Source organism: Ixodes scapularis, unplaced genomic scaffold (assembly GCF_016920785.2).
Source record: "Ixodes scapularis isolate PalLabHiFi unplaced genomic scaffold, ASM1692078v2 ptg001639l_1__unscaffolded, whole genome shotgun sequence".
In the NCBI taxonomy this organism is placed as follows: Eukaryota; Metazoa; Arthropoda; class Arachnida; order Ixodida; family Ixodidae; genus Ixodes; species Ixodes scapularis.
This window is the reverse complement of record NW_024610181.1, coordinates 67,440-139,528: the sequence shown is the minus strand read 5'-3', so window position 1 is coordinate 139,528 and position 72,089 is coordinate 67,440. Positions and strand designations below refer to the sequence as shown.

At 46.3% G+C, this 72,089-nt stretch overlaps 1 protein-coding gene and 1 pseudogene across 1 annotated transcript in view; both read left to right on the top strand.

The window, feature by feature from the left end:
* Positions 1-26,666, top strand: part of LOC115311212 (lamin Dm0-like) — a 29,200-nt gene extending 2,534 nt beyond the window's left edge. Inside the window, exons 2-10 of the mRNA XM_040222918.1 lie at positions 673-784; positions 1,636-1,785; positions 4,555-4,851; positions 7,729-7,966; positions 9,182-9,375; positions 11,290-11,394; positions 20,524-20,643; positions 23,250-23,354; positions 25,231-26,666. Coding sequence (XP_040078852.1) covers positions 673-784; positions 1,636-1,785; positions 4,555-4,851; positions 7,729-7,966; positions 9,182-9,375; positions 11,290-11,394; positions 20,524-20,643; positions 23,250-23,354; positions 25,231-25,266 — 1,357 coding nt within the window. The 3' untranslated portion in view covers positions 25,267-26,666. The remainder of the gene's footprint in view (positions 1-672; positions 785-1,635; positions 1,786-4,554; positions 4,852-7,728; positions 7,967-9,181; positions 9,376-11,289; positions 11,395-20,523; positions 20,644-23,249; positions 23,355-25,230) is intronic.
* Positions 26,667-36,984: 10,318 nt separating this feature from the next.
* LOC115328455 lies at positions 36,985-61,432 on the top strand (annotated as a pseudogene).
* The last annotated feature ends 10,657 nt before the right edge of the window (positions 61,433-72,089 follow it).

The window sequence follows — 72,089 nt, the reverse complement described above, 5'->3', positions numbered from 1 at the left end:
GTTTCCGGAAGTGGCCCCTTCACTGACGATGTCGGCGGCAAGAAAGTGCTCGTTGCTATTGCATTTTATTGGGTATACATAATAAACTTTCAGTTGTTTTGGTATTTATTTTCTTTTTAAAATGAGCCCTATTGATCTGAAGCGAAACTGAGACAAACACGATTGAGTGCTCATTGGACTAGCTTTGAGTTGTGTACTGTGGTCACCTATCCATCGGTTTTTATCGCATAACATGACCGATTTCAGATTAATACTCTTTGGAAGTGATGCCCGCTATCCAGAGCCATCTTTAACCGTGTGTTTGAGGAAATGCCGACAATCCTGCAAGCAGCCACTTCTCGTAGTTGGAGTAGGTCTGGTCACGCAAACACTTTCAAGCCTTCAGTCTAGTTATACGCAGTTGTTTGGCACTCAAGGCCCGTTAACACACTTGCGCTTGACTTGGACCGACTGAGACAAGACCGGCTTTTAATTAAGCCTCTTGAAACGGCTTACGACCGGATGCGCAGCAATGCAGCCGATCGTGAGCCGTCGGAAAAGGCTTGAAAACCGGTCTTGTCGGACTCAAGCGCAAGTGTGTGAACGGGCCTTCACACATAAATGTGCAAAGCAGCCTTTTGCCTAACATCGTTCACTGACGTGCATTTGCTTGCAACTTTTTAACCCCGTCAGACTCGCCAAACGAAAACGCGAGTGGTCCGCAGCTGAGCAACAGGTCACATCGCTCGAATCTCAAAACGTTGACCTCCAGGGACGTCTGAATCAGGCCCTTGCACAACTCAAGGTAAGGAAAGCGGCCAAACGCTTGTTTTTACGTTAGCCGTCGTTTGTCTGCGTGGTCGGCTTGCTGAGTTTTCCGACGGCTTACTTTTCGTTGTGGTGGGAGGTAACTGGCGCTACGTCTACCAAACTTCTGGACTGGCCTTGGTTTGTGTTAACATTTTGGAGCGACAGCCTTGCGTGGAAACCTTGCACGGACCTTAGTCGCTCGTGTTGACATTGGTCACACGGTAGCATCGTTGTGGTAGAAAATGTCTGGGCAGAGTGCAGCTGTTGATTTGATGCAGTAGTGTGGAGTGGAGGAAGTAAATGATGTAACACCGTACCCCTCCTCACGGAGTGAAAGGAGTAATTACTCTGGTAACATCCCCCTCCCTCGACATGGAGTAGAGCAGTAAGTAGTGTAGTAACATCCCCACTTCACTATCACCTCTACTGTGTAAGAGTGGGGCCGCTCATTGAGGTAGGAACTGTGTATTAGTGCTATTGCACGCTCGTTGCCTTGAACAAAGTATCTAAACCAAGCTATCTTTTTTTATGGTCTTAGTTTTCTAGCGTAAGCTATGTGACAGTATGTGCATGGATGTATATATTCCTCTTTCTGAGATCTTCTTTGCAATTACAAAGCTACGTGTAGAAAAATTTTCAGTTTTCTGGACTCCTGGTTGTGCAGACATAGATATTGTACATTTCAAGAAAGGCGAAGTCTAACTGGAACTTTTAAATAAGAGTACAGTTGCTGACCAGGTGGAAACGGCAGCACTCGTCTTGGTTGGTGACCACAGTCTGTGCGATATCCACGGTCCAGAACGGATGCAAAGCCCTTTAATTTTGTTTTGTTGGTCCACTTTTTAGTATCCGGAGGCAGAGCGGGACGCGATGGCGAAGGAGCTTGAGAAGCTCCGCAAAAAGCTGGAGGCGGAGATTCTGCGGGACGTCGAACTGCGGAACAGGGCCAAGACCCTCTCCGAAGACCTCGATTTCCGGAAGTCCCTCTACGAGAAGGTGAGCATCAGAATGAAACGTCGCAGAGTAAGCGTGCTTCCCTAGGACCTTTCTAGAATTTCCGGACAATGGGGAGCATGTGAACCCGCAAAAGCTCTTAAAATTTCGTTGCATGTGAATTTAAAAAATTCAGTCTTATCGGCAACTGCGTAAATTTAGTAGGCAAATTATGCAAAAAACTGTATTTTCAAAAGCGTTCTGCTTTCTAATGTTAGTGATGTGATGCCATAAAATCCTGTGAAGATACCCTCCTTCCGACGGGTAGCCCATTCAATTTTTCTAGCTAAATATTAACAGTGGAAAAACTCCATCGACCGCACGCGGATCGCGCGGTCGATGCGATTTCCGTTGACAAGAATCTCATCAACTGCGCGATCCGTGGGATTGGTACGTGTTGCAAGCGCATTTGTAGTGAGTTTCTTCGTTTTTTGTCTGCAATATGCAGAGAAAAACACAAAAGACAAGTGTTCGTCACGACACCGGTTTCCGTGACGGGCAAGTTTGTATCAGACTACTGCATGGTCATTGCAATATGAAACTCAAATCCGCTGCATCCACAATCTACGGCAGTGGTTCTCAAATGGGGGTCCGCGGACCCTTTGGGGTCCGCGAAGTCATCCTAGTGGTCCGCGAAGCCCTGCCTCCTGGCGATAAAAGTTGTCTTTTTTCAGATTAAGAATAAACCTTCCATTTTTTGGGTACGTTTTCTCGTGTATACGTCAATAAGAGAAGTCCACTTCACACTAGCCCTTAGTTACATTCAATTATTATAGTTACATTCATTTATTAAATCACTATCATAATTAATCAATAACTTTTCCTTCCCCTCGCCGCGAATGGGGTCCTCTATCATATCCGCCGATCCACAAGGGGTCTGCGAAACATCAGTTGTTGAGAACCACTGATCTACGGTATCCTTTCCCGTGACAGAAAGTTTGTAGCGAATTCTCGCGTTTTTATTGCATCGTGAAAAGCAAACTTGCCACACCCGTGATTCGTGGTGACGCTTTCCGAGTAGCATGTTTTATAGTCCTGGTGTTCGTCGCTAACTTGATAAAATTGCTGTGGCATCCCCAAGATAGCCCACCCCATCTTTCCACAAGTTGTCTCTATTTTGGGTGAACGTTCACGAGGAATTTCTTGGTACTTGATGTATCGGCCAGAGTGGTTCAAAAATTAATCGAAGATGCCTTAATTAAACGGGCGAAAGAACAATGCGTTCCATCGGCCGTTCATTCGTACCCAGCTTGTATGCGCTCAGTTTGCGGGACCACTGAGCGCATACTAGTTCAGTGAAAACACTATCATCGTACCACGGTACAATTTCGGTTTTTCCCGTGAGTCAAGATTCGTATCTCAGCATAAATATTAACAATTTTTTTTTTTTTACAAAAGTTTTTGAGACATGTCTGTCCAAACCAGATAGAAAAGAAAACTGCCTAGGTTTAGTGTCCCTTCAAAGAAGTACTCTGGCAATTTTTTTTTTAGCTACCCTAAGTAACTATTTTTGCAATCGCTGGCCTCTACCCTTTCCGGCATGCTATTCAGTGTTGCGAAATTCAGAAAAATTGACTGCATCTCCACGTGATGAATGATATTGATTGGGGTGAAGCTCTGCTGGGTGCTGATGATATTGATTTTATTGTTCATAGGTAGTGCTGATGGTGCTGATATTTTTTTTTATTGCTCATAGTTAGTGCTGAGTTGCGGGTTGCGTTTCGACTTCATTGTTACTGCTTTATGGTCGGTGAAATGCGGAGCTAGTGGTTCTTCTAGCAGATCAGCTTGGATCCGCTAGAAGCCGTGGGAACGCATCTCCACCGCTTAGGTCAACGGTCCATGTCAGAAAGAGAATATATGGTATGGAACGTAGTTATATACACATTTGAGCATTTCACCGCAGCGCCCTCTCGTCTATAAACGTTGAGCCGATGCATGCAAAGTTTAACGCGATTATATACGCATCTGACCGCAGCGCCCTCCTGTATTGACGTTGAGCTGCTGCATGCAACGTTTCATCCATGACAAACCCCAGCTCTTGTGTTACTACCACATCTCAGAGCCCCCTACTCGTCCCGCAGTCATGGCCGAGTGGTTAAGGCGATGGGCTAGAAATCCATTGGGGTCTCCCCACACACACTCAAATCCTGTCGACTGCGCAAAGATTGTTTTCTTTTTAGGTGAGCACAGACGCCGGCCGGACGGACGGACGGAGAAGGCTAGACCCCAAGGAGCTTCGCCCCTAATAGCTATTGTGAAATCGGCAAATGAAAATGGCTCTAAAACCAAGATTCAAATATACCCTCGCTTTTCAATGCCGCGACATTAGGGGAAAAGCAGGCTTGCAGGTTGAGCGGGCAGTCTAGGAATTGACTGTGCCCAGCGTTTCTTTCTGTGCTGCTGGGCAAGGACTGGAGCCCACTTCTAAAGCATTCATTTGACACCATGAAACTAATCTGTTGGGAATAGTCTACAGCCCAAAGAGCAAACCCCTGCCTTCCCCTGAGGTCACCTCTTTATTGTGGCCAGTAGACTCGCTTTGAAAGACAAGGTGAGGATCACAATTGTAAGTTCAATAGCGGAATTTTGTTTTATTTTGGCACAATATTTGGGTTACTTTTTCAGCGATCTTTTTGGCGTGTTTAACGAATTTCCAGGCAAATCTGGCACTACGACGAAAATGCCAGAGGACATCAAGGGAACGACATCCATGCCCCCCCCCCCCTAAACCTTCCCTTCCCCTGGCGTGGGTGCCATTGCCCAATGCAGGAGCTCCAGGAGGTGCGCGTGGCCAAGCAGACGGAGATCACGGAGATCGACGGGTGGCTGAAGGAGGGCTACGAGCTGCGCCTGGCGGACACGCTGATGACGCTGCGAGAACAGTACGAGTCGCAGATGCAGCTGGACCGGCAGAAAACGCAGGACATCTACAAGAACAAGATGCGTGACCTTCAGAGACTTCTCGATCAGAGCTCCAGCGACAGCTCCAGCAAGATGGAGGAGATGCGGGCGTACATGTCGTGCCTCGAGGGACTCAACTCCAAGATCTCGGGGCTCGAGTGGCAGGTCAGGGACGTCTTCCTTTTTGTGCAGAATTCGTTGGGGTTAGGATGTTAAGAATAGATTTCGCAGGCTCTATTGTACAAACAGACCTGGGGTCACAGACTGCATCCAGCGCAAACTTCCAGCACAAAGAAATCGAAATCGATTTGCATTGAATTCTTCTTTAAATTGAGTTAGGTAATTGGCACGACACGGCATCACTTTCCACACTATGTTTGGCGGGAAGATGGACGTCGGGTCAAATCACGACAATCGTGCGACCTCAGTTTCTCTGCTGAATTTGGAGGAGAAATCTATGTTGCGTGTCGAAAATTTCTTCACATAAATTTACCGGGGAAATTTGCGTGCCACTCCTCCGCAACAGTTTCTCAAGAATTGATTTCGTCGAGTTTATTGAGCGCGCTACACCTGAGAGTTAGAGCCATGTAGAGTTTCTAACACAGAAACAAATTCTGTGTTAGAAACTCTGCATAGTTGTAGCTCTGAGGTGTACTGCACTCAACGATGTGGAGATGCGGAAAGCGTTATCAGCGGGTTAAGCAGATGAGCTGCACTCGTCCTGAACAGTTTGTGGACAACTCCGGGTTGACGGGTTAGGTTCCCTAGCCCGTCAATTGGGGGGGGTAGTTGGCTGAACATCTAGACTTTGAGTTAACAAGCGCAAATGACTAAGAGAAGGGGACAGGACAGAGTGGTCGCTTACAACTGTCGATATTATAGAGCGTGTTGAGAAAGACAAGGTGGAAGTGAAAAACAATAGAAAGTTCGAAATAAACTCTGAGCTGCTATTAAGACTAAGTATCTAGCTTTAAAAATCGAAATAAACATTTTTTTAAGAATATACTTTAAGAAAAAGTTGTAATGGCATGAATACTGAGAGTAACATATCCCATGTCGGCGCGCTACAGTCCATGCCAGGCGTAATGAGCAGTTGATTCACTGTTGCCTTCAAGATAGACTTTCTAGCCGCACAGTGAATAAACTGCTCATGACTCCTGGCATGGACTGTAGCGCGCATTTTCTTCTTCTCCTCTGGGTGCCGACATGGGATATGGTGCTCTCGGCATCCATGTCATTACAACTAAATATTTTCTCTTAGTGGCAGCTGAGTGTTTATTTCTATCTTTCTCTTCTCCTTTTTCACTTCCACCTTGTTTTACTCTACATGCTCTATTAAATTGACAGTGTCAGTAAGCCCACCGTCCTGTCCCTTTCTTCTCAGTCGTTTGCGCTTTTTACTAAGTCTAGAGTTGAACGATGCCCAACATTTTCGGTACTCAAAGATAGTTCAGGTGCGGTGCCTGGACCAAGTCTCCAACCGGTGTTTTTACAACGTCCTAACAAATGACCTCTATTTACACGCAATGACGTCGTAGAAGTGTAGCATCGTCGCCCTCCATGGTCGTGGCGGTGTCGCAGCAGTGGATGTGGCAGACTCCTGTTGTGCAGCAGGTCGCTTTCCAGTTTTTCAGTTCACGGAAGCTTGCCAGGGGCGGCACAGCCGCGCCATTTTTTCCTGCGCCTGGCGGTGCCAAAAGCCTGAAATCGGCAGTAATTGTGCCGCGCTGCTCCGAAGATTACGGCGACGCTACGTTTAGCGGATGGCGAAACCTTAGTCGACAACCTTGGCTATTTCGTTGCCAGGTGCTGCAAGCCGCCACCCGATTCCTTGGTTCAGCCATATCTGTCAATTCATCCGTCCGATGGATTCGATGTATCATACATCCTAGCCATCGTACTGCTGCGTCATACATTGTGCATGTACATTTATATTTTACGTATACAATGTAGCATCTAAAATTTGTTGCCGAGTCGTGCCCCTTCGGTTTTAATCAAAGAACAGAAAACACTCCTCCTTCCTTCGAAATGTTGCGATTCCGCCGCTTAATCGCGAGGTAAAAATTAAAATATCCCCCGACCTGCAGCCGCGAGCGGCGGCCATGAGAAACACGTGGCATGACGTCAATGGGGTGTCTTTTAGAAAGATGGCAAGTTGTGCGAATACCTGCTCGATAAAAAGTAACTTTTTTTTATAAATCTTGTTTCAACATCAATATAAATGTGTCAAAAACCTGGTATCATCGACAAATCTTTTATTATACGGAGTTTTAGTGGCGCCATCTATCCTAGGTCCACAAAACCGTCAGCTCCATCTGCTACCGCGAACAGCCGCCAGAAGCCGGAGGGGGACAGAACCGGACGGGGATGGCCGGACCCGGATGAAACATTCCTCCTTTCACCATATTGTTCGCGTTGCGCTGGCTGCGCCCGCCAGCACGTGGTCACGCGGTCGCGAGCGGATGAGTTATCGCTGTCCACTGATGGCTCTAAAGAGGAAGCTTAACCGGAACCCCGCGCAAACCCCATTGACGTCACAGCGCACGCGACTAGGAAGATGGTGAAGGAGTTGGGAGGTGCCGAAAACCTCCATCTTTGTCCATTTTTAAAATAAAAACTAGGACATGCAGGCAAAATCGGTTTTTCTTTACTTCAGACAGGTCGAGACATTAACTCCCAAATTATTTAAGCAAAGCACTGAAACTGTTGCAGAGCTCCTTTAAGTAAAATTATAACATGCCTGTGAAAAAAGTTTTTTGCGGAAATAATTTTTTTTAGTGCAACATTGACGGTGCGAGATGCGATTTAGTTGGTAGTCACCTTGTTTCCACTCGTTTGTTCTCGCCATTTCGAGCGTGTGGAGGAGAGGTGGATCAGCTTGACCATCACGTTAAGGTGGAGAGAGAGAATGACCATTTCATGATGTCGTGGACTTTGCACGCTGTTGTGACCGAGAAGCTCCCCAGGCCAGGGCGGGAATCGCAGGACGACTCCTGGTAGGAAGATTGGGAAGAGACCGTGACTTGAGTCTTCCCGCCGCAGAACCTGTCCCTGACGGCCCGTGTGCGAGACCTGGAGCGTCTGCTGGACCAGGAGCGGGAGTGGCACGGCCGGGCCCTGATGGCCAGGGAGGAAGAGATCTCCCGGTTGTGGGCGGAGATCGAGGACCAGCTGCGGAAGTACCAGGACCTGCTGGACATCAAGGCGGCTCTGGACCTCGAGATTGCCGCGTACCGCGAGCTCCTGGAGGGCGAAGAGTCCCGGCTGCACATTACGCCCAGTGAGTGCGTAGAGTTGATGTGAGGATCTCGGGGTGGGGGTTCGCGATGGGAGCAGAACGCGGCGAATTGCGTAAGGGCTGCAGTAAGTGATCCCGAATGAAATGAGAAAAAAAGCTACAGAAGGGGGAAAATGAGAGCAGACAATAGGTTGGCCGGGCTTTTGCTAGTACAATCGTTAGGGCGCTTGTAAACTTTTTGTTGTATACAATGTCATAGATCTGTGTTTTCCTTTGTGCAAGTACGAAACAAACCTGAAGTAGGTGCAGACCTTGCAACTGACGCTTTCTTGCTTCTTTGTCTGAAAGCGTTGCCAGTAATCTGGGCCCTTGGGGAACAGCCATTCCAAACCGGCCCAAATGCATGCGACGTTTCCCCGTGGAAAATTATATTAATTCTTAAAAATGATCTACTGGAAAGGGTTCCATGCATTTCGGCCACTTTGGAATGTGGTGGTCTCGATAAGGCCACGTTGCTGGTGACGCTTTGTTACACACAAAGAACTTCTTCAAAATCAGCAGGGAAACCTCGCCCGTCGTGGTTCTCTTTACGCAATGCGTAAAAATTATGTTGGCGAGCCTTTGGGAGCAACGCCGACTCGTCGCAGCGAAAGAATCTCGCCTAACCTATCGCCATATTTTTTTTCCCACTTTTGAACCGCCTTTGCGGAGACTCTTTCCAAGCACCGCACCACCACCACCCAGAAGACAAGGCTTGCACATTACGTTGTCTGCTCTTTTCACGGAGGATCCCGGCACGAGATTGTAGCCGCACACGTGCGATCGCCGGTTTTCCTTCTTTTTTTTTCTTAGAATCAAAAGTGCTGTCGTCAAAACTGTTAGTGTAGGAGGCACATATTTGGGAAAGCAACGTGAACTGTAAAACGCAAAGACCACTAGCGTCTGTAAAAAGTAAACTGCGAAAAAGCAGCATTGTCGTGGTCGTTCCGACGACATTGCTCAGCGCGCATGAGCGGCGCAAAACCAAACTCCATACAGAGGACGCTGCCTTTAATTTGTTTTGCGCCTCCTTTCTTGTGCGCAATGAGACTCCTCGCTTTTAAGCCCCTCCCCTTTCGTGCGAAGGGACGGATTTTGTCAGACTCTCTCGTCGTGTAGCGCAGTCAAGGGCGGGCAATGGAGGCGAGCGACGCGTTAACCGTGCCGCACACACGCGATACACCGTGCGAGATGCGAACGATATTTCGTCCCTCTCAGGCGCATCTACCAGCGGGTCTGAGATGTACACCAGTCCGCTGCTCCGAGGCGCCAAGCGCAAGCGGACCTTCTCCCACCGAGAGGACCAGTCAAACTTCGACGTCCAGGTCTCCGCATCCGCCAAGGGGGACCTGGAGATCACGGACCACTGCCCAGACGGAAAATACGTCATCATAAAGAACAAGGGCACGAAGGTTGGTAAACGTCGCCCTCTTTTGCCATCTAAAGCCCCCTAGATGTCTCATAAATAAGGCCGTGGTGCCGAATTTTCGACGTCTTCTGACGCGGCAAACGCGGGGGCATAGGGTGGACCCAAGTGCTGCGACGGCGTTTAGCCGACGCTCAAGTTCTCGTCGATTAAAGACAAGTCTTCGTCAGACGCTGATGTTGCACTTGATCAATCAATGCCCCGTGTTGCCTCTTTAGGCGGCGTTTAGAATTTATAACTGCAGCCTTGTTATCTAGGAGCAGTAAGGCCAATGCTTGGAAGCCTGTGACATGAAAGGGAAATCATGTTTGAATTGCACAAAGCCTAACATTGTATTGTTGAAAGTCGGAACACAACCAAAGGCTGAAACAAACTCAAGCGGATATACTCGGAAGTGTGAGGTCACAGCACATTTGATGCAATACTGCAACGGAATTCTAGCGCCAGTTTGATTGTCTAAACATCAACCACGTCTTGGTGACACCGCGGAGGCGCCAATTGTTTGCTCGAAAAGACGCCAAAACATAGGGCCAAAACGACGGGGCTCGCACCATGACGCGAGCCCTGTCAAACTGGACCGATCCGGGCTTCCTTGTTCTCCCGTGCCTATTCAACGCCTGTGGAGAGCGGGGCAACTGAAACTGTCAGGTTTTGATCCGTTGCCACCACAAGTGCCGAAACACGCCGTCAAGAAAAACGCGACATCACTAACGCAGAGAGGCTCGTTACAAACCTGATCCTTTTAGTTGCCCCCGCAGGAGTTGCATAGGTGCGAGAGTAAAGGAAAATCCGGTTCAGCAAAGTTTGACAGGATTTGTGCGCTTGTAGCTTGCCTCAGTACTTTCGCGGAGCGGCGCTGCTTTTAATTTCAAAGTGACGTGACGACATTCGGTTTAATTTTTCTTCAATAATATGTTTGTGCTTTAAGAGCAAAAAATTGGTGTCTCTGGTCTGGCACAAACGTGGTTGACATTTCGACAATAAAATAGGCGCTCGAATGTCGTCGCGCTATGTACCTGAAGCCGCTTGATTGACCCTATTGGCTCGTGGCATAGCTACATTAGGACTTCAGGTAAAACAAAGTTTAACACATAGTTGATTTCTTCTGCATTCTTTCCCAAGCTAAAGTAATTGTCGTGTTCGTATGTCTATACAGTGGGAAGTAGTCGGTCCGTAGACAGGAAATTTAGCCAGTGCAGTACGGCCACCAGCCTGGGTTTTTTTAACGTGCATCACGCAGTAGTGACACAAGGCTGCACGCCGGTATGATGCTCATTCACATTAGAACGGACAAGAGTGGATTGAGCACGTGATCCTTGAGCTCTGCGGCTCGAAGTTTCGCTGCACAAGCTGCAGTACTTTCATACTCTATGCTACTGTTTCCCTCCCCCTGTCCTAAGAAGCAGGGGCATTGTTATCTGTAGATTGTGTTGTCGCTTACTTTCAGTGTTTGAAATTGCATTTCTATTTTCGTTTGCGTTGCTCGCAGACGTCTGCAACGATTGAACACATTCGCAGTTAGCTTCACCAAGGCAAAGTTTTTTCTCGAATCTCGACAAATTGGAGCAGCCTGGTATGGGTGGTGGAAATAAAACAGACGCTTCACTCTCGGTTAACTTCGAAGACGGGGTACATTCCACAGCATTTTATCATCTCTAAGTGAAATAAAAACCTGTGCAAGTTTCCGGAGAACAATTTGGTGCTCGACTTTGCTTTTCGAATTGCGGTACAAGATTGCCAGCTCAGCTGGCCACTCGGTTTGCGAGACATATTTGGGATGCTCTCCTTTTCGGGCTCGAGACTCCAAGGAACAGGCTCCACTCCCCGTAAGCGACGGTCCAACCGCGCGTTAGCTGATCCTTGGAAGGGCGCCTTCGATATATATATAATTTTTTTTCAGGAGATTCCATTGGCTGGCTGGCGGATCGACCGCAGGTCCGGCAACGATGACTTCACCTTCCGGTTCCACCGGAACCACATCATCCAACCGGGAACCACCATCACGGTGCGTTGCAGTTCTTGAATTGTTTTTCTTCGTCGAAGGCACTGGTTCCATTTGTTTCATAAAAGTAGAACGAGGCTTTCGTCAGTTCAGACTTAGCCTTTCATACACACTGTTAGAAAATTCCATCAATCTACGTGGAAAAACCGAATAGAACATGTCCCGTTTTCTGGAAATGCATACAATGTGCTGTTTGCTTTCAAAAACGGGAACTGTACCCTATGCATTGAAATGTGCTATTTAGGCAATAAGTATGAGCTTATCCGTATAAATAAAAAAAGCCTTACAAGACTACAGTTTATAGTCGGTTCAACTGGTATAAGCGGATTGAACGCGCCCAAAAGTGCCGGATATCCAGCAATTTTTATGGAACTCTATCAGACCGCGGAAGTACAGAGCCCGTGAGCCGTGTTACGCCACGCGCAGGAAGACATCTCTCACCCGCGCATGCGCAAGCCGCTGCCGGCCGGTGTGGGCCCGCGAGCTGCGGAGTGCTGCTGCCCGTTCGGAAGGCGAGTTCGACGTTGTTATCGCGTCGAGGCGTTCAGCGGTGCGTAGACGGCTTTGTTTTCCAAGGTACGTATACGTTAAGTTGTTCCTAACGCAGTGTTATTTTACTATCTCTAAGGGTGTCGTGTATTCCAAGTTCGGGATGCCCAGCGTGTAGCGTCTCGTCTTCCCAGCTGCATAAAGCTAGGCCTTTTATAGTTCCTGATTCGGGGCGGCATACTGCCCGACCCTACTTAGTATTGATGGTATGCTGCGCTGCGTAGTTACGCGGAAGAAAACTGGAGAAATGAAGTTAATGCAGAAGGACAGACAAAAACATGCATGAATTGGCGCAGACTAACAACTGTTTAATTTCTTTCTCTTTTTTCTCCCCCGACCCGTATTTCCAAAATTGCGGCTAAGAAAACGAATGGTTGATGTCTTGAATTTGTTGGCTTCTGAACTTGATGGTGTTTGCTGTAACTGCCTCTTTGATATACGAATTGGATGGTGTGTTTTTTGTAGCGTTTACCTGGGGCCTGATGTTTGCTCCGACAAGTTTGGTATCTTATTGAGTAGATCTATTTCTTCTTGTCGCAAAGCTAGTGGTAGCTCACTGACGCACGCTCCGTGTCTACCCGAGGCCATGTGAAAAGCCTCGATTATTTCACGCTTTGTTCTGTCCTTTGATCTGGCCAAGATGGAAGTAGTGTCAAGGAGAGCTTTGCAGTTGCATTTTGAACAATGCGCTGCAAGGTTGCCAGGTGCTTGCAGTTGTCCGCATGCATGGTTGTGCTCCCTTAGTCTCTCGTTAAGGCATCTCCCAGTCTGCCCGACGTAGGATCTTCCACACGACAGTGGTATTTTGTATACCACACATTCGACACATTCAACAAATTTGCTCCTGTGTTTCACTTGACACAGTGCCTTGCTGTTAGTCTCGTCCACTTCATTGTTGACCCTCCTGCATAATCCTTTGAGCCTGAAAGGGGCAGATAGTGACACTCTGACTTCGTATCTTGCGGCGATGTTTTTTATCTTGTGTGAAAAATTGTGTATATATGGCAGTATTACCATTGGTCTTTTGTCCAAGATCTCCTTGGTTTTGCACTTTCCTGTGAGTGTGGAAATACATTTTTCTGCTACAGCTACCAGTATGGGTTCAGGATAATCGCTTGCGTGTAGTCTGCTTGTCTGCCTCTGTAAACTTTCTGAGACTTTGTGGTGACACGATTTTTGAAATGCTCGCCACATGCATCCTGAGGCAACACTCCTCTTTACTAACTTTGTGTGTCCAGAGTCATACGGCAGAATTCGTTTTTTTCTTCTAGTTTTGTACATCCAGCATGTGTGTCTGTAATCAAAAGTCATGTGGATGTCCAAGAACTGAAGGCTGCTTTTCTCAGGTAACTCAAAAGTAAAATCCAGTCCTCTGTGCGCTTCTCGAAACTTCTCCATGATCTTTGAACGTACCTTGTCTGTTAGTTTGTGAATTGGAAAACACACCAAAAAATCGTCTACATATCTAAAGCACTTGCTGACTCCATTTTTCTGGAAAAACCCCTGTAGTTCTCTATTTCCTTTTGCCATGTACAGGTGGTACTGCCATATATACACAATTTTTCACACAGAATAAAAAACATCGCCGCAAGGTACGAAGTCAGAGTGTCACTATCTGCCCCTTTCAGGCTCAAAGGATTATGCAGGAAGGTCAACAATGAAGTGGACGAGACTAACAGCAAGGCACTGTGTCAAGTGAAACACAGGAGCAAATTCGTTGAATGTGTCGAAGGTGTGGTATACAAAATACCACTGTCGTGTGGAAGATCCTACGTCGGGCAGACTGGGAGATGCCTTAACGAGAGACTAAGGGAGCACAACCATGCATGCGGACAACTGCAAGCACCTGGCAACCTTGCAGCGCATTGTTCAAAATGCAACTGCAAAGCTCTCCTTGACACTACTTCCATCTTGGCCAGATCAAAGGACAGAACAAAGCGTGAAATAATCGAGGCTTTTCACATGGCCTCGGGTAGACACGGAGCGTGCGTCAGTGAGCCATCACTAGCTTTGCGACAAGAAGAAATAGGTCTACTCAATAAGATACCAAACTTGTCGGAGCAAACATCAGGCCCCATGTAAACGCTACAAAAAACACACCATCCAGTTCGTATATCAAAGAGACAGCTACAGCAAACACCATCAAGTTCAGAAGCCAACAAATTCCAGACATCAACCATTCGTTTTCTTAGCCGCAATTTTGGAAATACGGGTCGGGGGAGAAAAAAGAGAAAGAAATTAAACAGTTGTTAGCCTGCGCCGATCCATGCATGTTTTTGTCTGTCCTTCCGCGTTAACTTCATTTCTCCAGTTTTTTTCCGCGTAACTACGCAGCGCAGCATACCATCAATGTCAAACCAACTAGCCCAACTCCAAGCATTCATTATTCCTACTTAGTAGTTGGGCACTAGGAGGGTACAGTTTTCGCAGTACTCCCGCATTATTATGCCAAGCCGCTGTCAACATGCGTGCTTCAGCGCGTCGAATTAAACTTGTTTCGCCGCCAAGTTCAACCTCACATGGTTCAAAGTTTAGCGCTTGATCGGGGAGGGGGATGGGGCAATTGGAGGATGAGGGAAGATTGGATTAGAAGGCGTGAACATTGGTCAGTTATGTTTTAAGGAACGAAGTATTTTCGTAAGGTCCAAAGCGTAATATATTCTCAATACAGCGTTTGAGAAACGGAGCTTGTTTTTAACTTTCTTTTTTTAAATGCGTCTGAAAGCATAATAAAGCACTGCGTTCCTCTGCTACTCGACCTTGTGAGCGATCTTGGCAGCTTGCTAAATATGCGGCGAAATAAGGGTGGCACCTGCTTGATGCAGAGAAATAGTGCAGGCTTTTGCATCTTAGGAATAGTAACGCATTATCGTGCGATATTTTGAGTCGCCCAGTAAACTTATCCGCGCTGAGCGAGTAATCAATCATCGTCGTGTTAATACTCGTGTGCGTGCTGCGGATGCTCCGGGCGTTTTGCGTACTAAATGCCATTTTTTCAGGACTGATATTTCCTAAATAACTTGAGCTTCTGATAAACGAATTTACTTCGAAATTACCCCGGTCGAGTTGAAACCTTTATTGTAATAGGTGGTATTCACTGGACGCCACATCGGAGCTCTCTGAACGCTGCGCATGCTCAGAGTGAACTCCCGCTTATGGCCTGAGGACACCCTTTTTATGTAGAGTAATGCTACATGCACGACGTCGTGCAGCTCAACCGGAAGTGGCTGTACGCACGACGCGCGTTGATGTTCTTTGATTGGACGACCCGAATCCTGGCCATAGTGGCAGAGCTTCGCTCTGCCTTTAAAAATTACTGTAGAGCCCCTCAAACAAATATTTTCGCCCCATCATGACCTAACCAACCTCGCAATTCACGAGCTTGCTCGTGAATTGCGAATAACCAGAATATTCTGCTTAAGCACTTCAGGCAAGTTTTTTTGTAATATTGCATTTACTGGTACTGTGAATTCCTTTTTTTAACCGAAGTATCGTTGGGTACAACTTTACTAGACAGGCGAGCTGGTTAATATGACATTCTACAAACCGAGATGGAGGCTTGGAAGACATACGTTTCAATTGAGACGGATGTGTTCGTCCTTCTTTGTAGCCTCCGTCTCGGGTTGTAGAATGTTTTAGCGTTGTGTGCTGACACAAGATCCGAAATGTGTCCAGTTATTACTGAGAACTGATGCCAGTAAGCTGAATCGTTTTTTTTTTTTTTTTTTTTGTGTACAATCACAATTCGTCTTGATGCAAGGATCAGACTTGGAGGCTCATGGTGTGTGCACGGACTGTCCAAATTAAGGGCGTGTCTCGGCTTGAAAGTATACTATAGACGAGGTTTAGAATTCGTCCAGATTGGATTACTAACCGATAGAGAAGTTAAAGAAGGAGCCAGGAACTCCTTAGCTTCTGTTATACATCCTCCTCTAAGAAATCCCACCCATTATTTATGTTATCTTTTCTTTCAGGCGACTTGTGGCAATGAATCCGCAGGAAGGGTCCCGGCAGTCGTCAAGAAAAGTTGCTCTGGTGCATCTGAAGGCGCAGGGAGCCCTCGAAGAGTTCTCGAAGTTCCAAAAGAAGTGGAAACAAACGTCGGTGCTTGTTTAGATTAATCTTTCTTTTCTATTGTTAATATTGCAATTTGTTGTATAGGCCAAGATGGTTCTTTTCGAGATGTAGCATGTCAGCATAATTTCTGGTCAGATTTTTTTAGGAAACTGCTCACTTTGATATTTTTTTTTTTATGGATGAGCTGCCCCCCAAAATATTTGCGGCATGAACTGTGTTTTTTTTTTATTGTGTATCTGCTCTAGTCATTTAAAAGAAAAATAAATGTAAATATTTTTGAAGCAGCAAACTGTTCAGTCTTCTTTGCAATGGGTCCGTTGCTATGGGTTGGAACCAAAAGGATCAAGCGTGAACTTAGTTTGATAACGATTTTTTACAAATGTTTATCTGCCTTTATCCCCGTCACTACATGTACAATGCTCTCTAAACTTGACGTAGCATGTGAACACTTTCTCATCGCATTCCTGGCTGTTCTATTGAGTATATATGTCGCAGATTCATTGTTCTGTTTTCAGGATAGTGCTCGCATTAGATACGACAGTTCAAATTTTTCATACATACAAGTTTGGGGAACATTTGCGCATTGCAGGTAATTTTATGTTGCAAAGGCGTGCATCAAGTTGCGCCTGCAAACTGCCAGGACATCCCTGTTTTGCATGTCACATATCAACTTTTTCAAGGAGGAGCTTGGCATGTGACATACAAAGCCTGGATGTACTCATGAATAGCGGCAGTAACATAAAATGGGGCGAGTACTATCACAAACAAGACTGAACTTTTTCCGTACGTACAAGAAATGTAACCTGTGTCGTTTTGGACGCATTGGAACATGTAATGTACTTCGTAAAAATGGTACATGTTCTGGCATGGCTTGCAACTGAACATGTGCTGCTGTGTGCCACGATGGTACATTTCCTGTAGCATACAGTACTTGTTCCGTGATGATGGTGTATGGAACTTGTTGTGGCTGCCCATACAGCAACAACATGTCCCGTACGAAAGAAGTATGGAACATGTTCTGTAGTCCGGTAATACAGTACATGTTGTGGCAACAAGGTTAGCATGTATGTGTCCCATATTTTGACAGGAGTTTTTCTAACAGTGCAGGGACTGGCGTAAATACCCCCTGGCTTGATTTTTTATGGGCGACATTTTTCGAAGATGTACTCCGTTTCTCTTTAAGTCCGACCACAGGCTGTGCTACCGTCCTACAGTGAGCGGTTGAGCAGCGCCCGAAGCGCGTCGTCCCTGCACTTGTTGCCTTTGCGCATCTGCCATCGTCGGCTACACGAATCGCGTGCAGTGGATGCGACGAGGTCCCACCTTTTTTTTTTATGTTTGCGATTGGTTAAGTTGGTGATGGCGTATCCACGAAGACGAGTGGTGTAACGGCGCGTTTTTGGCTCTTTTCGATTGTCTTCGTCGAATCGTCGCGTCGGCTGTGGTAGGACTCGCAGTGAAACGGTGCATACAGTGGTCTCGCGATAATTCAAGCTAGAAATTTTCGTACTCAATTTATTTCGGACACATTTAAATATTTTGCTTTTCCCGCCATGTTTTCGATGCATTTTTAAGCTGCTTAATTCAAGTGGAGTTTTCGCTTAATTCGTGCCATTCGTTCATCGGGAGTGGGCCTGGCCCCGTTGAGAGCACTCCTTGCCAAGCACCCGGGTGCTGCGGAAAAGCAGTACCCGCGAATCTCGCGGGCATTGGTTTTCCGCCGTACGCGGATGTTCGCTGGGAAGCGCAGGCATTAGTCCTGACAATTTGCTTTCAATAATCGTGTTTATTTATTTATTTATTTATTTTTTTTTTGTGGAAGATTGAGAATAAACGAAGAATATTTGTGTCCATCAAGCTGATTTATAAATTCGCTCGCTGAGGACTGCTGGGCGTCTCTTTGGGTTTAATTTTAATAACCTTCACGAGTTCAGCTGAATTTTCGTTTAAGCATGGTAAAACGGTAGTAAAAGGTAGTGATGGGCCAAACTTTTGAAGAATCGAAAGTTCGGTGCCGAACTTCCGATTCGATACATTGTTACTAGGCTTAGCGTTGATATTTAGTTTTTCTTGGCAAAAAAGTTTTCTTTCTTAGCTTAAAAACGACACCGATACAATTATCTTGTAGAATATCATCTTATTTAGTAATAACTGGGCTTATATGCATTATATGTTGTATTTGTGTGTTTACTGGATATTTTAGTGACTCATTGGAGGAGTGGCGTGACAGGGACGTTGGGTAGAAGCGAGCGTGGCGCAGTCACGAATCACGCTACGAGTTTCGGTTTTAAGGTATCATCAGCGCAAGCCGGCATGTGTGTGTACATTGCTAAAATGAAGGCAATAACGCTGAGTTCTTGCTTTCTCTGGGAGCCACCGTTTTGTGCGGGAAAACGAATGCAACGGTTGCTGAGTCACTTGAAGTCAGCTTTGCATGAAAGTGTGCGTCCCATATTCACAACGTCTCGTTTTTAACCTTTAAAATACGTGTTTCTGGTGTTTAGGAATACACGAACGTTTCGGAAGATAGGGAGAGTGAATGTCAGATGTGCAACATCGAGCACTATAGTTCTGTGTTTAGTTTTATGCGGATACCTGAAAATTGCAAAATAACACTAATTGAAGAAGCAATGTTTTGTTTTGCAACACACTAATCCTTAGCCGAAAAAAGAATTGTTATAATTGAGAGGAGTGTTTAAAGTAATTGACGGACAATGTCTATGTTTCAGAATGCATGGCATCATTCGTCACTTGCGCAGTGGACTGCGTAAATTACTGGTCGATCTTCTATTCTTGAGGCAGAAAATATTGAAGAGGACCACACTCGGTCACAAACGCACAGTTACCGTGTTGCCTACCCCACACCGCGGCGTAACCGCTGGTTGTACTACACTGCACGATGGTAACCGCACGACTGCACAGCGTCCATTTGCAATTCAAGGCTCCGTCGCGTTCTCGCGCGTGCGCAGACATTTTCCGAAGTTTTGCCGAATCTTTGCCGAACTTTGCCGAATCTGAAGTTGAGCAGATTCGGTCCATCACTAGTAAAAGGCTCGAAGAAACTATCCGATAATCGGTTAGAAATTATTCTGCCAAAACCGCTACTGGCTTTGAGCTTGACCAATTCTTTATGCGTGTGCCTGCTTTACATTGGCCTGGGTTGAGGAAAGTAAAATCTGTTTGGTACTTGTAGCTATTCCTATAGCAAATCGCTACTTTGCCTTATATCATAAGCCCATAGTGCTGGTAGTGGAAATTGAAGTCTCAATAGAAACCCTACCATAACATTTTATTTTCGTCCTCGTAAACAGACTAGGCAGACACCGTAAATCCGAGCGAGGGGAAGACTGGCCAAGGAAGACCGAACACCGGACGAAGGACAAACAAAAAAACTTGGGAGTTTAGTTTGTTCTTTGTCCGTCCTTTCCCTCGCACCAGGATTTATTATGCCCTTCTCAAAAAAGGTGAACCGCCTTAAAAAAAAAAAATGCTTGGAACGGTCTTCTACTATAGCTTTTTGTCCCATGAATTCAGTCATCGCGCTTTTGGACTGAAGTAAACGTAAACCCCATATATTTTGAGATGTGTGCGCAGCGATTGCCGTAGGGCATGCGGCGAGCCTTGCCGCCAGCTGTTATCCGTCGAAGACATTGCGACGTTATAGTCGTCCTCCTGCACAGTGCCGAGCAGAGTCATTTGACCGACGACGTCCCTTTGGTTAGTCTCGCAGCGATAACTGTTCTGGGCTCTTGCCACCACTTGACATAACGTCCGTTGTTGTTGGCAATGTAGGACGTCCGTCACCAGTGTTGCAAAATCTTTAAAAAGATTGCTCGCCGCCCACGGGCATCAAACCCGGGTTCGCTTCGTGCGGAGTTGTTGATGCCACAGCATCAACAACCCGCTCTATACCGGAGGCTTTTGTAGCACCACCGCACGCGCTCTCTGGAAAAGAAAATAAAATAGCCGATAACAGAAGGCGGTTGTAGCACTGTCAATGCCAAGAGCTCGTGCAGGGGAAAGCGCTTTTACGCTATCCGGAACAAAAATGATACGAGCGTTTTTCAAAACAAAATATTCGGATGCCTATTTCGTTTTGTTCGCTTTTGTTCACGCACCCCACGGTGTTTGAACGCGACGCCAGTGCCCGACAACTTCGCCATGTCGTGTCGTGGCTGTCGCTGCGACTCTACTGTGGATCAACGCGGGATTCCTGAATTTTTTTCTATCCGCCTTCACGCTCTCCTGCTCTCCGCATGCAACGACGGGCAGGGCTACGTCGAAATTTTAATTAGAGATTTTGACACTCCTAGTAATAAGATCGAAAGAAAACTTAGACATAATCTTTAAAATGCCTACATTAAAACATTCAGTTTTTTGCTTTTTTTTTCTCTTAAAGAACTGTTTTTAGCTTCTCTTTCAACCAGCTTGCCCACATTCTTGCTTTAGTATACCTCCTTTGCGGTGAGATGACCACGACTCATCCGAAGCTGGGATGCTGTGCAGGTATGGAGCTCCGACGCCGGTGCAGCACACAGCCCTCCGTCGGACCTGGTCATGCGCAACCAGCAGTGGCCCCACGTTGAACAGATGCGCACTGCCTTGCTCAGCGCTGATGGGGAGGAGGTGAGCGCCTTCGGTTTAGTGTTTTGCCATTGTAGCTGGGCTGCACTATAGGTGTAATTTACTTGTAAAGTTGCTCGTTCAGTTACCACCTTTAATAGGCCTCCTCCATCTGTTCGAAAAAGTGCCAGTAAAGTTAAAACTAAATCATCTAGAGCTTTCTTTAGAAGAGCCTATGTATTGCCCGCACGTTGATTTTGTGTGAAAACCTGTTAAGCAGCTTTTAGCCTTGTTATTCATATACTGTTAAACCATTAATGTTTGAGAGCCCCTAATTTTCGAAATACGCGAATTGTAAAATTGGTTTTAGTGGTTTTAGTTTAGTGGTTTCTATAGGTAAATTCCAGCATTAAGAAATCGCGAAATTTAATGGTCGCGAATATGACCCCGCAGTCCAATTGTCGAAAAATCGGGGCCGCGAAAATAAAGGGTTTCACGGTAGCAGAAGGGAAAATAGTTATTCATAAGACACTTGCATGTAAGATGTCATCGATGTGTGAATTTAGAGGGTACAAGCTTTGTTTTTCCCTTTGAATTGTGGTATTGTGTCCTTTTTGGTGAACACTGCTTGATTTATCTTTGATTCGACACCCAGGATAACCATTTGCACGTGTTCATGCTTGTCTTTCTTCAGTCGGCATGTAGTTCAGGAGTGGCTTTTACAATGAGCTCTTCCCGACATTTCTATTGCCGTGTCTGGTTGCTGTTCTGAGGGGCTGACATTTTACTGTGATTTTGTCTATCTCCATATAGTGCTTTAAAACTTTTCTTGTTGTCCCTGGGCTCTATTTGCAGGGGCGGGACAGCTGCACCAATTGTGCCATTTTGATACATTCAAATTTCCTGCGCCTAGCGGCACCAAAAGCGTGAAACTGACAAACTACGCTACGCTCTGCAAAAAATCACGGTGGCGCTAGATTTAGCAGAAAGTGAACTCTGTCGACAACCTTGGCTATTTTATATACCAGGTGGCGCAAGCTGCTGCCAGATTCTTTGGTTCAGACGTATCTGTCCATTCGTCCATCCGATGGATTCAATGTACACATTCATAAATCCTAACCATCGTGTCGTTGCATCATACATCATACATGCTATGATGTATGGTGCATGTAGCATTATTGAAGAGAGTCGTGCCACTTTAGTTTTAATAAAAATTTGTTCCCAAAATAAATAAAAAATCTCCCTGTACAATTTCAGGTACTGCACAGTAAAGTTCTATTCACACGTAGTCTAGCGACTGGGAAAATTGGGAATTGTCAGGGAAATTTTAATTACCAGGACAACTCGGGGAATTGTTAGGAATGCTGTAAAATATCGAGCCCAGTCAGGGAAAACGAGCCGCAAACGCCATTGAGTGCCCTGAGCAGACTTGAAGACTTGGGTGCAGAAAAATGGGCAATAAATTCTGCTTAGAGCGGAGCACGGTCACTGCTCACCCGATGTAGAGTGTGCTACCCGATGCAAAGGGAACAGCCGGCAAACCCAGTCGAAGCCTTGGATTGGGTTGGATTATATGGAGGGCACGACACTAGGCTAAATCTAGTTAGAGCTACTTGATTTAGTAACAAATGGGAAAGCCGCAGACCCCAATATAATACAAGCCGGAGGTATCCAAAAGTGTCCATTTGGCGGCCGTGCTGCCATTCTGTTAGTAACAAGGCGTGTGTGGTTGAGCGTCGTGTTTTCATCGTGTTTCTGGAAGTGGGCTCTTCACTGACTATGTCCGCAGCAAGAAAGGGCTCATTTATTCCAGACAGGACGAACCCAGATATTTTTTAAGATGAAGGTTGGATTAAGCCCATGCAAAATGATCTTCACACTGCTCAATGCTCAATACCTTGTGTTGTAATGGTCCTATATATTTAATCGCCTCTACAGTGGTCAGGGAATTTCACCTAAATTTGTCTGGGAAAACCTGAAAAAGTCAAGGGATTTCAAAATAATTTGCTAGACACCCTGTATTGAATACTTCCCAGCACTTGCAGTACAAACCTAGTTTATGTTCCACCAAAGTGAAATGCTGCAAATAAAACTGCTAAAGTAATAAAAAACCTCGATGTCGGCACCTGTGCACGCGATTCTGCATTTAGGGGATGAGCTTTCGTAGGTGTACTCACGGTCGTACACTTGCGGCGGTGACCTTGCGAAGCGGCTTCTTTGCTGCGGTAATCCTATGGAAATGACCCTCGAATTTCTTATGTTGTCATGTTGAAGCTCTCGGCCACATTGAAGCTCTCGGCCACATTGAAGCTCTCGGCCACATTGAAGCTCTCGGCCGCATTGAAGCTCTCGGCCGCATTTAAGCTCTCGGCCGCATTGAAGCTCTCGGCCGCAGTCCCGTTGCTCGCGCACGATACGAATGACACACTCCGCTGCACACATTTTGAAAATTACCTGCAGGCAGGCCTCGAGCACATTCGAAGCACCTTTAACACATATGCATGCTTCGAACGTGTCTGCAGACGATGTTTGTATGACCCACGTGACGAGGCAGTGCATTAATTGCAAAGTCTATTTTTTATCATGAATTAGCAGTGTAACCGGAACTCTAGCGCTTCTGCGGCATGTTACGGCTGACGAGTTAACGCTCACTTTCGTTGCGCCCCCAGGTGGCCTTTCGGGAAAACCGGCGGCGTCAGTTCACGCGCCTCTCGGAAAGGTCGTCCGGCGCGGGAGGATATTCGACGGGGCGTGAGCCCCTTTTCCACGAGCACGTGAGTACCTCTTCTTTCCTTCGGTTTCTTCAATGGGGCATGACTTCTTAATCTATGCAGGAAAGAAAAATTAATTAAAACAATTTGAAACTTTTTCTAAGAGCATATATATATTTAAACTGGGTTCCGGGGACCCAGGAGGGTTTGCCCAGAGTGCCCCAGCAAGTTTGAATTCCGGTCGGGGTGGTTCCATTTTGAAAGCTTCCCCCGGTGATCGAAATTAATCATCAATTATCCGCAGGGACGTGACAGATGCCCTTTGTTGGTACAGCACGTGAAAGCGCGCCTGGTAGTTGTTCTCCATTTTAAGACTTGTTTTGGCAGAACCAACCAACTAATTGACGCGTGACAATGAGGTGAACGCTCGCTTATACATGTATTGTTTACATTGTAGGCTTGTTTACTGCTTCATCACATTCCAGGGGCACTAAATCATGTTCCGCGATAGTCTATGACCACTACCTCAATCTATGGGCTCTAAGCGTGCTAAGAAACCAAACATCATTTCCATGCGTGGCGATTCCTCTCAGATCGGTATAAAGGTTGATTACCCCGGAACTATCACCAACACCAGAGGCCGCCGTCGGACAGGAGCTTATTTTTTTTTCCGACTGCCCTCCGGCGTGTGATAGTTCTGAGATAATTGACCTTTGATACCTATTTTAACTATTTTTAATCTGCTACACATAAATGTAATTTATTAAGTACGTTTACTGCTTGTAGATTGAGTTGGCATTTAGACTACCGTAGAAAGCGGTTCAGCGCACCTTTAATGCCAGGACCAATAGGGGTTCATCAAGTTTAGAATGTTTGATACACCCAGTTTTTGGAGGAATAAAGCAACACCACCTATAGTGTTCAAAGCCCGTGTGCCAGCATTTCGACGTCGCAGCGAGCTATTGCTGGGGTCTAGTTGCCGAGCGGGCGCTATCCGGGCGCGATAAATTTGCGTGGACTTAATCCAAGGAGGCTGTTGGCAGGCCTTGATTATTTTGGTTCGTGCTGTCTGAACTGGCATTTCGGTCTCCGCAGCAGCGGACTTGCACGCCTCTGGCGGTTGAGAGCATTCTAGTCTACCCAACGCGGGACGGGGCTCTTTTCTCTTCGTTGACTTTCATCAATTGGAAGTTTGTATCGTTCGGACTATTTCAGCAGCCCCCTCAAAATTCGGATTAACGAGCTTTTACTGTAATAGACCGTTCTGGCCGGACAGTATGACTTCACTGCATCGAGTGAACTTTGTCAGCACAGACGACAGCTTCTCCAGCACTCTGCCCGTGCGCAGCGTCCAGACGGCGCGAGCCCTCCCCTGCACCGCCGTCTGCCTCCCGCCAACTAAAGTTCTGACGGCGTCGCGCATGTGCCGAACACTTGGAGAGATCGGTCGGTTAGGGTTGTTGTCCTTGTTTTGAAAACGCATTAATGTTGCAAAGGCTCGTTGCACGCCGTGGAATTCACGAACTTTGTAGGGCCTGTCATACCCGACCCTCGTCCTCAAACGAGGGTTAGCTACCTTACCTAAAGCAGATGCTTCTTTTTTTCCTTCAAGATTTCGCTTTTGCGAAAGCTTTGAATAAGCCATTCTGCATTTCTTGGGCTGCGAGTGGCTATGGTGTTGGTGTTGGTGCAGCGATGTTGAACATCGTGCATAGCAACATGTTTTAAACTTTTTGATTGCTCTAATATCCATGAGAGCATGCATTTCTTGTCGGTAGGTGTTACTTTGGCCCATGTTCTGCCGGCGCTTTGCTTCCGGTTATATACTGCCACCATCCCAGGAATTCCGACGAACTCCAGTCATGGCAGTCTGTCGTAAAAATAGACTACGTGAGTTTTTTTTTCACACATTAACTTTTGCTTTTTGCGGCCTTCGCAGGATCCCAACGAGCCCAACCGCTGCTGCGTGATGTAAAGAGGCAAGAAAAAAATGAAAAAAGTCATTAGATCCTTAGTGCCATTTATTTTATTGGTTATATTCCTTTTGCCTTTCTCTGTACTTCTCTCTTGACCCACCTGTTTGTGACTGCAGTTGTTTTATCCTTAAAAGAAAGAAAAAAAAATAGCTTAACGTGTCCCCACATAACCTGTCTAAAGCATTTCTGTAACTTGTTAACTTCATATTCTAACCCCTTTGTGTGCGTGCTTTTGTTGCTGTCGTTTCATGACTCATGTAACCTACATCATGTTACATTAAAGTGCTGTCTTGTTCGTAGTGTAGTGCTTGTTCGTTTAGTTTTGTGGACAGGGGAACCACATTACTTGCAGCAAACCTTGCGTGGTGTTTGCTATGGTTTTTCCAAACTTTTTTCCTGTGTTGGAGATAAAACCTTCAGTTTTTAAACCCTAATCGCTTTAGAAAAAGGGTGTAACTTCAACATCACTGCAATAGGTTTCGGGAGGACATCATTCTGCAGCCCTGGCAGCAGTTTCTGAAGCTCTGGTTTCGCTAAGAATTTTTGGCCAGTTTTTTGGGCAAGTCGACTCCGGTGTGTTGCAATTATAAGCGCAGGTCGTACCAAGAACAACATAAGTACCTTGTGAACCATTATTCTTAGTTTGCCAACTGTACCTGTGAAGTGCTTTTCACCAAAAAAGCAGGTTGCTTTTTTTGTACGTGGGCGACACGGGGGTTAATCTGTTCTACGGCAGACGCGACTTTGTCCTGCAGTTTATTGGAATGCGGGCAGAGTGTTTTGGAGCACTTGATTATGGATATTTTGACTTTGATCGTTGTCTTCGGAAATGTCTGTTTGTTTGACCTCGCAAACAAAAAAAAAAATTACCTTTTTTTCACAATTTTGTTTGAATTTATTGTGTGTTACATCGGAGCACCATATTTATGCTTGGTTTTTAAACTGCCCAGTTGAAATTGCTGCGTTTGGACAGTTTAGTGGTTGCACTGGTTGTTCAATGATGTATGTTAATCAAAAACATCGCAGGCAAGGCTAACGTGTTGTTTGGGGTTAGTCTCTAGATTTTCTTTGTCAGGGGAATATGGATCTTGTCAATCATTTCCCTTCACTCGCGATTTTAGCAGTTGCAGAGTTCTCGGGTGTGTACACTTGTGCGCAGTCGTGGATGTTAATAATTGCCAAGGTAATTGCACTGCCGACACAAATACCATTTCACCTCCTCCGCAATCATGGCAGTGAGTTTCGATCCTAAATTTTTTTTGCCAAAGTTTCTGGTTACACTCTGTGTGAACTGCTCGATGTTTTGCCCGCTAGATTTTTTTACAAGCTTCTTAATACAACGTAACTGTCGAAGTTCTTCAACAGAAACCTTTTTCGACTGTTGGACGTAGAGTCCCATTTAGTTAGTCTGTTCGACATAGAATGTGCAGTTTTTTTTATCCTTTCCAACTTGAGGTGGACCACAGCAGCTGCTACGAGCTATCGGAGAAAATCCATTGCTGTATTGGCTGGGATTTCTCGTAGCATGCACTGCAATCCATCATTGCAGTGCATGCTTCGAAGGTGTAGAGTAAGAGCTCATCTCTTGTATTGGGTTTGTCTTTGTTTAGTTGTGTAGCCTCTGCAAGCGCTTTTTTCCTTTGTCTTGGATCCCAGTGAAAGTGATCACTACTTCCAAACTCGTTCGTGTCAAAATGTGCTTCTTGGTATTTTTTCTGTCGGTAGCATTTTTTTAATGGAAAGCTAAACCTATGGTGCCAGTTTCCACTGCCATGCCTCACCCTAGCGTGCACTTGAGTCTTATTTAACCGTGCTGCATGAACCCGCTACATCAAGTTGCATATATTATCAGAGTTTCCCAGAGTATTCAATATTGTTAGTCTCGCAAGATGTGTCCCCGTCCTACATTGACCTCGCTTTTGTTCAAAGTGTTCCTTTTTCGGGGTACCTTTTTCATAAGTCTCGTGCTGGTATATAAACATTGCAAATTATTCGGCAGTCTCGGAACTGTCGTTCTTCACTTTTACTGTACAGATTCGCAATTAAAAGTTTGTTCAATAGTACCTTGGCTTTGTCACTTTTTGCGGCCGACCTGCTCTGCCTCAAGATTGTCCATGTGCTTGCTGCGTTAAATTGGTTCTCAACTGTCGGACGAAGGTCTTTGTCAAGTGGTTACCCCCGTACACTGTGTTGCATTTCGCCAAAAACGTGATGCAGCTCGGAGCATGTGGGCCGTAAACTTGCACTGTGGAACCTGGAGACCATGGGTCCAATCCACTCCCCTGCCCGTTTCCATTTGGATGAGCTTAGCACCGGCGTGCGGTCGCGTATCACCACAGTATGTTGCCCATTGAAGATCCCAGGCTGGCGGCGGTACTTCACTGGCTAAATTTCTCGTCTACAGCAGAAAACAGACGCCCGCTGAGGCTGATTTAACATAATTTTTCAAAATGTGAGAAATCCTATTTCTTTCTTGATTGTAATACCAATGACTCGTTCAGGACCTTGTCTGATCCCTTTCTCGCGGATTTTCAATGAGCTCAATATTGCTTCAAATACCGTACTATCCGGTTCGATCATTGCATAAAACATTGACAAAACTTGTCAGTTGGGCTTCGAACTGTGCGGAGGAAGTTCGCCCATGACGCTAAACATTACAATCTCGCTTCGCCGCAGCACACCCGCGTGCTTGGGAAGAAGCAACCTTCGAGAGAGGGACTGTGCTTGCACATTCGCCTCTACCCTGTGGTAAAAGTTTCCAAGAAAAATCGCTATGGTATTGTAAATTGCGATACTGTGGTAAGTCGTGTGCATTGGTGGTTGTGATTTGTCTCAAGCCGTGCCTTTTACAATCGGCTTAGTCGATTTTTTAGTATTTTATTTCAGAATTTATTAGATTATGTTCAGCTTTCGAAAGCAGTCCTGTCCTTTGCGGGAAAGCTTCGTAATGGCAGGAGTCTCCCGAACACGGAACACCGCTCTAGATAAGTGATAAACAAACTGCGCATAGGAAAGGTTCAATCTGCGATAGTTTCAAAATACCGAAAGAAATATTTTGGTATCTTGAAACTTCTCAATTTCGTGGTACACTTCTACTACGAGGTGACCTACAACCAGGGTGTAAGATAGGCAAGTGGGGAAATAAGAGCCGAATAAGCGAGCAGATTGCGTCCTCCCTCGGTTTTATCCCTAGCTTTTTCTTTCTGTGGCGGCATCTATGTGGAGCACCGCGAACTTTTCCTCCCGGTGGGCGACTGGCTAAACTGACAGAGGGGTTTCTCGCGGATTTTCAATGGAAAACTGTTGTGCTCTTGGCTTATTTTGCATGCTTTGAAGGATCCACGGCAGTTTATTCATATAAATTGAATATTTCATTCAATTTATAAGTTTTTTTCCTTGCTTAATAGTTCGGGGGACATCCACAGAGTGGCGGGATCAGAGTAGATCGGAGTGGTGGTGGTGTTTCAGCGAGTTGGGTAGTAAGTTTCGATGCGCAGCGCTACATTGTTAGCAAGTTATCGTTTTGCCTTGGGCTCGCTCGGATCCAGACAGCACTGCGTGCTTAGAAGTGCAAGCGTTAGCGCCGTAACCGCGCTGAGGACTGGATTCGTGTTTATTTAGTGCACACGTGAGATATGTAACCATTAAGCCAGATATCATTTTTGATAGATTTTGGCTCCATTAAATGTGTGACCGTGCGTGCCTGCTATGACATTCCTCAAGGCATAGGAGATGCAGCTTGCTTATTATCTTCACTGAAACCGGGTTGTTTCATCTGACTGTCTCTAAAAGGGAGTTTGTATCATTAAAGGGAAGGTATATAGGTTCTTGAAAAAAAATGAGTAAGAAGTGAATTCTGATGTATTTTTACCCCGTGAACCCTCATATCCAAACCATTTGATGCGGAAGTATAGTTACACGTGAGAAAACGCGAAACACAGTCGCTGTACGGGACGTCATCGACGGATCTTTTGGCTGCCCAAGGCGGGCGAGAGAGGCGGTTCTTCAGCCCTATTTTGAAATTGCTCTTATGGCTCTCCGGCGCGTCGCAATGAAACATAATCGTGATATCTGTTATTCTAAAGGCCAAACGAACGCCATACAAGTGTTTTTTTTGTTCTCAAATACAGAAGTGCCCCATCTTCCCTTTAAAAGGGAGGTGCATGTACAGTGGCCGAATTTTTTAATAATATCAAGCAAGCGTCGACCGCCGGGACGGCCAGCGCTGTGCCGCGGAAAAATGCGGCGTCACGGGAGAGATAAAGCGTGCGCGCACAAAGCTCTTTCTGTTGCGACCGTCGTCTGCTAGGCTATTCCGTGGACCGCACACAGCCCCTGTTCATTATCTGCCGGCATAGCTAACCGCCTTTAAGCAAAGATCTGAACACGAACAGCGCTTGCTTTCGTGATAGTGCTCAGGCGTGGCCGTGGCAAAAACTGCGTGTCATCTCGAGTTTAATTTGCTTTCTTTTCGTTGATTTTATGTTTGCTAACAAAAATTAAAAACACGGTGACGCGACAATGCAACGATGCATTGTCGCAGACAATGCTATACGAGGCATCAAAACCAATCCAGTGCTTTGACCCCGCCACGTCACATCGTGCTTCCCCGTGCAGTTGTACTCAACGGGAAGGCCACGTGACTCACTTTTAGTGATGGACTGGACAAGATAACTCGTAGCGTCGGCTGCGGTACAACACAAAGTGAAACGGAGTATAGACAGGGTTTCCGCTTGGGCTTGGTGTTTTGTATTATTAACTGCGTTGTTGCTGTCGTCATCTAGACTGTGTAGCCCGGTAGTCAGTTTTCTTTGACAAGCGGGCACGCGCATACATTTTTATGCCTCCTCGAGCGCCCATAAAAACACGGGAACGTGTTGTGAGAATGTCGATGGGCGGCATAACGCAAAGGGATATAGAAACAGTCGGGATTACAGGCTAACGTCAGTAGGATTTTGAATGCATTTCAAGAGCAGGGGCGTATCGGCGATGCACTTCGACATTGCAAGCGCCCTGATACGGAGCAGGGGCTGTGAGCGGTCACCGGAATAGCCTAGCAGACGACGCTCCCACCAGAAAGGGCTTTGTGCGCACGCAATTAATCTCTCCCGTGACGCCGCATTTTTCCGCGGCACTGGCCGTCGCGCAGGGCGGCATGCACTGGCAGTCCCGTGGTCGACGCTCGCTTGATATCATTAAAAAATTGGGCCACTGTACTATTAGCCTATTGTGCGCTGGCACTGATCTGTTGGCTCAACTGCGTCCTTTGTTGAACCTTACCCTTTATTATTTTTTTTTGTATGGTAAGAATTACTTTTGGTGATGACTACGAAACAAATAAACATTTTGTGTACGGAGATTCTGTGTGTCAATAATTATTAGTCTTTCTAACCGTAGACATAAAATTTGCGTTTCAGAAAGCTTTACCTGAAGACCTCTAGCACGTAAAAAAATTCTGGCTTCTCATTAAGCAGATATTTTATTCCTACAGAGGAAATGGAAAATTCGGCACGCATCCAACTAAGTCAGCTTTACAAAATATTCCGCGTGAGTGCCCAGGCACCACATGCATCGTTTAGGCAGCCCCCTGATGCCTTTGGCGTAGAAAGAACTGGGCCGCTGCTGGAGCCACTGCAGGACCTCTTTCTGTAGCGCATCATCTGTCTGGATTCTTTTTTTCGTGTGCACTTTACTTAGGGTGATGACTGATGACATTGTAGCTAGGTAGGTAGAAAACGTTTATTGGAAGCCAAGAACTACGAATAGAAACATTGTAGTACCCGATGCCGCCAGCACGCGCGCTCACGAGAAAATCACAAATAGCCGCTTACAAACTACCGCCGTAGCACTCAATGCCCAGCGCTCGTGGCGACCGGAGACGCGCTTGCTCGGGAGCAGAAGAGGAACAAAAGCGTCAGGAACCAAATTGTCCGATGTCATCACCCTGAGCAAAGCGCACATGAAGGCGTTCCAAGCAACAGCCCAGCGTGTGCTGCTCCACAGGCCGGCACGGGCGTGTGCGTCGCCTGAGAAAGCGAGGAAAACACGCGCCATACGCTACGCACAAGCTTTCTAGATGGTACCTTCTAGAGGCTTTCTTTTAAATATGTGTAGACCGTACAGCTAATAAAGAGCTTCTGTCACGTGAGCTGGGCGAAGAAGAGTCAGCTACAAGGCAACCCCGAAGTTCCTGCCGAAGAACCGGGCTTCGTAATTGCAAGCTTTTAACATTTTCTTCCCTTTTAATGAAGTGGTTACGGTAGAGCCATTTAGTTCGGTCAAATCGCCAGGCTTCTAAACCATCAATATTTTCCTCGTTCATGTCCTCATTTGTATGCATGCATGCGTACTGTATTTTTAGAGTTCTTACAGGGCTCAGTCTGATGTGTGGAACTGCGAAAGAAATTAATTAATAAACATTTATAAACCTCGTGCATCTTTTTTTTTATTCTGAAAAGTGCTTAAGTGATTTAAGACCATTACGGGTGAAACGTCTAATTAGGTTGTGTGGTCTTCTGAAAGCAACTTTTTTGAGGAATGATAAAATTCCCAAAAATAAACGGTAAAGTCATTGCAGATATCTCCCCTAAGGACCAAGGTAAAATGGGCACACATCACTTCAGTCACCCAAGACAACTCTGTAGAGGAATGATCAATCGTTGGATCCTCGCCGAAAAGGTAAAAAAGGCCGCAAGTTGCCAAGCGAAACGAAACTCGGAGCGCGTCGCGACGCGCAGCAACGAAGTCGCCATCCAGAGAGCGGCACCATCGGTTGATCATCAGCGCCAACGTGGGCAAATCAGGCAACACTGGGACGGCTAAAATCGGCAGCGCCACCGGCGTACCCTTGCGAGATTACGTTATTACCAACTCCGAGCGTGTGTTGTCGCGCGCTACACTACCGACTGTTTTAAGAATTCATCAAATGTTCAATATATAAATGTGCATGTGTGTGTGTGTGGTTTTGTCGTTCTAGCATTAGGCAGTTTTGAGTGGGTGCCTTCCTCGATAGGTAGAGACAGCCCAAAGCGGGAGCTAGTGAACAAAATTGAACGTCCTGATATTACGGTAAACCAAGGGCAGTTCTCTCTTTTTTTAGATTGTTTGAGCGTGCTTAAAGATAACAAAAGCGAAAACTTCGTCGAGCTTCCCTTCTCTACAAAAGCGGAACTATAAGCGCCCCCCTCCCTCTCCCCTTATTCCTCTGACCCTTACCCACCCTTTTTTTACAACCCCTCCAAAGAAATGTCGACACGAAAATGGTTGCCGCCGTCGAAGAAACCGCCACTGCGCCTGCGCGCCTATGGCCTTGGGTGTAGAGCTCCGGGTAGCGGAGGGGTTTAGTGGAGGGGGAAACACGAACGAGTTTTAGTAGACCGTGTTTCCCCCTCCGCTAAGCCCCTCTGCTACCCGGAACTCTACAGCCAAGGCCATCGGCGCGCAGGCGCAGTGGCGGTTTCTTCGTAGAGGAGGGGGAAACACGGTCTACTAAAACTCCCTACGGCCTACTAAACTCGGGAACGGAATGAGCGGCGAAGTGCGCAGCAGCGCGAATGGTTTCGTAACCGCCGCGAGGCCGCTATCGCCTAAAGTTCCACTGCGTCGACCAGTTCATATTCCCTTCAGAAAGAAAAGCAGATCGCTCGCCTGGAAAAGCCACCGCCGAGAACAGAAGCTACAGCTCCGCTGCTCTTCCTTCTTCACCAAAGTAGAAAAGGCTGAAAGTTTTTCCAAGTGAACTTTTCCTGGCCTAATTTTGGTGATCAGCTTGTTTCCAGTCTCCTCGTCGCCGTGTTGAAGACGATTATGGTGTCCGAGGAATGTTTTTTTCGTGCAAGCTGGCTGTAGTTTGGCCGGTGTCATAAGTAGTTGCTCGTCGCCAGCTGATGCTCGTTCTTGTCGATTGAATATACTCTTCACTTTTACATAGAACAGAAATAGACGCCACATGGATAACCTTTCTTCGTAGGGTAAGTAGATTGTTTTAAATTATTTCTTGAGTAGACTGTTAGAACTGTATGGACACGGGTCGAAATAGAGCAAACATGTTGGGCAGCTACGCGATCACGCTAAAGGGGCAAACGGCAGTCCGTTCTGCAATCGACGAAGCGGAGAAAGCGCTCAGTCCGGTTTTCGGTAACTACACCCAAACATCCACAAAACGTCGTTCGATCAAGATGTATTCGCAGAGCAGGCTCCCTGCTCTGCGAAGTGCGCAGCAGCGCACTTCGCAGTGAGAGTGTTAAAGGGGCCCTGAAAGGACTTTTTTACTGGTTTTCAATTTGCACCGAACCTTAGCGTACTGAACGTACTAACTCAATGAAACTTTTCTTTTCTCGAATTTCGCTTTATTGTAGAAGTTATAGGTAGGGTTCGGCGTTTTCGGTTTAAACCGATAAAAACCGATAAAAGTACGCCGAATCCATTTTCGGAAATTCGGTTTTAACCGAAAAAGGTCAGTTTTTAGGCTCGGCATTTTCGATTTAAACCGATAAAAATACGTCGCATTCATTTTCTAAAATTCAGTTTTAACCGGAAAAGCTCACTTTGACCTTCCAGTCGTACCGCAGAGCTGTGGCGAAAAGATGGAACGACAGTGTCTATCGAAATGTGCCCGAATTTATGGGATACACGGATGCCATCAAGACGTTTTGGTTTGAATGTGCCGCATCATCGATCCGAACATGAAGTCTGAAGTGCCCCCTGACTCCCCATATACAAGCGTGTTTTTTAACTCGTTGTAAAGAAGACTGACTTGATTCAAGCTCTGCATGTTATGTTGTGCTTCAATACGTCGCACCGTGTCTCTTTTGATGGTCACAATTGGTGTATGGGCCAATTTTGGCTCAGGCAGCTCTTCATATCCTCAGCCTGCCAGTGTCCAGTGTTAGCGTTGTGAGGGCATTCTCGAAGCTCAGGGTTATATTAACAGAGAAGAAAGAGTGCGGATCAACGAGGAGAACTTGGGAATGTACATGTGTGTGTACTATAATAAGATCAGGTAATCCTGACGTACAGACGGTAAAGTTCCATTTTTTTTTGGAAATAGGCTTTATATCTGACTTGTCTGTACTTCTGTTTTCTTTTTGTTTCTTTTACAGTTGCACACGTATGCCAAATAAAGTGTCCATTTCTTTTGAATGATCAAAAATATCAGAGCTTCAAGAATCATCTGATCCGGTGACCGTTGGTGTTTATTGTATATTCCCTGAAAAGCGCCGATAAAATTTTGTGGGCATAAATATACGCCGAAAAAAAAAAACGAAAATTGAATTTTAAAATAGACCCCGAAAAAAGTACGCCGAATTTTGAAAAAAAAATGAGAAACCGAAAACGCGGAACCCTAGTTATAGGCAAATTAAAAGTACAAAAAACAAGCAAAAAAATAACCTCCTTCATGACGTCCTTGGTTGCGTGAGTGGCCGGGAACTTGAGCAGGGGTAGTGAGCTAAGCGTGCGCTCAAAGGCTGCCGCACTCCGTGTCTACGGCTCGAGAGGGCGCCACTAAAGCATATTCTGGATAGGCTGTATGAAGCGGGAAGCCAGGGCGGCTCGCAATGCATTTGCTGCGCGATAAAACACTAATTCGGCATGACACTTCGTTGGCCACAAACGACAGCAAACACGAGGTAAAGATCAGTTCAGAACGGGAGCCACTTCGCGCTGCCATACCGCCAAAGAGCCAAACCGCAAGCCAAAGCTGCTCGCCGAAGGCCGTCGGAACGCTCGGAACCGGTCGGATCCTCGACTGTAGCGCCGGCGCGTACATCCGGGACCTTTCTACGCTCGCCGTTCGTTGGTGCCTGATCCCACTACACGTTTCTAGTATGCGCCGCCTTTTCCACCGCTTCGTGGCGGGTATGTCGACTGGTAATTTCGTGTTTCCGTACCTTATAAACTGCATTTGTTTCTTTTCTTATCTAAAATACTGAAAAAACTACGTTTATAAATAATTGAAACTTTAAGATTCAAAAATCACTCTCTCCCAGCGGCGTAGACTTTCCACTTTCCCGGGGGAGGGGATGCTTTTCCGCGCAATTTTTTTTTTACACCGGCAACTATCAGTAGTTTATTTTTAGGTACAATTTAGAGCGTATGTATATCGCCATATGTCCGTCACTGTGTGCGTTATTTTGTTTACATGCCACTACTGGAAGCTCGTTATATGGCACGTAAACAGCGTCTCGGTAAGGATCATACCCCGGGGGAAAAAGGGAGGGTTGTGCCCCCCCTCCCCTAGGATGTCAACAGGAGGGGGGGGGGGGCACGAGCTCGATGCCCCCCGTAGTCTAAGCCTATGCTCTCTCCCCTCTTCGTTGACAATGTTAATACAGTTGCACTTGTCAATCTTATCTCATTCCCCATATACAATAGTGAACAAAAAGATATGATATTTTGTTTCTTTTACAGAAGTATTGCTCGACGTCTAGTGAATAGCCAATTATATTTTGTTTTGATATGGTGCACCATAATGCAGCCTTTTTAGCCACCAGGGGTCGGGTTTCAACCCCTGGTGGCTAAAAAACGGCTGAACAACCGACCTCTTGTGCCAACATTGACGATTTCCTGAATTCCATGCACCGTCGGTGCCAACCGGTGATCGATGCAAAGGGTTTCCCTACAAAGTACTGATTAGCTTAGGTTTATACCGAGACATAAGGTTTTACGCGGTGTCCTATTTTGTCACAAGAGCCAGATTATTGACGACGTCCTCTTGCACTGCTGTTACCAGGTTTTCAATAAATATCGATTACAAAAAATTGATTCATATTTTAGTAAGCATCGGTTTCCACTCTATAAATACGTTAATGTAGTGTTCCATTACAGTTTTCATATCTGCAGTGCGCAAAAAAAGAAAGACCCCCCCCCCCCCCCCCCCGCCGAAACAAAATCCGGGCTATGTGCCTACACTTTTGTTTCTGTCTTGTTCCCGAGCGCGAGTACGAGTTGTTAAGTCATTCGGAAAAAAATCTACGAACGTACGTAGTCGTCCGTAATAAACACATTAATTAAAAAAAAATAAAGTGTACTCGTCGATCGCGTTGGGTAGAGGAACAACAAACGCTGAGCGCGTCTAGCGCCCGCGTTCAGACAGCAAACATAGCTTAGAGCGGGCAGAAGCGGAAGCAAGGCAGGCCACCAAAAACGTTTCTCCTGCTTGCCGATAAATGGCGCCCAATATTTGCCGAAAAGGCCCATTGCTGCATTGAAACTCGAGCCGTAAGTGACGTGCATAATTGCGTTCTGATCTGAGGTTAGTACGTCATTTTTAAATCCGCCTCACCGATACACCACGTCAGCGGCGGCGGTGGCGGTGCAAGACGCTAGTATCAAATCGAATAGCGCTGCATCATTCGTAGCTTTCACAGCGCAAGACAAAAGAACCAGGAGAACCGTTTCTGTTAACATGCAGCATGTTGAAGCTGCGAATGACACTGCGCTATTTGGTATACCAGATGCGATGCATGTCTCGTTCGAATCGCAGCGCTATTCGATTCGGTCCGCACACCCCTACAATGATCTGCTAAAAATTGAGAGCCAATCAGCAAATGGAGCATACACGGAATACGAAACTAACCCATTGATTGGCGCAACAGGTCACGTGGCCCTTCTAGGCGGCACTCCGCCATCTCGCGAACACATTGCGAGGGACAGCACTTCAACTGACGAAGTTTGCAGGAACAGTTGGCCTTTCGCACGTCCGCACAAACTCCGAAATGGCGTCGCGGAGCGTCCGCCAACAAGTCGTGACGACCACGACGACGGCGCCGTCGTCCCAGTACGTTTCGCAGCAAGACGACGCGGACAGCCCGGCGAACCCGGTGTCGCCTCGGACATCTCGCTCTCGGACACCAACGCCGGCGGGAGCCGTGAACGCTCGCGCTCGCCGCTCTCGGCGTCCAGGGTTTCGAGGATTCAGGAGAAGAACGAGCTGGCCCACCTCAACGGCCGGCTGGCTGCGTACATCGACCGCGTGCGTCACCTAGAGTCGGAAAACAGCAAGCTGACCAAACAGATGACGAGCGAGGAGACCCGCACCCGGGAAGTCGTCAGCGTTAAAATCATGTACGAGCGTGAGCTTGTCGACGCACGCCGCACCATCAACCTGACCGCAAACGAGAGGGCCAAACTGCAGCTCGACGCCAAGAAGTGGCAGACAGAGGCAGAGACCCTGCAAACGAAGTAAGTAGCCAGCCCATATTTCTTTTGCTTGAGGCTATTTCTAAACCATGCGACTTCGGCGAGCGGCTGTGGCTCGCGGTCTTTCGTTGTCTGGCTTCTAGGCGTCCGTCGCTCGAGCTGTCTTTTCGAAGCGGGGCGGTTTGTGTGACCGCGAAATCTTTAACCGGCTTCGTGAGCCTTGGAGGCAGAGTCATGACAAGCTAGCTAGTTAAAGCTAGACATGATAGAACTTTAAAGCAACTAGAAAAAAAAAAAAAAAAAAGAGCGGGGCATAAACGATTTGTCACAACTTGTCGTGTTCTCCTCCCGCCCCCTCCCCCTTTTCTTTTTTTTTTTGTTCATCGCGGGTTCTGTGTAATTGCTTCTTCGAAGCCGCTTTTGAGCCGAGTACAACAGCTGTGATGACCTGACAGCTTTTACCTTGAAAAGAATCCGTTGTAGCCCACACACCTCGGGTAGTGTCAGTTACAAACGGAATGAATGGAAGCGTACCAGCTCCACTTAAAAGTGCAGGTTTCATTGATGATTCAGTCGGCCGACTGTTGAATGACGGTTTTGCCGACCTTGACTGATAGGTGGCGGTGGTTCGACCGGATATGGTGTCAGTGTCATTTCCGCGACGCCTCTTTTCAGCGTAGCACGTTCCTTTTTCTTTTCTTGTGTGTTTGTCTACGTTTCGCAATGCGCGCAAAGAACATAATAGTGGTAGCTCTAGGTTTATTTCTACATTTTTATTTATTTCCATCCTTACGTAGCAGCCACGATTGCGAAATGGCTAGACTGGCTAGCAGTTTTGAGATGAACTTCTCCGGAGCAATGTCCGTGTGAAGTGGCCAGTGGGTGGAATTCCTACTTGTCGGAAAACTCAAATTGTACATGACACATTGCATACTGCATACAGAAGAGAAATAAAAGAAGCTATTATCTGGACTTGTGTAAGGTCCGCATCGGCACTTCTCTTTGTGCTATATATCACAAGGCATTCCTTTTGTTAACAGTTAGCGATAAGTTATCTGCGTGGGTAAGGTTATTCCTACACTGGCCGTGAAGCGGTTATGGTGTCTTCGATCGTTTGCTCGGCCTACGAGTCTGCCAGCCTCTTTCGTAACCAAGGAAAACAAATTCAAAACCTGTTGCTCGATCTATGGAAACCAGTTTTGGGAGGTTCCAACAATGATTCTTTGTCCTTTTTTTATTAAGTTTCTGACCTTTGTTTTACTCTAGCTGTGACCTTTCGAACACCTGCGCTCTACCAGCTTACAAACGGGGTTGTTGATTCCTTGCCATTGCATCTGCCCCTAACAAAGACAGATGTGGCAAATGCAGTAAAGGGCTGATCTTTCAATGGTCTTTCAGAATTCATTTGTAGTGTTCCAGTTCTGTTTGTAATGAAGCATGTAAGTGTACTCGTACTAGGCTCTCTAATTAACATTGTGATTTCACCCAAGAAAGTTTTGTCGTGCACAACATTAGAATAGTGAATTATTACCCAAAATAAAAAAAAACAAATATGAGGGAGATTGAACAGCCCCCTCCCAACGTTTTTATCCTCTCTTATATTTCCCTAATCTTCCTTGGTGTCCTTGCCCTGGTTCTTGCTACAGCTCTCATTGGACAACTTCAGGGTGTCTAGCGACCGGGAATTGTCGGGGAAATTTTAGTTACTAGGAAAAATCGGTGACTTGTCAGGGATATTGTAAAAACGCGAGCCCAGTCAGAGAAAATGTGCCGGAAATGCCATCGAGTATCTTGAGCATAGACTTGAGGACTTGGGGGAAGAAAAATAGGCAATGGATTCTGCTTAGAGCGGAGCGCGGGTTCTGCTCACCCCATGTAGAGTGCTACCCGATGCAAAGGGAACAGCCAACAAATCCAAGCCTTGGATTGAACTGAGGGCACGAAACTGGGCTAGATCCAGTTAGAGCTGCTAGATTTAGTAACAAATGGGGAAGCCGCGGACCCCAATTCAATCTAAGCCGAAAGTATCCGAAAGTGTGCATCTGGCGGCTATGCCGTCATGCTGCCGTTCGGTTATTTATGTGTGTGGTTGAGCGTCGTGCTTTCATCGTGTTTCCGGAAGTGGCCCCTTCACTGACGATGTCGGCGGCAAGAAAGTGCTCGTTGCTATTGCATTTTATTGGGTATACATAATAAACTTTCAGTTGTTTTGGTATTTATTTTCTTTTTAAAATGAGCCCTATTGATCTGAAGCGAAACTGAGACAAACACGATTGAGTGCTCATTGGACTAGCTTTGAGTTGTGTACTGTGGTCACCTATCCATCGGTTTTTATCGCATAACATGACCGATTTCAGATTAATACTCTTTGGAAGTGATGCCCGCTATCCAGAGCCATCTTTAACCGTGTGTTTGAGAAAATGCCGACAATCCTGCAAGCAGCCACTTCTCGTAGTTGGAGTAGGTCTGGTCACGCAAACACTTTCAAGCCTTCAGTCTAGTTATACGCAGTTGTTTGGCACTCAAGGCCCGTTCACACACTTGCGCTTGACTTGGACCGACTGAGACAAGACCGGGTTTTAATTAAGCCTCTTGAAACGGCTTACGACCGGATGCGCAGCAATGCAGCCGATCGTGAGCCGTCGGAAAAGGCTTGAAAACCGGTCTTGTCGGACTCAAGCGCAAGTGTGTGAACGGGCCTTCACACATAAATGTGCAAAGCAGCCTTTTGCCTAACATCGTTCACTGACGTGCATTTGCTTGCAACTTTTTAACCCCGTCAGACTCGCCAAACGAAAACGCGAGTGGTCCGCAGCTGAGCAACAGGTCACATCGCTCGAATCTCAAAACGTTGACCTCCAGGGACGTCTGAATCAGGCCCTTGCACAACTCAAGGTAAGGAAAGCGGCCAAACGCTTGTTTTTACGTTAACCGTCGTTTGTCTGCGTGGTCGGCTTGCTGAGTTTTCCGACGGCTTACTTTTCGTTGTGGTGGGAGGTAACTGGCGCTACGTCTACCAAACTTCTGGACTGGCCTTGGTTTGTGTTAACATTTTGGAGCCACAGCCTTGCGTGGAAACCTTGCACGGACCTTAGTCGCTCGTGTTGACATTGGTCACACGGTAGCATCGTTGTGGTAGAAAATGTCTGGGCAGAGTGCAGCTGTTGATTTGATGCAGTAGTGTGGAGTGGAGGAAGTAAATGATGTAACACCGTACCCCTCCTCAAGGAGTGAAAGGAGTAATTACTCTGGTAACATCCCCCTCCCTCGACATGGAGTAGAGCAGTAAGTAGTGTAGTAATATCCCCACTTCACTATCACCTCTACTGTGTAAGAGTGGGGCCGCTCATTGAGGTAGGAACTGTGTATTAGTGCTATTGCACGCTCGTTGCCTTGAACAAAGTATCTAAACCAAGCTATCTTTTTTTATGGTCTTAGTTTTCTAGCGTAAGCTATGTGACAGTATGTGCATGGATGTATATATTCCTCTTTCTGAGATCTTCTTTGCAAATTACAAAGCTACGTGTAGAAAAATTTTCAGTTTTCTGGACTCCTGGTTGTGCAGACATAGATATTGTACATTTCAAGAAAGGCGAAGTCTAACTGGAACTTTTAAATAAGAGTACAGTTGCCGACCAGGTGGAAACGGCAGCACTCGTCTTGGTTGGTGACCACAGTCTGTGCGATATCCACGGTCCAGAACGGATGCAAAGCCCTTTAATTTTGTTTTGTTGGTCCACTTTTTAGTATCCGGAGGCAGAGCGGGACGCGATGATAAGGAGCTTGAGAAGCTCCGCAAAAAGCTGGAGGCGGAGATTCTGCGGGACGTCGAACTGCGGAACAGGGCCAAGACCCTCTCCGAAGACCTCGATTTCCGGAAGTCCCTCTACGAGAAGGTGAGCATCAGAATGAAACGTCGCAGAGTAAGCGTGCTTCCCTAGGACCTTTCTAGAATTTCCGGACAATGGGGAGCATGTGAACCCGCAAAAGCTCTTAAAATTTCGTTGCATGTGAATTTAAAAAATTCAGTCTGATCGGCAACTGCGTAAATTTAGTAGGCAAAGTATGCAAAAAACTGTATTTTCAAAAGCGTTCTGCTTTCTAATGTTAGTGATGTGATGCCATAAAATCCTGTGAAGATACCCTCCTTCCGACGGGTAGCCCATTCAATTTTTCTAGCTAAATATTAACAGTGGAAAAACTCCATCGACCGCACGCGGATCGCGCGGTCGATGCGATTTCCGTTGACAAGAATCTCATCAACTGCGCGATCCGTGGGATTGGTACGTGTTGCAAGCGCATTTGTAGTGAGTTTCTTCGTTTTTTGTCTGCAATATGCAGAGAAAAACACAAAAGACAAGTGTTCGTCACGACACCGGTTTCCGTGACGGGCAAGTTTGTATCAGACTACTGCATGGTCATTGCAATATGAAACTCAAATCCGCTGCATCCACAATCTACGGCAGTGGTTCTCAAATGGGGGTCCGCGAAGTCATCCTAGTGGTCCGCGAAGCCCTGCAACCTGGCGATAAAAGTTGTCTTTTTTCAGATTAAGAATAAACCTTCCATTTTTTGGGTACGTTTTCTCGTGTATACGTCAATAAGAGAAGTCCACTTCACACTAGCCCTTAGTTACATTCATTTATTATAGTTACATCCATTTATTAAATCACTATCATAATTAATCAATAACTTTTCCTTCCCCTCGCCGCGAATGGGGTCCTTCATCATACCCGCCGATCCACAAGGGGTCCGCGAAACATCAGTTGTTGAGAACCACTGATCTACGGTATCCTTTCCCGTGACAGAAAGTTTGTAGCGAATCCTCGCGTTTTTATTGCATCGTGAAACGCAAACTTGCCACACCCGTGATTCGTGGTGACGCTTTCCGAGTAGCATGTTTTATAGTCCTGGTGTTCGTCGCCAACTTGATAAAATTGCTGTGGCATCCCCAAGATAGCCCACCCCATCTTTCCACAAGTTGTCTCTATTTTGGGTGAACGTTCACGAGGAATTTCTTGGTACTTGATGTATCGGCCAGAGTGGTGCACAAATTAATCGAAGATGCCTTAATTAAACGGGCGAAAGAACAATGCGTTCCATCGGCCGTTCATTCGTACCCAGCTTGTATGCGCTCAGTTTGCTGGACCACTGAGCGCATACTAGTTCAGTGAAAACACTATCATTGTACCGCGGTACAATTTCGGTTTTTCCCGTGAGTCAAGATTCGTATCTCAGCATAAATATTAACAATTTTTTTTTACAAAAGTTTTTGAGACATGTCTGTCCAAACCAGGTAGAAAAGAAAACTGCCTAGGTTTAGTGTCCCTTCAAAGAAGTACTCTGGCAATTTTTTTTTAGCTACACTAAGTAACTATTTTTGCAATCGCTGGCCTCTTCCCTTTCCCGCATGCTATTCAGTGTTGCGAAATTCAGAAAAATTGACTGCATCTTCACGTGGTGAATGATATTGATTGGGGTGAAGCTCTGCTGGGTGCTGATGATATTGATTTTATTGTTCATAGGTAGTGCTGATGGTGCTGATATTTTTTTTATTGCTCATAGTTAGTGGTGAGTTGCGGGTTGCGTTTCGACTTCATTGTTACTGCTTTATGGTCGGTGAAATGCGGAGCTAGTGGTTCTTCTAGCAGATCAGCTTGGATCCGCTAGAAGCCGTGGGAACGCATCTCCACCGCTTAGGTCAACGGTCCATGTCAGAAAGAGAATATATGGTATGGAACGTAGTTATATACACATTTGAGCATTTCACCGCAGCGCCCTCTCGTCTATAAACGTTGAGCCGATGCATGCAAAGTTTAACGCGATTATATACGCATCTGACCGCAGCGCCCTCCTGTATTGACGTTGAGCTGCTGCATGCAACGTTTCATCCATGACAAACCCCAGCTCTTGTGTTACTACCACATCTCAGAGCCCCCTACTCGTCCCGCAGTCGTGGCCGAGTGGTTAAGGCGATGGGCTAGAAATCCATTGGGGTCTCCCCACACACACTCAAATCCTGTCGACTGCGCAAAGATTGTTTTCTTTTTATGTGAGCACAGACGCCGGACGGACGGACGGACGGAGAAGGCTAGACCCCAAGGAGCTTCGCCCCTAATAGCTATTGTGAAATCGGCAAATGAAAATGGCTCTAAAACCAAGATTCAAATATACCCTCGCTTTTCAATGCCGGGACATTAGGGGTAAAGCAGGCTTGCAGGTTGAGCGGGCAGTCTAGGAATTGACTGTGCCCAGCGTTCGTTCTGTGCTGCTGGGCAAGGACTGGAGCCCACTTCCAAAGCATTCATTTGACACCATGAAACTAATCTGTTGGGAATAGTCTACAGCCCAAAGAGCAAACCCCTGCCTTCCCCTGAGGTCACCTCTTTATTGTGGCCAGTAGACTCGCTTTGAAGGACAAGGTGAGGATCACAATTGTAAGTTCAATAGCGGAATTTTTTTTATTTTGGCACAATATTTGGGTCACTTTTTCCGCGATCTTTTTGGCGTGTTTAACGAATTTCCAGGCAAATCTGGCACTACGACGAAAATGCCAGAGGACATCAAGGGAACGACATCCATGCCCCCCCCCCCCCCCCTAAAACTTCCCTTGCCCTGGCGTGGGTGCCATTGCTAAATGCAGGAGCTCCAGGAGGTGCGCGTGGCCAAGCAGACGGAGATCACGGAGATCGACGGGTGGCTGAAGGAGGGCTACGAGCTGCGCCTGGCGGACACGCTGATGACGCTGCGAGAACAGTTCGAGTCGCAGATGCAGCTGGACCGGCAGAAAACGCAGGACATCTACGAGAACAAGATGCGTGACCTTCAGAGACTTCTCGATCAGAGCTCCAGCGACAGCTCCAGCAAGATGGAGGAGATGCGGGCGTACATGTCGCGCCTCGAGGGACTCAACTCCAAGATCTCGGGGCTCGAGTGGCAGGTCAGGGACGTCTTACTTTTTGTGCAGAATTCTTTGGGGTTAGGATGTTAAGAATAGATTTCGCAGGCTCTATTGTACAAACAGACCTGGGGTCACAGATTGCATCCAGCGCAAACTTCCAGCACAAAGAAATCGAAATCGATTTGCATTGAATTCTTCTTTAAATTGAGTTAGGTAATTGGCACGACACGGCATCACTTTCCACACTATGTTTGGCGGGAAGATGGACGTCGAATCAAATCACGACAATCGTGCGACCTCAGTTTCTCTGCTGAATTTGGAGGAGAAATCTATGTTGCGTGTCGAAAATTTCTTCACATAAATTTACCGGGGAAATTTGCGTGCCACTCCTCCGCAACAGTTTCTAAAGAATTGTTTTCGTCGAGTTTATTGAGCGCGCTACACCTGAGAGTTAGAGCCATGTAGAGTTTCTAACACAGAAACAAATTCTGTGTTGGAAACTCTGCATAGTTGTAGCTCTGAGGTGTACTGCACTCAACGATGTGGAGATGCGGAAAGCGTTATCAGCGGGTTAAGCAGATGAGCTGCACTCGTCCTGAACAGTTTGGGGACAACTCCGGGTTGACGGGTTAGGTTCCCTAGCCCGTCAATTGGGGGGGGGGGGGGGGGGTAGTTGGCTGAACATCTAGACTTTGAGTTAACAAGCGCAAATGACTAAGAGAAGGGGACAGGACAGAGTGGTCACTTACAACTGTCGATATTATAGAGCGTGTTGAGAAAGACAAGGTGGAAGTGAAAAACAATAGAAAGTTCGAAATAAACTCTGAGCTGCTATTAAGACTAAGTATCTAGCTTTAAAAATCGAAATAAACATTTTTTTAAGAATATACTTTAAGAAAAAGTTGTAATGGCATGAATACTGAGAGTAACATATCCCATGTCGGCGCGCTACGGTCCATGCCAGGCGTAATGAGCAGTTGATTCACTGTTGCCTTCAAGATAGACTTTCTAGCCGCGCAGTGAATAAACTGCTCATGACGCCTGGCATGGACTGTAGCGCGCATTTTCTTCTTCTCCTCTGGGTGCCGACATGGGATATGGTGCTCTCGGCATCCATGTCATTACAACTAAACATTTTCTCTTAGTGGCAGCTGAGTGTTTATTTCTATCTTTCTCTTCTCCTTTTTCACTTCCACCTTGTTTTACTCTACATGCTCTATTAAATTGACAGTGTCAGTAAGCCCACCGTCCTGTCCCTTTCTTCTCAGTCGTTTGCGCTTTTTACTAAGTCTAGAGTTGAGCGATGCCCAACATTTTCGGTACTCAAAGATAGTTCAGGTGCGGTGCCTGGACCAAGTCTCCAACCGGTGTTTTTACAACGTCCTAACAAATGACCTCTATTTACACGCAATGACGTCGTAGAAGTGTAGCATCGTCGCCCTCCATGGTCGTGGCGGTGTCGCAGCAGTAAATGTGGCAGACTCCTGTTGTGCAGCAGGTCGCTTTCCAGTTTTTCAGTTCACGGAAGCTTGCCAGGGGCGGCACAGCCGCGCCATTTTTTCCTGCGCCTGGCGGTGCCAAAAGCCTGAAATCGGCAGTAATTGTGCCGCGCTGCTCCGAAGATTACGGCGACGCTACGTTTAGCGGATGGCGAAACCTTAGTCGACATCCTTGGCTATTTCGTTGCCAGGTGCTGCAAGCCGCCACCCGATTCTTTGGTTCAGCCATATCTGTCAATTCATCCGTCCGATGGATTCGATGTATCATACATCCTAGCCATCGTACTGCTGCGTCATACATTGTGCATGTACATTTATATTTTACGTATACAATGTAGCATCTAAAATTTGTTGCCGAGTCGTGCCCCTTCGGTTTTAATCAAATTTTTTCTAAAATAAATATTTTTCTATGTGCGATTTGAGATATATTTCGCCCTAAAGTTTAATGCAATTCTTTCCAACACTTGTAGTACCAACCTCATTTGTTTAAGTTGAACTCGTGTACAACTGGCCGAAATGCTTTGTTAAAATTTAATTTTCTTTTATTACCTTAAAGGGCAACTGAAAATAAAGTTTTTTGTTTTTTGTCCAAGGAGTTGTGCAACGATTTTAACGTTGAAAAATTGGCATCTTTTGCTTTTCACATTGTTCATCTTGTCACAAAGAACAGAAAACACACCTCCTTCCTTCGAGATGTTGCGATTCCGCCGCTTAATCGCGAGGTAAAAATTAAAATATCCCCCGACCTGCAGCCGCGAGCGGCGGCCATGAGAAACACGTGGCATGACGTCAATGGGGTGTCTTTTAGAAAGATGGCAAGTTGTGCGAATACCTGCTCGATAAAAAGTAACTTTTTTTTATAAATCTTGTTTCAACATCAATATAAATGTGTCAAAAGCCTGGTATCATCGACAAATCTTTTATTATACGGAGTTTTAGTGGCGCCATCTATCCTAGGTCCACAAAACCGTCAGCTCCATCTGCTACCGCGAACAGCCGCCAGAAGCCGGAGGGGGACAGAACCGGACGGGGATGGCCGGACCCGGATGAAACATTCCTCCTTTCACCATATTGTTCGCGTTGCGCTGGCTGCGCCCGCCAGCACGTGGTCACGCGGTCGCGAGCGGATGAGTTATCGCTGTCCACTGATGGCTCTAAAGAGGAAGCTTAACCGGAACCCCGCGCAAACCCCATTGACGTCACAGCGCACGTGACTAGGAAGATGGTGAAGGAGTTGAGAGGTGCCGAAAACCTCCATCTTTGTCCATTTTTAAAATAAAAACTAGGACATGCCGGCAAAATCGGTTTTTCTTTACTTCAGACAGGTCGAGACATTAACTCCCAAATTATTTAAGCAAAGCACTGAAACTGTTGCAGAGCTCCTTTAAGTAAAATTATAACATGCCTGTGAAAAAAGTTTTTTGCGGAAATAATTTTTTTTAGTGCAACATTGACGGTGCGAGATGCGATTTAGTTGGTAGTCACCTTGTTTCCACTCGTTTGTTCTCGCCATTTCGAGCGTGTGGAGGAGAGGTGGATCGGCTTGACCATCACGTTAAGGTGGAGAGAGAGAATGACCATTTCATGATGTCGTGGACTTTGCACGCTGTTGTGACCGAGCAGCTCCCCAGGCCAGGGCGGGAATCGCAGGACGACTCCTGGTAGGAAGATTGGGAAGAGACCGTGACTTGAGTCTTCCCGCCGCAGAACCTGTCCCTGACGGCCCGTGTGCGAGACCTGGAGCGTCTGCTGGACCAGGAGCGGGAGTGGCACGGCCGGGCCCTGATGGCCAGGGAGGAAGAGATCTCCCGGTTGTGGGCGGAGATCGAGGACCAGCTGCGGAAGTACCAGGACCTGCTGGACATCAAGGCGGCTCTGGACCTCGAGATTGCCGCGTACCGCGAGCTCCTGGAGGGCGAAGAGTCCCGGCTGCACATTACGCCCAGTGAGTGCGTAGAGTTGATGTGAGGATCTCGGGGTGGGGGTTCGCGATGGGAGCAGAACGCGGCGAATTGCGTAAGGGCTGCAGTAAGTGATCCCGAATGAAATGAGAAAAAAAGCTACAGAAGGGGGAAAATGAGAGCAGACAATAGGTTGGCCGGGCTTTTGCTAGTACAATCGTTAGGGCGCTTGTAAACTTTTTGTTGTATACAATGTCATAGATCTGTGTTTTCCTTTGTGCAAGTACGAAACAAACCTGAAGTAGGTGCAGACCTTGCAACTGACGCTTTCTTGCTTCTTTGTCTGAAAGCGTTGCCAGTAATCTGGGCCCTTGGGGAACAGCCATTCCAAACCGGCCCAAATGCATGCGACGTTTCCCCGTGGAAAATTATATTAATTCTTAAAAATGATCTACTGGAAAGGGTTCCATGCATTTCGGCCACTTTGGAATGTGGTGGTCTCGATAAGGCCACGTTGCTGGTGACGCTTTGTTACACACAAAGAACTTCTTCAAAATCAGCAGGGAAACCTCGCCCGTCGTGGTTCTCTTTACGCAATGCGTAAAAATTATGTTGGCGAGCCTTTGGGAGCAACGCCGACTCGTCGCAGCGAAAGAATCTCGCCTAACCTATCGCCATATTTTTTTTCCCACTTTTGAACCGCCTTTGCGGAGACTCTTTCCAAGCACCGCACCACCACCACCCAGAAGACAAGGCTTGCACATTACGTTGTCTGCTCTTTTCACGGAGGATCCCGGCACGAGATTGTAGGCGCACACGTGCGATCGCCGGTTTTCCTTCTTTTTTTTTCTTAGAATCAAAAGTGCTGTCGTCAAAACTGTTAGTGTAGGAGGCACATATTTGGGAAAGCAACGTGAACTGTAAAACGCAAAGACCACTAGCGTCTGTAAAAAGTAAACTGCGAAAAAGCAGCATTGTCGTGGTCGTTCCGACGACATTGCTCAGCGCGCATGAGCGGCGCAAAACCAAACTCCATACAGAGGACGCTGCCTTTAATTTGTTTTGCGCCTCCTTTCTTGTGCGCAATGAGACTCCTCGCTTTTAAGCCCCTCCCCTTTCGTGCGAAGGGACGGATTTTGTCAGACTCTCTCGTCGTGTAGCGCAGTCAAGGGCGGGCAATGGAGGCGAGCGACGCGTTAACCGTGCCGCACACACGCGATACACCGTGCGAGATGCGAACGATATTTCGTCCCTCTCAGGCGCATCTACCAGCGGGTCTGAGATGTACACCAGTCCGCTGCTCCGAGGCGCCAAGCGCAAGCGGACCTTCTCCCACCGAGAGGACCAGTCAAACTTCGACGTCCAGGTCTCCGCATCCGCCAAGGGGGACCTGGAGATCACGGACCACTGCCCAGACGGAAAATACGTCATCATAAAGAACAAGGGCACGAAGGTTGGTAAACGTCGCCCTCTTTTGCCATCTAAAGCCCCCTAGATGTCTCATAAATAAGGCCGTGGTGCCGAATTTTCGACGTCTTCTGACGCGGCAAACGCGGGGGCATAGGGTGGACCCAAGTGCTGCGACGGCGTTTAGCCGACGCTCAAGTTCTCGTCGATTAAAGACAAGTCTTCGTCAGACGCTGATGTTGCACTTGATCAATCAATGCCCCGTGTTGCCTCTTTAGGCGGCGTTTAGAATTTATAACTGCAGCCTTGTTATCTAGGAGCTGTAAGGCCAATGCTTGGAAGCCTGTGACATGAAAGGGAAATCATGTTTGAATTGCACAAAGCCTAACATTGTATTGTTGGAAGTCGGAACACAACCAAAGGCTGAAACAAACTCAAGCGGATATACTCGGAAGTGTGAGGTCACAGCACATTTGATGCAATACTGCAACGGAATTCTAGCGCCAGTTTGATTGTCTAAACATCAACCACGTCTTGGTGACACCGCGGAGGCGCCAATTGTTTGCTCGAAAAGACGCCAAAACATAGGGCCAAAACGACGGGGCTCGCACCATGACGCGAGCCCTGTCAAACTGGACCGATCCGGGCTTCCTTGTTCTCCCGTGCCTATTCAACGCCTGTGGAGAGCGGGGCAACTGAAACTGTCAGGTTTTGATCCGTTGCCACCACAAGTGCCGAAACACGCCGTCAAGAAAAACGCGACATCACTAACGCAGAGAGGCTCGTTACAAACCTGATCCTTTTAGTTGCCCCCGCAGGAGTTGCATAGGTGCGAGAGTAAAGGAAAATCCGGTTCAGCAAAGTTTGACAGGATTTGTGCGCTTGTAGCTTGCCTCAGTACTTTCGCGGAGCGGCGCTGCTTTTAATTTCAAAGTGACGTGACGACATTCGGTTTAATTTTTCTTCAATAATATGTTTGTGCTTTAAGAGCAAAAAATTGGTGTCTCTGGTCTGGCACAAACGTGGTTGACATTTCGACAATAAAATAGGCGCTCGAATGTCGTCGCGCTATGTACCTGAAGCCGCTTGATTGACCCTATTGGCTCGTGGCATAGCTACATTAGGACTTCAGGTAAAACAAAGTTTAACACATAGTTGATTTCTTCTGCATTCTTTCCCAAGCTAAAGTAATTGTCGTGTTCGTATGTCTATACAGTGGGAAGTAGTCGGTCCGTAGACAGGAAATTTAGCCAGTGCAGTACGGCCACCAGCCTGGGTTTTTTTAACGTGCATCACGCAGTAGTGACACAAGGCTGCACGCCGGTATGATGCTCATTCACATTAGAACGGACAAGAGTGGATTGAGCACGTGATCCTTGAGCTCTGCGGCTCGAAGTTTCGCTGCACAAGCTGCAGTACTTTCATACTCTATGCTACTGTTTCCCTCCCCCTGTCCTAAGAAGCAGGGGCATTGTTATCTGTAGATTGTGTTGTCGCTTACTTTCAGTGTTTGAAATTGCATTTCTATTTTCGTTTGCGTTGCTCGCAGACGTCTGCAACGATTGAACACATTCGCAGTTAGCTTCACCAAGGCAAAGTTTTTTCTCGAATCTCGACAAATTGGAGCAGCCTGGTATGGGTGGTGGAAATAAAACAGACGCTTCACTCTCGGTTAACTTCGAAGACGGGGTACATTCCACAGCATTTTAACATCTCTAAGTGAAATAAAAACCTGTGCAAGTTTCCGGAGAACAATTTGGTGCTCGACTTTGCTTTTCGAATTGCGGTACAAGATTGCCAGCTCAGCTGGCCACTCGGTTTGCGAGACATATTTGGGATGCTCTCCTTTTCGGGCTCGAGACTCCAAGGAACAGGCTCCACTCCCCGTAAGCGACGGTCCAACCGCGCGTTAGCTGATCCTTGGAAGGGCGCCTTCGATATATATATAATTTTTTTTCAGGAGATTCCATTGGCTGGCTGGCGGATCGACCGCAGGTCCGGCAACGATGACTTCACCTTCCGGTTCCACCGGAACCACATCATCCAACCGGGAACCACCATCACGGTGCGTTGCAGTTCTTGAATTGTTTTTCTTCGTCGAAGGCACTGGTTCCATTTGTTTCATAAAAGTAGAACGAGGCTTTCGTCAGTTCAGACTTAGCCTTTCATACAGGGACTGGCGTAAATACCCCCTGGCTTGATTTTTTATGGGCGACATTTTTCGAAGATGTACTCCGTTTCTCTTTAAGTCCGACCACAGGCTGCGCTACCGTCCTACAGTGAGCGGTTGAGCAGCGCCCGAAGCGCGTCGTCCCTGCACTTGTTGCCTTTGCGCATCTGCCATCGTCGGCTACACGAATCGCGTGCAGTGGATGCGACGAGGTCCCACCTTTTTTTTATGTTTGCGATTGGTTAAGTTGGTGATGGCGTATCCACGAAGACGAGTGGTGTAACCGCGCGTTTTTGGCTCTGCTCGATTGTCTTCGTCGAATCGTCGCGTCGGCTGTGGTAGGACTCGCAGTGAAACGGTGCATACAGTGGTCTCGCGATAATTCAAGCTAGAAATTTTCGTACTCACTTTTATTTCGGACACATTTAAATATTTTGCTTTTCTCGCCATGTTTTCGTGCATTTTTAAGCTGCTTAATTCAAGTGGAGTTTTCGCTTAATTCGTGCCATTCGTTCATCGGGAGTGGGCCTGGCCCCGTTGAGAGCACTCCTTGCCAAGCACCCGGGTGCTGCGGAAAAGCAGTACCCGCGAATCTCGCGGGCATTGGTTTTCCGCTGTACGCGGATGTTCGCTGGGAAGCGCAGGCATTAGTCCTGACAATCTGCTTTCAATAATCGTGTTTATTTATTTATTTATTTTTTTTTTTGTGGAAGATTGAGAATAAACGAAGAATATTTGTGTCCATCAAGCTGATTTATAAATTCGCTCGCTGAGGATGGCTGGGCGTCTCTTTGGGTTTAATTTTAATAACCTTCACGAGTTCAGCTGAATTTTCGTTTAAGCATGGTAAAACGGTAGTAAAAGGTAGTGATGGGCCAAACTTTTGAAGAATCGAAAGTTCGGTGCCGAACTTCCGATTCGATACATTGTTACTAGGCTTAGCGTTGATATTTAGTTTTTCTTGGCAAAAAAGTTTTCTTTCTTAGCTTAAAAACGACACCGATACAATTATCTTGTAGAATATCATTTTATTTAGTAATAACTGGGCTTATATGCATTATATGTTGTATTTGTGTGTTTACTGGCAATTTTAGTGACTCATTGGAGGAGTGGCGTGACAGGGACGTTGGGTAGAAGCGAGCGTGGCGCAGCCACGAATCACGCTACGAGTTTCGGTTTTAAGGTATCATCAGCGCAAGCCGGCATGTGTGTGTACATTGCTAAAATGAAGGCAATAACGCTGCGTTCTTGCTTTCTCTGGGAGCCACCGTTTTGTGCGGGAAAACGAATGCAACGGTTGCTGAGTCACTTGAAGTCAGCTTTGCATGAAAGTGTGCGTCCCATATTCACAACGTCTCGTTTTTAACCTTTAAAATACGTGTTTCTGGTGTTTAGGAATACACGAACGTTTCGGAAGATAGGGAGAGTGAATGTCAGATGTGCAACATCGAGCACTATAGTTCTGTGTTTAGTTTTATGCGGATACCTGAAAATTGCAAAATAACACTAATTGAAGAAGCAATGTTTTGTTTTGCAACACACTAATCCTTAGCCGAAAAAAGAATTGTTATAATTGAGAGGAGTGTTTAAAGTAATTGACGGACAATGTCTATGTTTCAGAATGCATGGCATCATTTGTCACTTGCGCAGTGGACTGCGTAAATTACTGGTCGATCTTCTATTCTTGAGGCAGAAAATATTGAAGAGGACCACACTCGGTCACAAACGCACAGTTACCGTGTTGCCTACCCCACACCGCGGCGTAACCGCTGGTTGTACTACACTGCACGATGGTAACCGCACGACTGCACAGCGTCCATTTGCAATTCAAGGCTCCGTCGCGTTCTCGCGCGTGCGCAGACATTTTCCGAAGTTTTGCCGAATCTTTGCCGAACTTTGCCGAATCTGAAGTTGAGCAGATTCGGTCCATCACTAGTAAAAGGCTCGAAGAAACTATCCGATAATCGGTTAGAAATTATTCTGCCAAAACCGCTACTGGCTTTGAGCTTGACCAATTCTTTATGCGTGTGCCTGCTTTACATTGGCCTGGGTTGAGGAAAGTAAAATCTGTTTGGTACTTGTAGCTATTCCTATAGCAAATCGCTACTTTGCCTTATATCATAAGCCCATAGTGCTGGTAGTGGAAATTGAAGTCTCATTAGAAACCCTACCATAACATTTTGTTTTCGTCCTCGTAAACAGACTAGGCAGATACCGTAAATCCGAGCGAGGGGAAGACTGGCCAAGGAAGACCGAACACCGGACGAAGGACAAACAAAAAAACTTGGGAGTTTAGTTTGTTCTTTGTCCGTCCTTTCCCTCGCACCAGGATTTATTATGCCCTTCTCAAAAAAGCTGAAGCGCCTTAAAAAAAAAAAATGTTTGGAGCGGTCTTCTACTATAGCTTTTTGTCCGATGAATTCAATCATCGCGCTTTTGGACTGAAGTAAACGTAAACCCCATATATTTTGAGATGTGTGCGCAGCGATTGCCGTAGGGCATGCGGCGAGCCTTGCCGCCAGCTGTTATCCGTCGAAGACATTGCGACGTTATAGTCGTCCTCCTGCACAGTGCCGAGCAGAGTCATTTGACCGACGACGTCCCTTTGGTTAGTCTCGCAGCGATAACTGTTCTGGGCTCTTGCCACCACTTGACATAACGTCCGTTGTTGTTGGCAATGTAGGACGTCCGTCACCAGTGTTGCAAAATCTTCAAAAAGATTGCTCGCCGCCCACGGGCATCAAACCCGGGTTCGCTTCGTGCGGAGTTGTTGATGCCACAGCATCAACAACCCGCTCTATACCGGAGGCTTTTGTAGCACCCACCGCACGCGCTCTCTGGAAAAGAAAATAAAATAGCCGATAACAGAAGGCGGTTGTAGCACTGTCAATGCCAAGAGCTCGTGCAGGGGAAAGCGCTTTTACGCTATCCGGAACAAAAATGATACGAGCGTTTTTCAAAACAAAATATTCGGATGCCTATTTCGTTTTGTTCGCTTTCGTTCACGCACCCCACGGTGTTTGAACGCGACGCCAGTGCCCGACAACTTCGCCATGTCGTGTCGTGGCTGTCGCTGCGACTCTACTGTGGATCAACGCGGGATTCCTGAATTTTTTTCTATCCGCCTTCACGCTCTCCTGCTCTCCGCATGCAACGACGGGCAGGGCTACGTCGAAATTTTAATTAGAGATTTTGACACTCCTAGTAATAAGATCGAAAGAAAACTTAGACATAATCTTTAAAATGCCTACATTAAAACATTCAGTTTTTTGCTTTTTTTTTTCTCTTAAAGAACTGTTTTTAGCTTCTCTTTCAACCAGCTTGCCCACATTCTTGCTTTTGTATACCTCCTTTGCGGTGAGATGACCACGACTCATCCGAAGCTGGGATGCTGTGCAGGTATGGAGCTCCGACGCCGGTGCAGCACACAGCCCTCCGTCGGACCTGGTCATGCGCAACCAGCAGTGGCCCCACGTTGAACAGATGCGCACTGCCTTGCTCAGCGCTGATGGGGAGGAGGTGAGCGCCTTCGGTTTAGTGTTTTGCCATTGTAGCTGGGCTGCACTATAGGTGTAATTTACTTGTAAAGTTGCTCGTTCAGTTACCACCTTTAATAGGCCTCCTCCATCTGTTCGAAAACGTGCCAGTAAAGTTAAAACTAAATCATCTAGAGCTTTCTTTAGAAGAGCCTATGTATTGCCCGCACGTTGATTTTGTGTGAAAACCTGTTAAGCAGCTTTTAGCCTTGTTATTCATATACTGTTAAACCATTAATGTTTGAGAGCCCCTAATTTTTGCGAAATACGCGAATTGTAAAATTGGTTTTAGTGGTTTTAGTTTAGTGGTTTCTATAGGTAAATTCTAGCATTAAGAAATCGCGAAATTTAATGGTCGCGAATATGACCCCGCAGTCCAATTGTCGAAAAATCGGGGCCGCGAAAATAAAGGGTTTCACGGTAGCAGAAGGGAAAATAGTTATTCATAAGACACTTGCATGTAAGATGTCATCGATGTGTGAATTTAGAGGGTACAAGCTTTGTTTTTCCCTTTGAATTGTGGTATTGTGTCCTTTTTGGTGAACACTGCTTTATTTATCTTTGATTCGACACCCAGGATAACCATTTGCACGTGTTCATGCTTGTCTTTCTTCAGTCGGCATGTAGTTCAGGAGTGGCTTTTACAATGAGCTCTTCCCGACATTTCTATTGCCGTGTCTGGTTGCTGTTCTGAGGGGCTGACATTTTACTGTGATTTTGTCTATCTCCATATAGTGCTTTAAAACGTTTCTAGTTGTCCCTGGGCTCTATTTGCAGGGGCGGGACAGCTGCACCAATTGTGCCATTTTGATACATTCAAATTTCCTGCGCCTAGCGGCACCAAAAGCGTGAAACTGCCAAACTACGCTACGCTCTGCAAAAAATCACTTTGGCGCTAGATTTAGCAGACAGTGAACTCTGTCGACAACCTTGGCTATTTTATATACCAGGTGGCGCAAGCTGCTGCCAGATTCCTTGGTTCAGCCGTATCTGTCCATTCGTCCATCCGATGGATTCAATGTACACATTCATAAATCCTAACCATCGTGTCGTTGCATCATACATCATACATGCTATGATGTATGGTGCATGTAGCATTATTGATCGAGAGTCGTGCCACTTTAGTTTTAATAAAAATTTGTTCCCAAAATAAATAAAAAATCTCCCTGTACAATTTCAGGTACTGCACAGTAAAGTTCTATTCACACGTAGTCTAGCGACTGGGAAAATTGGGAATTGTCAGTGAAATTTTAATTACCAGGACAACTCGGGGAATTGTTAGGAATGCTGTAAAATATCGAGCCCAGTCAGGGAAAACGAGCCGCAAACGCCATTGAGTGCCCTGAGCAGACTTGAAGACTTGGGTGCAGAAAAATGGGCAATAAATTCTGCTTAGAGCGGAGCACGGTCACTGCTCACCCGATGTAGTGTGTGCTACCCGATGCAAAGGGAACAGCCGGCAAACCCAGTCGAAGCCTTGGATTGGGTTGGAATATATTGAGGGCACGACACTAGGCTAAATCTAGTTAGAGCTACTTGATTTAGTAACAAATGGGAAAGCCGCAGACCCCAATATAATACAAGCCGGAGGTATCCAAAAGTGTCCATTTGGCGGCCGTGCTGCCATTCTGTTAGTAACAAGGCGTGTGTGGTTGAGCGTCGTGTTTTCATAGTGTTTCTGGAAGTGGGCTCTTCACTGACGATGTCCGCGGCAAGAAAGGGCTCATTTATTCCAGACAGGACGAACCCAGATATTTTTTAAGATGAAGGTTGGATTAAGCCCATGCAAAATGATCCTCACACTGCTGAATGCTCAATACCTTGTGTTGTAATGGTCCTATATATTTAATCGCCTCTACAGTGGTCAGGGAATTTCACCTAAATTTGTCTGGGAAAACATGAAAAAGTCAAGGGATTTCAAAATAATTTGCTAGACACCCTGTATTGAATACTTCCCAGCACTTGCAGTACAAACCTAGTTTATGTTCCACCAAAGTGAAATGCTGCAAATAAAACTGCTAAAGTCCTAAAAAACCTCGATGTCGGCACCTGTGCACGCGATTCTGCATTTAGGGGATGAGCTTTCGTAGGTGTACTCACGGTCGTAATCTTGCGGCGGTGACCTTGCGAAGCGGCTTCTTTGCACCGGTAATCCTATGGAAGTGACCCTCGAATTTCTTATGTTGTCATGTTGAAGCTCTCGGCCGCATTGAAGCTCTCGGCCGCATTGAAGCTCTCGGCCGCAGTCCCGTTGCTCGCGCACGATACGAATGACGCACTCCGCTGCACACATTTTGAAAATTACCTGCAGGCAGGCCTCGAGCACATTCGAAGCACCTTTAACACATATGCATGCTTCGAACGTGTCTGCAGACGATGTTTGTATGACCCACGTGACGAGGCAGTGCATTAATTGCAAAGTCTATTTTTTATCATGAATTAGCAGTGTAACCGGAACTCTAGCGTTTCTGCGGCATGTTACGGCTGACGAGTTGACGCTCACTTTCGTTGCGCCCCCAGGTGGCCTTTCGGGAAAACCGGCGGCGTCAGTTCACGCGCCTCTCGGAAAGGTCGTCCGGCGCAGGAGGATATTCGACGGGGCGTGAGCCCCTTTTCCACGAGCACGTGAGTACCTCTTCTTTCCTTCGGTTTCTTCAATGGGGCATGACTTCTTAATCTATGCAGGAAAGAAAAATTAATTAAAACAATTGGAAACTTTTTCTAAGAGCATATATATATTTGAACTGGGTTCCGGGGACCCAGGAGGGTTTGCCCAGAGTGCCCCAGCAAGTTTGAATTCCGGTCGGGGTGGTTCCATTTTGAAAGCTTCCCCCGGTGATCGAAATTAATCCTCAATTATCCGTAGGGACGTGACAGATGCCCTTTCTTGGTACAGCACGTGAAAGCGCGCCTGGTAGTTGTTCTCCATTTTAAGACTTGTTTTGGCAGAACCAACCAACTAATTGACGCGTGACAATGAGGTGAACGCTCGCTTATACATGTATTGTTTACATTGTAGGCTTGTTTACTGCTTCATCACATTCCAGGGGCACTAAATCATGTTCCGCGATAGTCTATGACCACTACCTCAATCTATGGGCTCTAAGCGTGCTAAGAAACCAAACATCATTTCCATGCGTGGCGATTCCTTTGAGATCGGTATTAAAGGTTGATTACCCCGGAACTATCACCAACACCAGAGGCCGCCGTCGGACAGGAGCTTATTTTTTTTTTTACGACTGCCCTCCGGCGTGTGATAGTTCTGAGATAATTGACCTTTGATACCTATTTTAACTATTTTTAATCTGCTACACATGCATGTAATTTATTCTTAAGTACGTTTACTGCTTGTAGATTGAGTTGGCATTTAGACTACCGTAGAAAGCGGTTTAGCGCACCTTTAATGCCAGGACCAATAGGGGTTCATCAAGTTTAGAATGTTTGATACACCCAGTTTCGGAGGAATAAAGCAACACCACCTATAGTGTTCAAAGCCCGTGTGCCAGCATTTCGACGTCGCAGCGAGCTATTGCAGGGGTCTAGTTGCCGAGCGGGCGCTATCCGGGCGCGATAAATTTGCGTGGACTTAATCCAAGGAGGCTGTTGGCAGGCCTTGATTATTTTGGTTCGTGCTGTCTAAACTGGCATTTCGGTCTCCGCAGCAGCGGACTTGCACGCCTCTGGCGGTTGAGAGCATTCTAGTCTACCCAACGCCGGACGGGGCTCTTTTCTCTTCGTTGACTTTCATCAATTGGAAGTTTGTATCGTTCGGACTATTTCAGCAGCCCCCTCGAAATTCGAATTAACGAGCTTTTACTGTAATAGACCGATCTGGCTGGACAGTATGACTTCACTGCATCGAGTGAACTTTGTCAGCACAGACGACAGCTTCTCCAGAACTCTGCCCGTGCGCAGCGTCCAGACGGCGCGAGCCCTCCCCTGCACCGCCGTCTGCCTCCCGCCAACTAAAGTTCTGACGGCGTCGCGCATGTGCCGAACACTTGGAGAGATCGGTCGGTTAGGGTTGTTGTCCTTGTTTTGAAAACGCATTAATGTTGCAAAGGCTCGTTACACGCCGTGAAATTCACGAACTTTGTTGGGCCTGTCATACCCGACCCTCGTCCTCAAACGAGGGTTAGCTACCTTACCTAAAGCAGATGCTTCTTTTTTTCCTTCAAGATTTCGCTTTTGCGAAAGCTTTGAATAAGCCATTCTGCATTTCTTGGGCTGCGAGTGGCTATGGTGTTGGTGTTGGTGCAGCGATGTTGGACATCGTGCATAGCAACATGTTTTAAACTTTTTGATTGCTCTAATATTCATGAGAGCATGCATTTCTTGTCGGTAGGTGTTACTTTGGCCCATGTTCTGCCGGCGCTTTGCTTCCGGTTATATACTGCCACCATCCCATTAATTCCGACGAACTCCAGTCATGGCAGTCTGTCGTAAAAATAGACTACGTAAGTTTTTTTTTTTTTCACACATTAACTTTTGCTTTTTGCGGCCTTCGCAGGATCCCAACGAGCCCAACCGCTGCTGCGTGATGTAAAGAGGCAAGAAAAAAATGAAAAAAGTCATTAGAGTGGCGGAACCTTAGTGCCATTTATTTTATTGGTTATATTCCTTTTGCCTTTCTCTGTACTTCTCTCTTGACCCACCTGTTTGTGACTGCAGTTGTTTTATCCTTAAAAGAAAGAAAAACAGAATAGCTTAACGTGTCCCCACATAACCTGTCTAAAGCATTTCTGTAACTTGTTAACTTCATATTCTAACCCCTTTGTGTGCGTGCTTTTGTTGCTGTCGTTTCATGACGCATGTAACCTACATCATGTTACATTAAAGTGCTGTCTTGTTCGTAGTGTAGTGCTTGTTCGTTTAGTTTTGTGGACAGGGGAACCACATTACTTGCAGCAAACCTTGCGTGGTGTTTGCTATGGTTTTTCCAAACTTTTTTCCTGTGTTGGAGATAAAACCTTCAGTTTTTAAACCTTAATCGCTTTAGAAAAAGGGTGTAACTGCAACATCACTGCAATAGGTTTCGGGAGGACATCATTCTGCAGCCCTGGCAGCAGTTTCTGAAGCTCTGGTTTCGCTAAGAATTTTTGGCCAGTTTTTGGGGCAAGTCGACTCCGGTGTGTTGCAATTATAAGCGCAGGTCGTACCAAGAACAACATAAGTACCTTGTGAACCATATTTCTTAGTTTGCCAACTGTACCTGTGAAGTGCTTTTTACCAAAAAAGCAGGTTGCTTTTTTTTTACGTGGGCGACACGGGGGTTAATCTGTTCTACGGCAGACGCGACTTTGTCCTGCAGTTTATTGGAATGCGGGCAGAGTGTTTTGGAGCACTTGATTATGGATATTTTGACTTTGATCGTTGTCTTCGGAAATGTCTGTTTGTTTGACCTCGCAAACAAAAAAAAATTACCTTTTTTTCACAATTGTGTTTGAATTTATTGTGTGTTACATCGGAGCACCATATTTATGCTTGGTTTTTAAACTGCCCAGTTGAAATTATTGCGTTTGGACAGTTTAGTGGTTGCAGTGGTTGTTCAATGATGTATGTTAATCAAAAACATCGCAGGCAAGGCTAGCGTGTTCTTTGGGGTTAGTCTCTAGATTTTCTTTGTCAGGGGAATATGGATCTTGTCAATCATTTCCCTTCACTCGCGATTTTAGCAGTTGCAGAGTTCTCGGGTGTGTACACTGGTGCGCAGTCGTTGATGTTAATAATTGCCAAGGTAATTGCACTGCCGACACAAATACCATTTCACCTACTCCGCAATCATGGCAGTGAGTTTAGATCCTAAATTTTTTTTGCCAAAGTTTCTGGTTACACTGTGTGAACTGCTCGATGTTTTGCCCGCTAGATTTTTTTACAAGCTTCTTAATACAACGTAACTGTCGAAGTTCTTCAACAGAAACCTTTTTCGACTGTTGGACGTAGAGTCCCATTTAGTTTCTCTGTTTGACATGGAATGTGCAGTTTTTTTTTATCCTTTCCAACTTGAGGTGGACCACAGCAGCTGCTACGAGCCATCGGAGAAAATCCAGTGCTGTATTGGCTGGGATTTCTCGTAGCATGCACTGCAATCCATCATTGCAGTGCATGCTTCGAAGGTCTAGAGTAAGAGCTCATCTCTTGTATTGGGTTTGTCTTTGTTTAGTTGTGTAGCCTCTGCAAGCGCTTTTTTCCTTTGTCTTGGATCCCAGTGAAAGTGATCACTACTTCCAAACTCGTTCGTGTCAAAATGTGCTTCTTGGTATTTTTTCTGTCGGTAGCATTTTTTTAATGGAAAGCTAAACCTATGGTGCCAGTTTCCACTGCCATGCCTCACCCTAGCGTGCACTTGAGTCTTATTTAACCGTGCTGCATGAACCCGCTACATCATGTTGCATATATTATCAGAGTTTCCCAGAGTATTCAATATTGTTAGTCTCGCAAGATGTGTCCCCGTCCTACATTGACCTCGCTTTTGTTCAAAGTGTTCCTTTTTCGGGGTACCTTTTTCATAAGTCTCGTGCTGGTATATAAACATTGCAAATTATTCGGCAGTCTCGGAACTGTCGTTCTTCACTTTTACTGTACAGATTCGCAATTAAAAGTTTGTTCATTCGTACCTTGGCTTTGTCACTTTTTGCGGCCGACCTGCTCTGCCTCAAGATTGTCCATGTGCTTGCTGCGTTAAATTGGTTCTCAACTGCCGGACGAAGGTCGTTGTCAAGTGGTTACCCCCGTACACTGTGTTGCATTTCGCCAAAAACGTGATGCAGCTCGGAGCATGTGGGCCGTAAACTTGCACTGTGGAACCTGGGGACCATGGGTCCAATCCACTCCCCTGCCCGTTTCCATTTGGATGAGCTTAGCACCGGCGTGCGGTCGCGTATCACCACAGTATGTTGCCCATTGAAGATCCCAGGCTGGCGGCGGTACTTCACTGGCTAAATTTCTCGTGTACAGCAGAAAGCAGACGCCCGCTGAGGCTGATTTAACATAATTTTTCAAAATGTGAGAAATCCTATTTCTTTCTTGATTGTAATACCAATGACTCGTTCAGGACCTTGTCTGATCCCTTCCTTTCATGTTGCGGTAGGCCTGTTCAAATCTTAATGAGCTCAATATTGCTTCAAATACCGTACTATCCGGTTCGATCATTGCATAAAACATTGACAAAACTTGTCAGTTGGGCTTCGAACTGTGCGGAGGAAGTTCGCCCATGACGCTAAACATTACAATCTCGCTTCGCCGCAGCACACCCGCGTGCTTGGGAAGAAGCAACCTTCGAGAGAGCGACTGTGCTTGCACATTCGCCTCTACCCTGTGGTAAAAGTTTCCAAGAAAAATCGCTATGGTATTGTAAATTGCGATACTGTGGTAAGTCGTGTGCATTGGTGGTTGTGATTTGTCTCAAGTCGTGCCTTTTAAAATCGGCTTAGTCGATTTTTTAGTATTTTATTTCAGAATTTATTAGATTATGTTCAGCTTTCGAAAGCAGTCCTGTCCTTTGCGGGAAAGCTTCGTAATGGCAGGAGTCTCCCGAACACGGAACACCGCTCTAGATAAGTGATAAACAAACTGCGCATAGGAAAGGTTCAATCTGCGATAATTTCAAAATACCGAAAGAAATATTTTGGTATCTTGAAACTTCTCAATTTCGTGGTACACTTCTACTACGAGGTGACCTACAACCAGGGTGTAAGATAGGCAAGTGGGGAAATAAGAGCCGAATAAGCGAGCAGATTGCGTCCTCCCTCGGTTTTATCCCTAGCTTTTTCTTTCTGTGGCGCCATCTATGTGGAGCACCGAGAACTTTTCCTCCCGGTGGGCGACTGGCTAAACTGACAGAGGGGTTTCTCGCGGATTTTCAATGGAGGACTGATGTGCTCTTGGCTTATTTTGCATCCTTTGAAGGATCCACGGCAGTTTATTCATATAAATTGAATATTTCATTCAATTTATAAGTTTTTTTCCTTACTTAATAGATCGGGGGACATCCACAGAGTGGCGGGATCAGAGTAGATCGGAGTGGTGGTGGTGTTTCAGGGAGTTGGGTAGTAAGTTTCGATGCGCAGCGCTACATTGTTAGCAAGTTATCGTTTTGCCTTGGGCTCGCTCGGATCCAGACAGCACTGCGTGCTTAGAACTGCAAGCGTTAGCGCCGTAACCGCGCTGAGGACTGGATTCGTGTTTATTTAGTGCACACGTGAGATATGTAACCATTAAGCCAGATATCATTTTTGATAGATTTTGGCTGCATTAAATGTGTGACCGTGCGTGCCTGCTATGACATTCCTCAAGGCATAGGAGATGCAGCTTGCTTATTATCTTCACTGAAACCGGGTTGTTTCATCTGACTGTCTCTAAAAGGGAGTTTGTATCATTAAAGGGAAGGTATATAGGTTCTTGAAAAAAAAATGAGTAAGAAGTGAATTCTGATGTATTTTTACCCCGTGAACCCTCATATCCAAACCATTTGATGCGGAAGTATAGTTACACGTGAGAAAACGCGAAACACAGTCGCTGTACGGGACGTCATCGACGGATCTTTTGGCTGCCCAAGGCGGGCGAGAGAGGCGGGGCTTCAGCCCTATTTTGAAATTGCTCTTATGGCTCTCCGGCGCGTCGCAATGAAACATAATCGTGATATCTGTTATTCTAAAGGCCAAACGAACGCTATACAAGTGTTTTTTTTTTTCTCAAATGCAGAAGTGCCCCATCTTCCCTTTAAAAGGGAGGTGCATGTACAGTGGCCGAATTTTTTAATAGTATCAAGCGAGCGTGGACCGCCGGGACGGCCAGCGCTGTACCGCGGAAAAATGCGGCGTCACGGGAGAGATAAAGCGTGCGCGCACAAAGCTCTTTCTGTTGCGACCGTCGTCTGCTAGGCTATTCCGTGGACCGCACACAGCCCCTGTTCATTATCTGCCGGCATAGCTAACCGCCTTTAAGCAAAGATCTGAACACGAACAGCGCTTGCTTTCGTGATAGTGCTCAGGCGTGGCCGTGGCAAAAACTGCGTGTCATCTCGAGTTTAATTTGCTTTCTTTTCGCTGATTTTATGTTTGCTAACAAAAATTAAAAACACGGTGACGCGACAATGCAACGATGCATTGTCGCAGACAATGCTATACGAGGCATCAAAACCAATCCAGTGCTTTGACCCCGCCACGTCACATCGTGCTTCCCCGTGCAGTTGTACTCAACGGGAAGGCCACGTGACTCACTTTTAGTGATGGACTGGACAAGATAACTCGTAGCGTCGGCTGCGGTACAACACAAAGTGAAACGGAGTATAGACAGGGTTTCCGCTTGGGCTTGGTGTTTTGTATTATTAACTGCGTTGTTGCTGTCGTCATCTAGACTGTGTAGCCCGGTAGTCAGTTTTCTTTGACAAGTGGGCACGCGCATAGATTTTTATGCCTCCTCGAGGGCCCATAAAAACACGGGAACGTGTTGTGAGAATGTCGATGGGCGGCATGACGCAAAGGGATATAGAAACAGTCGGGATTACGGGCTAACGTCAGTAGGATTTTGAATGCACTTCAAGAGCAGGGGCGTATCGGCGATGCACTTCGACATTGCAAGCGCCCTGATACGGAGCAGGAACTGTGAGCGGTCACCGGAATAGCCTAGCAGACGACGCTCCCACCAGAAAGGGCTTTGTGCGCACGCAATTAATCTCTCCCGTGACGCCGCATTTTTCCGCGGCACTGGCCGTCCCGCAGGGCGGCATGCACTGGCAGTCCCGTGGTCGACGCTCGCTTGATATCATTAAAAAATTGGGCCACTGTACTATTAGCCTATTGTGCGCTGGCACTGATCTGTTGGCTCAACTGCGTCCTTTGTTGAACCTTACCCTTTATTATTTTTTTTTTGTATGGTAAGAATTACTTTTGGTGATGACTACGGAACAAATAAACATTTTGTGTACAGAGATTCTGTGTGTCAATAATTGTTTGTCTTTCTAACCGTAGACATAAAATTTGCGTTTCAGAAAGCTTTACCTGAAGACCTCTAGCACGTAAAAAAATTCTGGCTTCTCATTAAGCAGATATTTTATTCCTACAGAGGAAATGGAAAATTCGACACGCATCCAACTAAGTCAGCTTTACAAATTATTCCGCGTGAGTGCCCAGGCACCACATGCATCGTTTCGGCAGCCCCCTGATGCCTTTGGCGTAGAAAGAACTGGGCCGCTGCAGGAGCCACTGCAGGACCTCTTTCTGTAGCGCATCATCTGTCTGGATTCTTTTTTTCGTGTGCACTTTACTTAGGGTGATGACTGATGACATTGCAGCTAGGTAGGTAGAAGACGTTTATTGGAAGCCAAGAACTACGAATAGAAAGATTGTAGTACCCGATGCCGCCAGCACGCGCGCTCACGAGAAAATCACAAATAGCCGCTTACAAACTACCGCCGTAGCACTCAATGCCCAGCGCTCGTGGCGACCGGAGACGCGCTTGCTCGGGAGCAGAAGAGGAACAAAAGCGTCAGGAACCAAATGGTCCGATGTCATCACCCTGAGCAAAGCGCACATGAAGGCGTTCCAAGCAACAGCCCAGCGTGTGCGTCGCCTGAGAAAGCGAGGAAAACACGCGCCATACGCTACGCACAAGCTTTCTAGATGGTACCTTCTAGAGGCTTTCTTTTAAAGATGTGTAGACCGTACAGCTAATAAAGAGCTTCTGTCACGTGAGCTGGGCGAAGAAGAGTCAGCTACAAGGCAACCCCGAAGTTCCTGCCGAAGAACCGGGCTTCGTAATTGCAAGCTTTTAGCATTTTCTTCCCTTTTAATGAAGTGGTTACGGTAGAGCCATTTAGTTCGGTCGAATCGCCAGGCTTCTAAACCATCAATATTTTCCTCGTTCATGTCCTCATTTGTATGCATGCATGCGTACTGTATTTTTAGAGTTCTTACAGGGCTCAGTCTGATGTGTGGAACTGCGAAAGAAATTAATTTATAAACATTGATAAACCTCGTGCATCTTTTTTTTTTATTCTGAAAAGTGCTTAAGTGATTTAAGACCATTACGGGTGAAACGTCTAATTAGGTTGTGTGGTCTTCTGAAAGCAACTTTTTTGAGGAATGATAATAAAAATTCCCAAAAATAAACGGTAAAGTCATTGCAGATATCTCCCCTAAGGACCAAGGTTAAATGGGCACACATCACTTCAGTCACCCAAGACAACTCTGTAGAGGAATGATCAATCGTTGGATCCTCGCCGAAAAGGTAAAAAAGGCCGCAAGTTGCCAAGCGAAACGAAACTCGGAGCACGTCGCGACGCGCAGCAACGAAGTCGCCATCCAGAGAGCGCCACCATCGGTTGATCATCAGCGCCAACGTGGGCAAATCAGGCAACACTGGGACGGCTAAAATCGGCAGCGCCACCGGCGTACCCTTGCGAGATTACGTTATTACCAACTCCGAGCGTGTGTTGTCGCGCGCTACACTACCGACTGTTTTGAGAATTCATCAAATGTTCAATATATAAATGTGCATGTGTGTGTGTGTGGTTTTGTCGTTCTAGCATTAGGCAGTTTTGAGTGGATGCCTTCCTCGATAGGTAGAGACAGCCCAAAACGGGAGCTACTGAACAAAATTGAACGTCCTGATATTACGGTAAACCAAGGGCAGTTCTCTCTTTTTTTAGATTGTTTGAGCGCGCTTAAAGATAACAAAAGCGAAAACTTCGTCGAGCTTCCCTTCTCTACAAAAGCGGAACTATAAGCGCCCCCCCTCCCTCTCCCCTTATCCCTCTGACCCTTACCCACCCTTTTTTTACAACCCCTCCAAAGAAATGTCGACACGAAAATGGTTGCCGTCGTCGAAGAAACCGCCACTGCGCCTGCGCGCCTATGGCCTTGGCTGTAGAGTTCCGGGTAGCGGAGGGGTTTAGTGGAGGGGGAAACACGAGCGAGTTTTAGTAGACCGTGTTTCCCCCTCCGCTAAGCCCCTCTGCTACCCGGAACTCTACAGCCAAGGCCATCGGCGCGCAGGCGCAGTGGCGGTTTCTTCGTAGAGGAGGGGGAAACACGGTCTACTAAAACTCCCTACGGCCTACTAAACTCGGGAACTCCGCGCTGTCGTTCGTTGGCCACAAACGACAGCAAACACGAGGTGAAGATCAGTTCAGAACGGGAGCCACTTCGCGCTGCCATACCGCCAAAGAGCCAAACCGCAAGCCAAAGCTGCTCGCCGAAGGCCGTCGGAACGCTCGGAACCGGTCGGATCCTCGACTGTAGCGCCGGCGCGTACATCCGGGACCTTTCTACGCTCGCCGTTCGTTGGTGCCTGATCCCACTACACGTTTCTAGTATGCGCCGCCTTTTCCACCGCTTCGTGGCGGGTATGTCGACGGGTAATTTCGTGTTTCCGTACCTTATAAACTGCATTTGCTTCTTTTCTTATCTAAAATACTGAAGAAAAACTACGTTTATAAATAATTGAAACGGCTCTCGTCTCTTATATTTTGTATTTTGACTAAAAAGCTTTTAGCGGCTACGACCACTAGAAAGGCCAGGACTTAAAACGTCACAATGTCGTCACACATTGCGCTCTTTCGGCACCGCGGGTCGCCCCCGTAGGTGGAGGAGGTTTTAGCCTCGTTCCGTTAAAATATGACGCACTGATATTTGATTCCTCTCTCCGTGCCCGCTGGCTTGCCCGAACACCAAGAGACGTGGAAACCTCAAAAAAGGTAGACGCTTAAATATGATTGCAAGACCCCTTTAAAAAACTGATCTCACTCGTCATCGCATCGAATTTAAGGACAACGCCGGGGGGGAGGGAGGGGAGGGGGGGCAGGCTGAAAAGTTCTCCGGGGGGGATGCTTTTTTGGGCAATTTTTTTCACACCGGCAATTATCAGTAGTTCATTTTAGGGGGTACATTTTCCAGCGTGTGTATATCGCCATATGTTCGCCGCTGTGTGCGCTATTTTGTTTACATGCCACTACTAGAAGCTCGTTACATGGCACGTAAATAGCGTTTCGGTAAGGATCATGACCTGGGGGGGACCTCTGCCCCCCCCTTCCCGGATGTCAATAGGGGGGGGGGGGGGCACGAGCCCCTGGGTTTATCAAAGTTTATTTTTGTCAGATTCCCAATTCTTTTAAATTCGGAGTATATTTCAATGCGTTCTTATAATTGAAAAAAATAAAAAAACAAAATAAAGTCTGGGAACCTTCACCAATTGTTCTATAGGACACTGGGTCATGGTACCTTAGAAAACAAACCCGTTTTTTGACTAGCTTTACATATTTCAAAGGAAGCTTAAATGGCCTCTCCTCAGGGCCAGTGATCATATAAAGTTTATTTGTAAAACATCGCCTTTTTTTTTTTTTTTTTGGTTATTGAGACGTCGCAATTTTGAGTTTTTCTGATGAATACGAATCGACGGAAAATGTACAGGAAAGTTTATTTTTTTTATATTTTTCGGGTTTATTCGTAAACACTGAACCATACGACAGACCGCGAGGCAAGTAAATTCTAAAGGAAAGAAAGACGGAGGTTTGTCGACTCTTATGTTTGATTCCCGATCGACCTCGCAACTTTTAGCGACAGATCGTCGATACTTCTTAGAGCAATCTATGTATAATATAGCCATACAAAATATAAAAGAATGTTTAGTATTTAGAGGCAAAAATTTTGTGAACATTCCCAAACATGCCATTACAGCCCCAATCTTTCTTTTTTTTTTCTGAGTAGGTGTTTTGGATTACGTCAGATTCAAATTGATGCCACATACAGCCCGTGACATTGTCTTGCAAACAAAGTATAATTTATAAATTGAGAAATAAACTATGAAGAATATTAAGTTTTCAAATATCGTACAAGCTCAGCACGCTGTGAATAAAAACATATCTCTATATACTTTATTTTATTGCTTCACATTCATTTCATGTATTTCTTTTAACACGTGAGGAGGAAGTGTTGTTTCAAGTGCCAAGCTTCTAACAGGGTAGAGCCCAGCCCGGATAACAGTTTGTTTGATCACCCGCATCCGATCCACATTCACGAACTCTTTTATCCGGACCCGAACCGCATTCGCAATGTTCTTACATTATTGCATCCACGTCCGATCCGCATCAGCATACATTGTACCCACAACCGAACCGCAAAATTTGGAACCTCGTCCGACACCCGATCCGCGCATTCATGTTCGTCAATAATTCAAGCATGGCTAAAAAAAACCTTCAGCCTTTCCACTCTCGTGAAGAAGGAAGACCAGCGGAGCTGTACTCGATACACTGTGTGCTTCTTCGTCGACATCTGTTTTTCGCGCTGTTTCCTACGATGAATTCCCACCAACGCGCCCAACTCTCCATTCTTCTATTATAGCTGGAAAGGTTGGCGCCATCTACGAGCGACGGCGGATACCATACTGGTTGTGTGCTTGCCGCCGTCGCTTATAGATGGCGGTAGCTGTCCAGGTAGGTTTGTGTCGACATGCCGGATACGATCCTGGGGAAGAAGAGCGTCAGGGCCGTTCGCTAATTTTTGCACAACGAACTCTTTGAGTCAAGGCTAGGTTGCACACTTGTGACTGGCGCCATTTAGACTTGGAACACTGGCATTTTCGTATATTTCCTCTTTATGTGGCGCATCATTCTTACTTCCTTGGCTTGAAAAGCTTTTGGCATTATGATATCTTATAAACAAACTTTTCTCATAGATAATACGCACACTCGGCCGAAAACTTTTGCGGGACATGGGACCGCCAGCCAAACTAAAGCACTGGATATAATGAATTCTACAAGTACCGCCATGGAGTGATCGTGCCGCGCGCGTTCCGATTGGCCACAGCCGACGCGCCGCCATTTCTGGCTTAGAAAACATTGCAGCAGACGACGCTCCGCTCTGGCTCGAGGCTGGCTTCGGGGTGCTCGGGCGGAGTGTCATCGCCAAGGAAAATTCCGAGTTCAACAGAGCAACTATAAAGCGTTATTTGATATTTAGTACTCTACTAAAATGAAAATATGACTGCACTCTGGACTTCTGAAACTTGTTTAGTTACGCACCCTTTGAATTGTTTAAAAAATTCGGATCGACAGTGATTTCACTGCATCACTTGGCGCGCTTTTGTGGCGCGCTTCCTCGGCGCGAAGTCGCGATCACTGTGGTCGCGATGTCGAGCTGCTGCGGTATCGGGTGTACGACTCGCTCTGGACGTGGCTAGACACTGCTCTTGATTCCCACCGGAACAAGGAAGAAAAGACGACGGAAGGAATGGCTCCACAAGATAAGCATGGTTGGATTTGCGCCGACGCCCAATTCGAGGCTTTGCTAAGTGAGTATGATTACATTTGAATGAGGGTTTATTTGACGTTGCAGTGTTGAGTGAGATCGGCACCGCGTACTACGATGAAAAGTGGCGGCCTCCTAAACATAACATTAATCCACCAAGTTGTAATCACCATCTTAATGCTCTGAATATAAGGAAAGTGCCAAATTAAATGACGTGGTATCCGCGCTCAAAATGCTTCCAGGGGTGTCGGGACCGACAGGCCCGTGAGGTTTGTCGTAACCATTCACCTTATCACCAAGAAAATGCTGTACAAGCCACCGAATGTGTTTGTTTCAATAATGCTAACATTAAAACTGCTACATTTGCTTATATTCAAACGTTAAAAAAAAACTCCCTCCTTAATCAAAGATTCATGAATGAAATGCAGACACAAAATATTGCATCCACTCAAAATTATATTTCATAACTGTGTGATAACTGTTTCCAATAAGTGCAATATTTAAAAAAAAATAGTCGTGTATATCAGCATTCAATGGGACTGTTAATATTTTTTTAACCTTGTCATGACCTGTTCGTTTCTTTTTCAATTCTCTATATATTGTAGGCCCCGGGGCTATACTTAGCCTCGAGGGGCCTACAAGGGCCCCCGAGGCTAAATATATATTAATATTTGCTTATGCTGTTGCTTTGTGCCAATGATTGTCTTTATAGGACCACTTTACGAGTGATCAGTTCGAGCAGCACAGAGCCGACGGCTTGAAAAAACTTTAAAACCAAATGCTTCTCCATCGCTGTTTGGTCACCGGCCCATGAAGCCTAGCAGCAAGCCACGAACACAGAGGCTGGGCAAGTGTTCCACTTTTACATTATTACTTATGTGCTTATGTTACATAAAATTATTATTTATTGAGGCTTGCAGTCTACTAAACACCAAGTCCAGCAGTCTGGGCGGCATTGATTGGTGGCCGAGTGTGCTAGTACACCGCAGCTCAGCGCATGTGCAGGGAAACTTCGTGCTGCCCCCAGGGACTACTCACTGGTGGAATCCTCATTCCTGCCCAGTCCGATTTGAATGAGCATTCTACAAGAGTATGATCATGTATCACTACTGCCTGATCCACGTTAATGACACCAGGCTTGCAGCCGTACTGCACCGACTAAATTTCTCATCTACAGTCTGGACCACTGTCGTTGTAAAAGTGTAGACCTACCCGACGGTCTCGACACGCAACGCCTATTTTACTTCTGTCATACAGTACCCAGCCATTCTACAGCTGATTCCTCCCCTCCGGTGATAAACGTGAACCCTCAGGCCAGCACCGAGGAGCCCAGCAAGATGCCTGGAAATCCCGATGGTGAGCATACTCCTTTTCTAGAGATGCGAACCAATAATGGAGGACCTTGGTTAGACGTCTGTCATAGACATTATTTTTCTGAACTTCTATGTACCTGCTGATCACCACTTGCACAGGACAATGAGTATCATCTGTCACAATACTTTTACAGTACAAAGCAGAAGGGGAAAAATTGGAACAAGCATTGCAATAGGTCCCCACATGGCAGAGTGTCTCTCAACTCTCTGCCCTCTTCTGCTTAAGCACTGCGGCATGTCCACAACGATGTTGCCTGTGTACACAGCACAGCGTATGTGCACAAGCCTTTTGAAAAAGAAACCTTTGAACTAAACAAAAACGCGAGACATGGCTATTTTAGAGCACATTGTACTATGTTTAAAACACTAACGAGATGTAAGAGAGGATATATTGTACGCCTTGTCCTGTCCACCTCTTCTTTCATCTTGTTTGTGTTTTGGGTGGAGTACAATATGATAAGCAATAAACAACTAGCCATATGGGTTCCTTTTATCGTCCTCTCTGCTTACAATATCTTACAATATGCCTCTGCTTCAAGGATGTGGTTTGCCTGCTGATGTTTGACAAATCAACACAATATAAATCCAGTGACTTTCAATTGCTTACACAGATCCTTGGCAACTCACTCTTGGGAAAAATTCAATGACC